Source organism: Phodopus roborovskii, unplaced genomic scaffold, assembly GCF_943737965.1.
Source record: "Phodopus roborovskii unplaced genomic scaffold, PHOROB, whole genome shotgun sequence".
Lineage (NCBI taxonomy): Eukaryota > Metazoa > Chordata > Mammalia > Rodentia > Cricetidae > Phodopus > Phodopus roborovskii.
The window spans coordinates 252,631-313,578 of NW_026126517.1; the positions used below are offsets into that span (position 1 = coordinate 252,631).

A 60,948-nucleotide genomic window follows, 5' to 3' on the forward strand; every position below is an offset into this window, starting at 1 on the left:
AGAAGTCCCCTCAAGAACTGAGTACCTAATTGAATTTCTGAGAGTGGGGACTCTGATATGGTTGAGGTATTAACTAAACATCATCCTATAATTTCAATAATTACTAATTAATCTTTGCACATTTAGTTCAGTTTAGTTTTTCTGACAGATGATAAGGAAGATCTGGTGTCCTTACCATTTAAGGTAATTATGTAATGTGCTTAGAAGTATATTTTAAGAAATTGAGAGAAGGCTTTCTAGTCTAGTTGTGGCAGACTGTTCACCTGTCAGAATGGTCATTAATAGTAAATGTCTGGAGCAGAGCAACAATTTGAGTGTAGATGAGGGCGAGGTTAGGGCCACTAAGCCCTGGGGCAGTCAATGGAAGCTCTCATATTTCTGTATGGGTATTAGGTCTTACTTCTTCAACTGTAGAGACCATTGATATATATGTTATTGTTTACTCAAGTTCTCTCTCTCTCTCTCTCTCTCTCTATATATATATATATATATATATATATATGTGTGTGTGTGTGTGTGTGTGTGTGTGTGTGTGTGTGATTTAGGTCTCAGTAACTTTTGATGATGTGGCTGTGGACTTCACACAAGAAGAATGGATTTTATTGGATCAAGCTCACAGAGACCTCTACAGAGAAGTGATGCTGGAGAACTACCAGAACCTGGCCTCAGCAGGTGGGACTGCCACCACTCCTTATAGCTTCTTGGGGAGGAGAAGGATGATGTATCTTAGTTGTACTAAGGGATCAAAATGCAATGGAAAGTAGAGGCACACAGACTTTGTTCTGATACCAGAGAATGTCTGTGGGAGATAAGATCCAAGATTCCCAGTGGATGTCTAAAACTGTAGGTGGAACCAAACTGTATATACATTTGTGATAACATTTTGAGTTCCTTTTTCCTAATTTTATAGATTGAAGTTTTAATTTTTGGAAACAGGATCTCATTGTAGTTAAGGTTGACCTTGACTCCCGATCTCCTGTCTTCACTTCCCAAGTGCTGGGATTACAGGATACGTACCATAACATCTGGTTGGAGATTTCTTGAGAGTAGGTATTAATTAGCTTTAGGCTGGAGAGATGGCTTAGTAGTTAAGAGCATTTGTTGATCTTGCAAAAGACCCAGGTTTGGTTCCCTGCTTCCAAACAGCAATTCACAACCTTACCTAAAGTTCATTTCCAAGGACCAGATGCCTCTTCTGGTCTCTGGGGCACTGTGTGCACATAGTACACATGTACATGAAAGCAAAACATTCAAATAAGAAATAAAACTCCTAAGTGGGTATGATGGTGTACACTTTTAATCCTAGCACTCAGGAGGCAGTTTGGTCTGAGTTTGAGGCTACTCTGGTCTAGACCTAGTTCTAGGATAGCCAGGGCTGTTACACAGAAAAACCCTGTCTTGAAAAACCAGGGAAAAAAAGGTAAAAAGGAGACTATAACTCCTAAGAGTAGACACTAGCAACCTCAACATAAAGGTTTCCCCTCCACACTTTCCAAGTTCTCTTTGGCATATCTGAATTGCCATCATGACTACTGCTATGTTTTGAGGCTATGAGTAAAATGAACATAAGTGTTGCTATATTGTTTTTTTGGCATTTTTGTTTTGTTTTGTTTTGAGACAGAATCTCAGTATGGCTGAACTGGAATTCATTGTGCATATCAAGCTGGCCTTGAATTTACAGTGATCTGTCTCCCAAGTGCTGAGATTAAAGGTTATTGCCATCATGCCTGGCAAGTTTTACTGTATTGCAACAAGCAAGCTACTCAGAAAGGTGCTAAATGACTGTGGAGCAGATAGCAGATGCAATGTGGCTGTGATGGGCAAAGGATGATTTGTATGCAAGGTAGAACAGAGGAATAGTGTGAGATTCTATAATGCAACTCAATGGTGTGTACTTTTACATGAATCTTTTCTGGAAATTTATATTTACTATTTCCAGGACAGGTGGGTAGTATGTCACTAACCACATACAGCAAAACCATGAATAAGTGGGAGCCACTATGCCTCTTAACTTTCTGTGGTGGTTCTCAAAACGGTGTACTAGATGAATGGCATCACTACCAGTCACCCTGTTAGAAACATAAATCATTGGCTGGACATAGTGGTGCATAGCTCTAATCCTAGCACTTGGGAGGCAGAGGCAGATGTTTCTTTGTGAGTTTAAGGCCAGCCTGGTCTATAGAGTGAGTTCCGGAACAACCAGAGCTCATTGTGAAAACCTGTCTCAAAATAAATAAATACATTTTAAAAAATCAAATGTATTAGCCTGGGATGCAGCTGGGTGTTCTATGTAAGTGCCTGTATTTAATTCCCCAGCACTGCCCCCCCCCAAAAAAAAGAGAGAGAAAAGAATATAGAAATGTGTAAGGAGTAAGGTTTTTCTGCCTGCCGCCTGCCTTGCCCCGCCGCACCAGCCCCAATTAACACACAGAGACTCTGTATTTGATACAATGCTATTGGCCCGGTACTAGTTTCTTATCGGCTAGCTCTGTCTTAAGTATTAACCCATTTCTGCTGATATATGTATTTTCACGTGGTCTTCTCTTACCAGAGAGCAGGCCGGCATTCTGCTTTCTCCAAACTCTCCATGTTGACTCCTCCTTACTGCTTCCTCTTTCCTCCTCATCTCCTAGTCCCTCCTATTGGCCAACAGTGCTTTATTCATGAAATATCTCCCATCAGAAATGTAGTCATTCTCTTCCTTTGACATGCTGAGTCAAAAACTCAGAGTACTTTCTACTTATATGAGTTTAACCCAGATGAATCTGATGCTGTGTAACCTGCTGTTTGAAAGTAAAATTAACTTTGTTTCACTTTCTATTTGACCTGAAGTACTAATGTTTTCTTAGAGTGTATGTAATTATTAATTAGAGTGTAAATTCTGAAGTAATTAATCGTCAGGACATAGAAGAGGAAGTGTTTGCTTGTTTAATCTCTCTGAGATAATTGCCCTACTTTCATTTGAAGCACAGCTTCCTGGCCTGGCATGGTGGCACATCCCTTTAATCAAAGTACTCAGGAAGAAGACAGGCAGCTTTTTGTGAATTTGAAGCCATATCAAGTTCCAGAACAGCCAGGACTTCATAGCAAAAACAAAAACAAAGCAAAACAAAATAGAACAAACAAAACAAAAACTACCAGGTCCTGAAGTATGCTGACTTTATACTTTTTTGCATGAACTTCCACCATGAATGCACTTTGCCATGTATAAGGATGCGAGGTCATCAAACCCAGTCTGATCTCCTGGTTGGAAGAAGAGGATTTGCACAGAGAAGATCTCCAAGGTGAGTGTTTGTGAAGAATATGTTTAGAATTAAACGTGAAATCTTTTAAAGATGTACTTGATGGCTTTAAGTATGGGAAAAGGTAAGAAATCCTCTACTTCTTAGATTCACAATTTTTGCCTCCTCAGGTTTTCCTGTAATTTTGCAAGATGACCTATTATGTTTGATGCTTATTGTCTGTAAATATATTGTTTGCTCAGATCTTTGCTACTTTGCAACTCTAATAGTGTGGTTCTTTTTTTGCCATGAGTTTTAATTATCAAAGAGTCAGTTTGAAATAAAACATTTAAAACTCACATCCTTAGTGTAGTCAATTTATTGACCTGGTCAAAATGATCACACTTTTCTTTCTTCCTAGCCAGGTTCAATAGGAACAATCAAAAAACCCCTATGTCTTTTAACTTTGTAACTGACCATTTATTTTTCTCCAACTCTTATTTTTTTTTTTTTTCTGTTTATCTTCAGAATGGGAAATGCCACTTGGCACCAACGAGTCAACATTGCGTCAGGAATTTTTGAGAGGACAAACTTTCAGTGGAATACAAACAGTAAGATTGACCAGAGATACTTGTTATTTCCTTCTTTCAAAGGCAATTGTGAATTCCATTATAGAAAGCCAAATGGTATGTACCCGGGAGGGAGTAGCAGGGTATCTGAGAAGTATTTTGAACATAATGAATTTTTGGGTGTCCCAACCCTATCATAAAACCTATTCTTTAAGAGATACCTCTGGCCAAGATGGCTCAGTGGGTAAAGACTCTTTGATTTCAGGTCTGACAATTTGAGTTTGATCCACAGTACCCACATAATAAGAGGAAAGAATTGTCTTTCACAGTTTGACCTCTTACTCTTCATGCACATTGCCATATATACTCTCCCCTCAAAAATAAATATAAGTTTATTTATTTTATTTATTTAAAATAGGATCTCAGATAGCCCTGGATGGCCTGGTATTCACTCTCTAGACCAGGAAGACCTCAAACTCAGTGAGATCTGCATACCTCACCCAGCATAATTTAAGAAAAAAAAGAAAGAAATCCCACAAGTACATGGCACCACACTTATGATCAGATAAGGCAATTTTGTGTATATCCCAACAATTATTTTGAGCTTAGATCAAATGGCAACTTCTGTTGCATCTTTTAATTAGAAAGAAAACATGAGCTGGGTGGTGGTGGCACATGCCCTTAATCCAAGCACTTGGGAGGCAGAGGCAGGCAGATCTCTTTAGTTTGAGGCTAGCCTAGCCTACATATCAAGTTCTAGGATAGCTAGAGCTATTTAACAGAGAGGCACCTAGGCACCTTCTCAAAAAAAAGAAAAAAAAAAAGGAAAGAAAATGAAGAAAAGGCAAGAAGTCAGATGTGGTGGAACATGCCTTTAATTCCAGCATACAAAATGCAAAAGCAAGTGAATATTTGTGAGTTTCAAGCCAGATTTCACTACATATTGAACTTCAGGCCAGCCATGGCTACATAGTAAGACCCTGTTTCAAAAGCAAAACTAGTAAAATACTGAGGCATCTTAACAAATTAAAACTGATGATTCTAGACTTCAGGATAGGAGTTTTACATGTAGTCAAGATGGCAATAATCATCATTTTTCTACCTTCACTTAAGGAGTCCTTCAATAAGTATGAAAAATTCTCTAACCATAAGTCATCCCTTTATTAACAGGTCAGAAGCCATAGTGCACGAGAACTCTGTTACTATGTACAATGTGGAGAAATCTTCAGTGAACATTCATATTTCAAGACACATGTGAAAACTCACAGTAGTTGCAACACTGGACATTTTACTCATTCAAGTCATGATGCCTCTGTTCAGGTGCACACCATAAAAACATATCCATGTAAGATTTGTGGAAAAGCCTTTGGACGTTCTTCAAATCTTAATAGACACTTACGGAGTCACACTGGAGAAAAACCCTATGAATGTAAGGAATGTGGGAAAGCCTTCACTACCTACTCAAGGCTAGTGGAACATTTTAGAACTCATACTGGAGAGAAACCGTATAAATGCAAGGATTGTGGAAAAGCCTTTGCTAAGAGGTCAGGCCTCATAACACATATATCAACCCATGCTTCAGAGAAACCTTTTGCATGTAAAGAGTGTGGGAAAGCCTTTGCTTCATCCCCACGCCTTAGTCAGCATGTAAGAATTCACAGTGGAGAGAGACCCTACATATGTAAGGAATGTGGAAGAGCCTTCCTCACTTCCTCATACCTACGGAACCATATAGGAAGAACTCACAGTGGAGAGAGACCCTATATATGTGGAGAATGTGGAAAAGCCTTCCATTCTTACTCAAATCTACATAGACATGTGAGAACTCACAGTGGAGAAAGACCCTATATATGCAAGGAATGTGGGAAAGCCTTCCTCAATTCCTCATACCTACATAACCATATAAGAAAAACTCACAGTGGAGAGATGCCACATATATGTGGAGAATGTGGGAAAGTCTTCCATGCTTCCTCATACCTTCGTAGACACTTACGAACTCACAGTGGAGAGAGGCCATGTATATGTAAGGAGTGTGGGAAAGCCTTCCTGAACTCCTCATACTTACGCAAACATCTGACCATTCATACCGGAGACAAACCCTACGAATGTAAAGAATGTGGAAAAGCCTACCGTAGGTATAATTTGCTACATGACCACTTAAAAACTCACACAGTAGAAAAGCCATTTGAATGTGATGCATGTGGAAAATCTTTTCAGTACTTTTCATACCTTACTAAACATGTTCGTATTCACACTGGAACAAAACCCTATAAGTGTAAGTACTGTGGGAAAGATTTCACTACTTCCTCAAGCCGAACTGAGCATATCCGAACTCACACTGGTGAGAGGCCCTATGAGTGTACAGAATGTGAGAAAACCTTTACTTCATCCTCTAACCTCATTCACCATGTGAAAATCCACAGTAGAGAGAAACCTTTTGTTGAGACTGTAGGGAAGCCTACAGCAGAGTTTACATACTAACCAAACACTAGTAACTCATGGTGAACAAAATGACTTCAGAAAGAAGGAATGCCAAAAATCCATAATCCCTCATGTCTTGACTTCATCATATTGGAGTTTGCACTATTAAGAAACTAATGTGGAACAGCCCCCAATTGTGACAGTTTCCTTTGAAAACATGAAAAAACTCCTATTCAAGATGCACCATGAATTTAAGGAAAGAAATATTAAAGCCCTCACTATTTCCTAGGAACTTACAGAATATATAAGACTTCACAATTAAGAGAAATACACTGACATAAGACATACAGAAGGTTGTAGTTCTGCTAAGTAGTTTTAATCCATTTGTTCCAAAAGTTATAAAACTTTTTGAAGGTAAGGTATGCTAGGAAATCACATGAACTTAATCCTTATAGTTGATTTTTTTCATACCCAAGAAAAATCAACTATAAGGAAATTTTATTCATGTACCCTGAAATGTAGTATTGCTGGCAGCAGTAAGGCCTGTTGGATGTATGATACTATTTATTTTGAACTTTGGATATCTGTCCTGATATTCCTAGCGTGATAAGTTTTCTTTCGTCTAAGCAATGCCATTTCATCTTGGTTGTTACAGCTTCTGGGTAGCAAGCTGGTGATATGAGGTATGAGGACTTTTGGACTATATTGCGGTTAAATAAGGATAAGGATAAACAAATAGGCCGAATAGATGTTTATTCAGGGAGAAATAACTTACAACCTAGACAGATGAACACCAGGAAATTCCACCTGATGCTCTCCTGTTCAAGTCCCGCCAGCAAGAGAGCTTTTCCCAGCTCTTCCTCCTACCTCCTTCCACAGGTCACTTCCGCCCATGGCTCCACCCCCAATAGGCGTGGTCAGTGCCACAGAAGGACTATCTCACTACAGGACTATGAACATTTTTTTAGTGTAGATAAGTTGGCTATTAAACATGCTACCCTATAGTAACTTACAGCAGCTAAGTTTCATAGAACAGTTCTCATGGTCTTTAAAATGTCCTTGTCCCTCTTTGACAGCTTTTAGGTAAAAGGTGATATAAATAAATAAGCAAACAAACTAGCAAAGTCCTTTCCCTAAAACACATTAAACTGTGAATTCATAAATGGATGAGTCATCAATGAAGCCAGAGCCCTCATGATCCATATATCTCTCACATCCCACAAATGTGAACACTACAGCCCTGGGGATCAACTCTTCAGTATATAAAGGGTACATTGCAGATACAAATCATAATACAATCCCTCCCAGGTTCTGGTAATTCCTCAAGATTACAAACAATGCAAATGATTGGGAGCATATGTTTTGTAGTCATTTTAAACTTATGGATGTTTTCTATGTGTGTATGTGTGTTGGGAGTGGGAAAGCATATGTGTCACAGTGCACATATGAACATCAGAAGACAACTTGCTGGCGTCTGTTGGATCCTTCCACCATGTGGGTCCCAGAGATAAAACTCAGATTGTCAGGCATGGCTTGACAAGGATCTTTTATTCACTGAGCCATCTCACTGGCCCATGATTTTCATGTTCAAAACAATTAGGGGACTGGAGAGATGGTTATGTGGTTAATAATACTTGCTGCTATTTCAGAGGCCCAGAGTTAGTTCCCAGCACTCATGTAGCAATGTTCACAACTGCCTGTAACTTAAGCCTCAAGGGATCACACTCTGTCTACTGGTCTCTGGATACCTATGCGCAAGTGCATATACACACACATAAATAATAAAGTCTTTCAAAAAGAAAACCAATTCAGAGGTCAAACCTTATTCTTTTCTGAGAACTCACCAAACCTGTATGTTCCAGGCCTAAATCAATCTAGATGAAGGCTGAAGAGAAATAGAGACATCACCTATATTCTTACTTATTAGAATTATTAAAAATTATTGATCTTAATTTTTTTCCAAACCATACTTTTCCTTGGCAGGAATTTCAATAAATATTGTGGCTAATACTTTTTTTGCTTGCTTACATTCCAGCCTCTGTCACTCTGTTTTTGCCTCTGTTGTAGGTCTGAATGGGATGCCATACTGTGCCTTTTCTCAGTACAATGCACTCAGGATGTGATAAGAGAAAAGGCAGAGGTTCAGAGCCATTTTTGGCTATAGAGAGTTCAGTACCAACCTGGGAGACAGGAGACCCTATCAAAGGAAAGAAAGGGATGGCCTGGCAATGGTGGCACACACTTTTAATCCCAGCACTCAGAAGGCAAAGACAGGTGGATCTCTGTGAGTTCAAGGTCAGCCTCGTCTACAACGCAAGTTCCAGGATAGCCAAGGGCATAGAGAAATCCTGTCTCAAAAGAACAAAGAAAGGAAAGAGAGAAAAGGAAGGAAGGGGTAAAAGGGAAAAATACAAAAGGCTGTAATCCTATAGAACAACTAGCAATTAAAAGAATGGGGTCAAGAGGTCTTGTGGCCACCTACATGGATTCTACATGGATCTCTATCCAGTAAAAACATACTGTGTGTCTGTGGAGATGGGTAGAGCCTTTGTGGCCTGAGTAGGATTGCTATACAGATTTATTCAAGTGTATCTGGTGATGCCCTTAAATAACTACTCAGAATATTTCTGCTGCCCAGAATCCAACAAAGCCACTGAGCCAAGCAAGAGAGCCCTGCAGTAACAGCCTACTCATGCTCTCTCCCTTCTTGAGTTGTATTGAAATACAACTCAAGCCAAGAAACTTCTTGATATCCTACCTCCTAAATCCAATAGAGTTGATTGTGACAGAATAAACAGCTATGTCAAATCTTTTAATTCTACATTTTGTTGACACTGAAAACCATGAGAATCCATCCAACTTGGAGAGATTTGGAGGAAAGATATGGGAAAGATTTGAGAGGCCCTAAGTGCCACCTTTGAGTCTGCTAGAGTTTCAATTTCAAAATTTGCCTTAAATGGATAATAAAAACTACCTAATCAAGTGTGGTGTCACACACCTTTACTTCCTGCTCTGAGGATACAGAAGCAGGTGAGTTTGAGGCCAGCCTGGTCCACATAGTTATGTTCCAGGGCTGCATAGTGACACCCTACCTTAAAAACAAAACTATCTTGAAAGTAAGAGACTTTAGGGAACCAAAATGCAATACAAGGCCATAAAACAAGCAATAGGAAAAGCTCCCAGGGCACGTGAGATGATCAGCAGGGAAAGGTGCTTGCCACCAAGTCTGCCACCTGAGTTTGATGTTTGGGACTTACAAAGTGGAAAGAGCAAACCAATTACCTAAAGTTGTCATCTGAATCATAGTATCACATGCATGCATGCACGCACACACACACACCAAATGAAACAAAAAATAGAAAACAGCCATAATTACATGTACATTAAAGGGGAATTTAAGGAGTTTCTATAAAACCTCAATGTTGTGTCCACAGTGCTAACGTAATGTATAAAGTTTCACATTGTTCAGCTATGACTGTTGTCTCAGAAACTGAGCTCCTTTCTTCTGCAGGGTCAGATTTAACATTACATTTGATCTTTACATTTTTAAATTTATTTATGTATATGGGTGTTTTGCTTACATGTATAACTGTACCATATGCATTACTGGTGTCCATGGAGACCAGAAGAAGGTATTAAATTGGATACCCTGGAACTGGAGATATAGATGTTTATAAGCCACCATGTGAGTTCTGGGACTTGAACTTGGTGGATAGGTGGGTGGGACTTTGAAAAAGTAGTCAGTGCAATTAATTAACCACTGATTCATCTCTTTGGCTCCTGTAGTCAACCTTTTATGTAGCATTTGAGATGTATTAGGGCAATGATAGATTGAAATTTACCCTCAAATCTAAGCCTGAAGAAACCATAGCTTATAAAGTGGATAGTAGGGCTAGGAGATAGTTCAGTGGATAAAGTATTTCCTCACATATGTGAGGACCAGAGTTTGATTTCCCAGAACCCACGTATGTGATATGTGGGTGTGGCTGCCCACATGTAATTTTAGCATCCAGAAGGCAGAATCTCCAAAGCAATCTGTCTAACAAGACCAGTTGAGAGACCCTGCCTCAATAAATAGGGTGGATAGCAGTTGAAAAAGACTCTTCATGTCAGCTCAGGCCTCCACATGCACATTCAAACACACAAACACCATACACATGCAAAAGTGAATAGCAGGCACTGCATCACCTGTTTCATTCAATGAAACTCCCAGCCTTCCTTTCTATGATTCCAAAGAGTTCATTGACCTCAGCTAACATCAAAAAGTATTTTTAAAATTTATTTAATTTTTATTTTATGTGTATTGGTGTGAAGGTGTTAGATTCCCTGGAACTGGAGTTACAGACAGTTTATAAGCTGCCTTGTGAGTGCTGGGAATCGAATCCAGGTCCTCTGGAAGAGCAGCCAGTGCTCTTAACCACTGAGCCATCTTTCCATTTACCAAAATGCATTTTTAAAAATTTTCTGACATATTAAAAATATGTCATAGTTTCACAACTAAAAACTATGGTCCATTTTGAAGGTAAAATTACACATTTTGAAATTCTAAAGGCAGATAAATAAATGAGCCTATTGGGATTTGGCTGTGTTGAACCCTGTGGGTCAGTAGTCTCAATGGGAACCCTTTTTGTTAGGGATATTTTCAGATAGAACTTAGCCCAGAATATAAGAAGTGGGCTTCATTCTGCAGTAAATATTTGCGGTTCAGTTTTGTTGTTGTTTTATTTTTTTGTTTTTGCTATTTTGATACTGGAGAAATGGCTTAGTGGTTAAGAGCACTAACTGCACTTCCAGAGGACCCAGGTTCAATTCCCAGCACCCACATGGCAGCTCATAACTGTCTGACTTTAAGATCTGACACTCTCACACAGACATATATATAGGCAAAAACAATACACACAAGATAAAAATAAATATTTTTTTTAAAAAAAACTAAGGCTTGTTTAGTAGCAGAAGTGGTAGAAGATCTCTAACATACACAAGGCCTTGGCTTTGGTCTTCAGTACTGCCCAAAAACCTACAGAGGAATAAACCTCTGAAATACCTAGTGTGTGAATTGAGCATGCCCCTCAGATTCTCACCTGAACACGTACATCTGCTTGGATCGTATACTATTTGTGTTTATGTTCGTATTCATAGTAACTTCTCATAGAATGGATTTGCATTGAACAAATTAAATAAAAAGACAAACGGTGAAAGATAAAAAGATGCATAACATTTTTCACTGAGAACTATCTGAAACGAGCACACACTTTTTTGTTCATTTGTTTGTTTTCTTGAGACAGGGTCTCGTTATATATCCCTGGCTGTCCTGGAACTCACTCTGTAAACCAGTCTGGCCTCAAACTCAGAGACCTGCTTGACTCTGTCTCCTGAGTACTGGGACACCCAGCTTGGAGCTGTGCCACCATACCCAGCTCCAGTACACATTTTTTAACAGTGCCTCAGAGTACATGCAAAGAGACAATGAGAGAATGCCCCCATCCATATCCATTCAAAGTAAATCTCTTTCATAATAATAAGAACTTGGGCTGGTGAAGTGGCTCAAGGTGAGATGGGTAGAGGTGCTTTCCAGAACTCATAGTGATTCCCAGAAGTTGTTATCTGATCTCCACATATGAACTGTGGCATGCAGGCATGCATGTGTAAGGATATGCACAGGCACATACACTCTAAACAGAGAACAAAAGCTATAGATAATTTAAAATAATTGAAGATGAAATTAGATGATAAGTCAAAAGTAAAACAAAAAAAAAAAACAGACAAAATACTTGGAAACTAACTTCAAAATAACTTACTAAGAACTTAAAATAGTGGATCAGAGAAAAGGTATAAGGAGAAATTGCTTGTTTTGCTTTGTTGAGTTTTTATTTTCGAGACAGGGTTTCTTTGTGTAGCCTTGACTGTCCTGGAACTACTTTGTAGACTTGAATGGCCTCAAACTCTCTCAGAGATCCGCTTGCCTCTGCCTCCTGAGTGCTGGCATTAAAGGCGTGCACCACCACTGCCTGGCTTGAGAAATGCATAGTGCTGCAATAAACACTGATGCACAAGTATCATGAGCAACTGTTTTAATACATGATTTTTATCCTTTGATGTGTGTGTGTGTGCCACATGAATGCTTGGTCCTGTGGAGGTCTGAAATGGGTACTCCATTCCCCGAACCAGAGTTCCAGACAGTTCCAGCCACGATGTGGATGCAGGGAATGCAACCTAGGTCCTCTTTGAGAGAAACCAGTGCTCTTAAATGCTGAGCCATGAAGTGTTAGTAAATCAGTATTAAAGGGTAATTTATGAAGCTGGAGAGATGGCTCAGCAGTTAAGAGCACTTGATGTTTTTGCAGAAAATGAGAGAGAGAATGTAAAACACAAAATTATACAAAGGTCAATTGCTAAGAACCTTAACATATTAAATAAGAAACTTTGTAATCTTTAATTAGTAAATAAAGAATGTCAGGCGCCAGTGCCATTTTACAAGCTACAAGACACTCTGAATCATTTGGTAAGAGCCTAAAAATAAAAACATTGATATATGAAAACAAAAAAATTGTCTAAATATCCAGTGAGATGGCTCAGTAGGCCAAGGTACTTGCCACTGAGTGACAACCTCAGCCCACATGTTGACATGAGAGAGCGGATTCCCACAGGTTGCCATCTGGCCTCCACATATGTGTCCCTTTTTTAAGACAGGATCTCATTGTGTTGCCTTGCCCAGCCTTGAATCCACAGAGACCCACCTGCCTCTGCCTGTCAGGTGCTAGCATGAAAGGCCTGAGTCACCACATCCAGTCAAGTGTAAACATTTTTTATTGTCTCAAAATTATATCATTGAGAGCTGGATGTATAGCTCAAAATTAGCCAGGCCTGTAATCAGGAAGATCTGGAATTTAAGGCCAGCCTAGACTATTCTGTAACAACCTGTCTCATAACCCCCCAAACAAAAGTATACAATAAAGTATAAAAATATATATGTAATTGAAAATATAATGAAAGACCCCCACTATGCTTATTGCCTGTTTAAATTGCTCTTGCTAATTTGCCAAGGTCAAGTTATGAGAAAAGTACAGGAGGGAACCAGGTGCTGCTCTCATCCAACGCCAACCAGATATCTGTGGTCTGCAGCTTGGACAAAAGCAAGGTCAGCAGGACAGTGTCCAGTATGCTGAGATAGTCATAACTGAATTCTTTGTATTCTTTGTGCCCAACCCGAATAACCAACTGTCCTTGGTTAACTACAACTGCTACATTTAGATGACACAATGAAATCCCTGTAACCATGCTTCTGCTTCTGTAAGCCTGCTTCTTGCCACCCCAACCCTATATAAACTGCCTGAGTTTTAACCTCAGCACGCTCAGTCCCCCCAAAAGACTGAAGCGTCCATAGGTACCTGTGTAAACAATAAACAACCTCTTGCACTTGCATCCAGTGGTCTGGTCTCATCTCTTGGGGGCAAGGGCCTTCCCCCTGACAGGCTCCAAACTCTTGGGGTCTCTGGGGGGGTCTTTCAATAAAAAGCTGGGGACATTGCTCAGTGCTATAGCACTTGCCCATCTACCACACACAAAGGAAAATGTAAAGAAATTCAAACTATATTTTATTAGGATATCCAAGAAAGAGGGAATTACGCTCTACATGTTGGACTGAGTGTATGGAAGAAATGCATTATCTCATGGACTGGCAGATTTATCAACAGAACTGTGATTTAGGGATTTAGGCAGTTTTGTATCTGTCAAACTGCATGCAGTTACTGGCATTCCTAAAATCCCAACACTTGCAAGGTGGAGGCAAGAGTATTAGGCATTCAAGGTCATATTCGGATACAGGACAAGTTCGAGAACAACCTGTGCAGCATCTCAACAACAAATATAAACCTTTGATAAGCATTTTTCAGCATGGTAACTCCCACCACCACCACTCCAGTCTGGTCCTTTCACCTGCCACATCTATCCCTGAGCTCGGTCCCACGTGAATCCCTGCCCACAGGCATGTTCTAAAGGCTATTTCCTTGAGGCCGCCTTCGACCTTCCCTTCCCTAGCTGAGACCATCTTTCCCTACCCTAGGGAGATTTAACTACAAACCCTCAGTCTTACAGGGTAGGCACATATGAAGCCGGGAGTTTAGATTTCCACCACCCCTGGCTGGAAGCAAAACAGGAAGTATGGTCACGGTGGTCGAATTTTTTTTTTTTTTCCAGTCAATCTCCGCGAGCGACTCGGAGTCTTTATGGTTCCGAACCCTGAGATCGGCACGGGTAGTGGGGAATTCCACTTGACAGCGACGCCCGGTTGTGGAGGGATCGCTGGACGGCGCAGGTCGTCCCTGCCATCAGCTTCGCAGCTCGCCAGGCCTGCTCTGCGGCAGTCTGCTCGCCCTGTGAGGTCGGGGAGCGTCGTAAAACTGTCGTATTGTTGAGTCTGCCGCATGACAGCTATTGTTTTGTCTACTTTACAGCTTCCAACCCTTTATAATTTTCTTTCTTCTTTTTTAAAACCACAAGGAAAATATATTTGCACCGTTGGATACACGTTAAAGGGCGTCCCTGAGAGTCCTCCCGCTTCATGGACCTGGCAGCTGCCACGTACACGGGTGAGCGCTGGGAGGGATTAGACTCAGGAGTGAGGATGTGGCTGTCTGCTGAGCCCTGGATTTCACCCCAAGTTGGGAGAAAAATCTATATGTGTGTGTTGCATGTATGTATTTTTATTTATATAGATTATATGTACATATATATGTACTTAAGTGGTTCAAAAGGACCTTTCTGTTCTTAAGCTAATGAACGCTTTTGTTATTTTTTTCTACATTTTAATTGAACCCAATATATGCAAAATACTAATAAATATAAACAATAAAAATAAGTGATGAGGATGCTGGAGAGATGTCTGTTGTGTAAGAGAGCCTGCTGCTCTTCCAAAAGCAGTTTCCAGCACCCTCATGAAGGCTCACAACCTCCTGAATCTCTCCTCAAGATCCGAGGCTCTTTTCTGGTCCCTGAAAGTATCAGCATACATGTGGTCTCTCCACCCCCTCTCTCTCTGTCTCCCTCTCTTTTCTCTCTCTCTCTCTCTCTCTCTCTCTCTCTCTCTCTCTCTCTCTCTCACACACACACACACACACACAAATTTATAAAAATTAATGAATTTAAAAAATAATGATACACTATACTTTTTAGTAAACTTTAAGAATCATACCTGTTTCATACATGAATACTAATTTCTGACTAGCCATCCTTCAGGTCTCAGTGATTTAAGGTATAGTTTTCTTTTGTTTCTTTTCTTTTTGGGGGGGGGTGTTTGTTTTTTCGAGACAGAGTTTCTCTGTGTAGCCCTGGCTGTCCTGGAACTTGCTCTGTAGACAAGCCTGGCCTCAAACCTGGAGATCCACTTGCATTTGCCTCTCAAGTGCCACCACCACCCAGCTAGTTACTGTATTTTTTTATTGTGTGTGTTTCTGTGTGTGTGCAGATGCCAAGACGTTTGTGAAGGTCAAAGGACAACTTGATTCTCTCCTCCCATGGAGTATCAGGCCTGGCTTTACCTGCTGAGCTATCTTATTGGTACTCTTTATTGTTTGTTTTGGATTTTTTAGTCTTTTGAGACAGGGTCTCACTATATAGTCTTGGCTAGCCTGGAACTTGCCATGTGGATGAGGCTGGTCTTGAATTCAAAGAGCTCTGTCAGCCTCTGCCTCCCAAGTGCTATTATTAAAGGCTTGCACCACTACACATGGCCCTATTTATTCTTTTACAATTTTATGCATAATATACACCTAAGAATTGACCTTTTTCTTTTTAGGGTGCTGAGAATTAATTGAACCTGAGGTTTTGCACATGACAGGCAAGTGTTCTACCAACGAGCTATGTACCACCAGTGCTTTTATTTCTTAGTTTTGAGACAGGATTTCTCAAGTTGCCCTGAACTTGGACCTGCTCTATAGCCAAGGTAGTCTGTCTTTGTGGTAGAATATTGTTTTAAGATGTGTAGGTTTTGTTTATGCTGTATTTGTTTAACTGTAGAAGCTGTGATTTTTTTGCCTGTCTAAAACACCTCATGGTTCTAATAAAGAGCTGAGTGGCTAATAGTGAGGCCGGAGCAAGGACAGGCAGGGCCGGCAGGCCGAAGAGTATAAATAGGAGAGATGAGGAAGTGAGGAACAGCAAGAGAACAAAGAGAGGAGGGCACCAGGGACCAGGTACCCAGCCAGCCATGGAGGAAGAAGGAAAGTAAGGTATACAGAAGTAAGAAAAATAAAAGCCCAGAGGGAAAAGGTAGATGGATTAATTTAGGATAAGAAAAACTGGCTATAAACAAGCCAAGATAAGGCCAGGCACTCAAAACTAAGAATAAGCCTCAATGTGTGATTTACTTGGGAGCTGGGTGGTACCCCCCTCCCCCACAAAAAAGAGCCACAGAGTGAAAACAACCAACAATATGTTTTGTAATTATTCTGTAGCTGGGACTAAAGGCCTGTACCATTAGGTCTATCTTACTTTATATATTATTTTTATTTATTTTAGATTATATTTACGCATATATCTCCGTGTGTGTGTGTGTGTGTGTGTCTGTGTCTGTGTCTGTGTCCACACACATATACATATGTGCATGCAGGGATCATGGAGACTAGAAGATGCTTCAGATATCCTGAAGCTGGAATCACAGATGGTTGTCAGCTGCTTAGTGTGGGTGCTGGGAACTAAACACAGCTTGCTCTGGGAGAGCAGCAAGTACTCTTAACCCCTGACATCTGTTTTTCTAGCCTCTCTTTACATTTGTGTGCTTGTTTGTGGGTGTGGCAGTACATGCATGTGCATATGCATGTAGAGGCCAGAAAACAACCTCAGGTGTAGTTTCTTAGGTGCTGTCCACCTTTGTTTGGGGATAGGGTTTCTTACTGGCCTGGAATTCACCATATAGGTTAGGAGTGACTATCCAGAGAGCCCCAGGGGATCTGCCTGTCTACACCTTGCCAGCCCTGATATTATAACAGTGCACTGCCACCATATCCAACTTTTCTTTTAAACAAATGTTTACTTTTTATATTTTTATTCATATGTATATGTATATGCCTGTGTGGGTATGTACATGTGATTCCAGATGTCTGTGGAAGCCAGAGTTGTCTCATTCCCCTGAAGCTGGAGTTTTAGGTGATTGTGAGCCACTCAGTGTGGGTACTGAAGAACAGACTTAGGTCTTTCTCTAGAGCAGTATGCACTCATAACCTCTCAGTCATGTGACCAGTTCCTTGCCCAGCTCTTCTTACCTAGAGTCTGAAGATTGAACTTTAGTACTCCTACTTGTAAGGCAGGAGCTTTACCAAATGAAGGTAAAGGGTTAGCTCTCCAGCACCAGTGGTGGTGCACGCCTTTAATCCCAGCATCCAGGAGGCAGAGGCAGGTGGATCTCTGTGAATTTGAGGCCAGCCTGGTCTACAGAGAGAGTGCCAGAACAGCCAGGGCTGTTACACAGAGAAACCCTGTCTTGAAAAACCAAAAAATAAAAATAAAAAGGAAGAAGGAAAAAGAAGAGTAGGGGGAGCTGCCATTGTCACAATAGCTAATATTCCTGGGCCCCAGACCCAAGTTCAGGGTCAGCTTGAGGAACAGTGATGCCCTGTCTCAGAGTATAGTCAGGCGTAGTGACGAGTGCCTTCAATCCCAGCACTCAGACCCACACCTACCTGGCATTTCCATGGGTGTTGAGGGTCTTAACTCATTTTCTTATGCCTGTGTGGCAAGTACTCTGCCTACTAAGCCATCTCCTAGCCCTGAAAGAGTGTTTGTAAGCTGCAACCAAAAAGAAAAGCTATAGGAGTGAGCCATGTTGAAAGGGAAGGGAGTGGAGATGTGAAAGGTAAGTGCTCAGTGAACAGCTGATTACAGCTCTATAAGAGAGTGGGGTTCTTAGAACATCTCTTCCAGATTTAACATTACTTATTTTCTTGGGTTATGGAAGAAACTGAGGTAGAATCTATTTTTCAACATGTAATTGACAGGTAGATAAATCGTTCCAGTTGTGTAATTAAAGGACAAATAGAAGAAAGCATGAGAGTGACTTAATTTGTCAGATGAGAATTAGAATCAGTGGTTGACACTGGAAAGTTCACCACACACATTGCTTATAGTAATTCTCCGGATAAGCCAGTGTTTTATATTTGTAAGCAGATACAATCTCTTTAGGTAGATTTGTTGTTCTTCTCACTACCCAAATTGTGGTTCTCATTCCCTGAGAAAACACCTAGTGTAACCATTACTGTGGGACTACTACATACATCTGGAGGTGGGGTTACTCTACAGGTAACTGCCCAAACCTCCTCCCTATAGGGGAGTCTTTGAAGAGGACAGGGGTCTGAGGACAGGGGACATTCCCATTGCCTTCTCTGTTGGCCTAAGACTTCCTAATGAGCTAGCTGTTATAGTGCAGCAATTGATTCTGTGTGTGTGTGTGTGTGTGTGTGTGTGTGTGTGTTACTGAGGATTAAACCTAGGGTACCACATTCTAGGAAAGAACTCTATGTGCACTCTGCCACTGTGCTCTGTCCCCAGGAGATCAGTGGAGACAATAATATGAAAATAATATTTATGTTTGTATTTAAAAAGTTTTTAACATTATTTATTTTTACATTATTTATTTTTACATTTATTTATTTGTGTGCAATTGAGTAGATGTGGAGGTCAGAGAACAGTGTGTGTTGTGTAAGTATGAAGGCCTGAATTCAGATTCCCAGCACCTGCATACAAATCCTGGGCATTGTAGCACATGCATGGAATTCCAGCACTAGAAAGGTGGGGGGGGGGGGGGAAATCTCTGGTGCTTGCTAGTCAGCTCCAGGTTATATGAGACCCTGTTTAAAAAAAATAATCGAACAGCTAGATGGTAGTGGCACACACCTTTAATCCCATTTACTCTGGAGGCAGAGGCAGGTGGATATCTGAGTTCAAAGCCAGCCTGATGTACAGAACAGCCAGGGCTGTACAAAGAAACCCTGTCTCAGGGAAAAAAAGTGGACATTGGACATGGTGGTGCACTTGGGTGTTACAAGCAATTTCCCTCCAGCCTGGTCCCACAGCCGTCTTAGCCCCAAAATAAACACACAGAGACGCTGTATTAGACATAAGCCAGTTGGCCAGTTGTTGGCCAGTTACTAGTGTTTCTTATTGTCTAGCTCTGTCTTAAATATTAACCCATTTCTATTAATCTAAGTGTTTCCACATGGTCTTATCTTACCAGAGAGAGGGTCCAGACCTCTTCTCTCAGGTCTTGACTCTCTTCTACTACCTCTCCCAGAATCCTCCTTGTCTCCTAGTCCTGCCTATCTTGCCTTCCTATTTGCCAACAGTTCTTTATTCATTAACCAATAAGAGAAACATATTTACAGAATGGCATCTCCCATCACTCAGGAGGCAAAGGCAGGTGGTTCTCTGAGTTTGAGGCCAGCCTGGTCAATAGAGAATTCTAAGCACAAACTAGGGTAATACAATGAGGCCCTGTCTCAAAATAAAAAATAAAAAATAAAAAAAAAGTGGAGATGCTTCTGAGGAAGATACCTAACATTGACCACACACATATACACACCTCTGCCTGATAAGCCCAATAAGATATGTTCCCTTTGATAATTCACTGTAGGGTGCTAGAGAGAGAGTTCAGTGTTCAGAAAGTTAGATGTGTAGCCTTGAAGGTCAGGTCAGATCCTAGCACACAAGTAAGCAGAGTGTTCTGGAACCAAACTGATTCCAGCTCTGTGGGATTTGTCTTTGTGTTCTGGAATTTCCACACAAATGAGCATGTACACCCTCACATATGTACATATACACACAAATATTAAAAAAGTAACTGGGCTGGTGAGATGGCTTGTTAGGTAAATATACTTGCTGCATAGACATGATAGTCTGAGTTCAGTTCCTGGATCCCATGGTGTAAGGAGAGAACTGACTCCCTGAAAGTTGTCATTGGCTACGAGTACTAGGGGAAGCATGTGACTATCGCAGTTAAATAAGGATCAGGATAAACAAATAGGCCAAATAGATGTTTATTCAGGGAGAAATAACTTACAACCTAGACAGATGAACACCAGGAAATTCAACCCAATCCTCTCCTGTCCGAGTCACGCCAGCAAGAGAGCTTTTCCCGCTTTCTCTCCGACCTCCTTCCACAGGTCACTTCCGCCCATGGCTCCACCCCCCAATGGGCGTGGTCAGTGCCACAGAAGGACTATCTCACTACAATTCCCCTTTTAGTCTAAAGAAAAGATTTAGGCTTAATACAAAACTATATACAAAACAGTGAATAACAAGTGTGCTCTAAGAAAAGGAAAATCGAGAACAAAATGACCTACATATCTAGTCCTAGGGTAAAGGTATAATGGAGTTTACAATAGAGTTGTCCTAAGCTGGAAAACGTAAGTCTAGTACCTAATATATCTAACGAGGAAGTGAGAATAATAGTTGTGATAGTTTAATCTTCAACCTCATCAAGACCTGAGAAGGAAAAGAACAATACTAGAGTAGACAGGAAGTGCGGATGGACAACTTCCAAAAGGTGCAGCAAGGACAGAAACAGTAAGCCACCTGGACAGTCACCCTAGATCTCACAGCAACGTTGGTACACCCAGTTTTGGCTAAGGCCAAGAGAACTTGACAGACCACAAAAACAGCAGGGAGGTAGAATGGCTGTCTTACCCTGACTTGGCAAGGTCAAGCAGTCTTCTATGTTTGTCTCCTGCAAGCACATAGGACTGCATGTCCAAATCAGTGGTCAAGGTGGGGGCAATTCTTTGCCCAACAGGCCATTAGCTGAGGTGAGAATGAACTCCAGCAGGAGCAACAACAGTGTCCAACATATTTTCGGGAAAGTGCACAGTGCTGTCAGGAGCAACAGTGTCTCATGTCAATGGAGTGCTAATATTAAAACATTTAAATGCCATGTTCTGCATGTCTATGAAGTGATTGAAGATTAAGCATCTATATCTGACTAATCTCATAGGTACAGGAAACATGAGTGAAGATAATCTGTAATACTTAGGAACTTAGCTAAAAAACTGATTAAAACTTCCCTGAGTAAAGCAGGAACAAATACGTAAACAATATAACTATATACATATACATACATATAAATCCCTAAAATAGAGGTAGAGTAGAAATGTCAAGACAAGAGGTAGAACTATAAAGGGCAGCATGATAAATATCCCAAACTGTATCAATATACAAATGTCTTGAATACAAGAAAAGTATACATACATAGAATATGGTAAAAATAATGTGCATAAAACATCGTAAGTGGAAAGATTTCACACAATATAACAAAATATAAACTTAATTTTACATAGCTTACCACATGTGACCATTTTCTCAACACACACATATTCAATTTTTTTTTAAGCCTCCACTTTAGGTTTTCATTACATTTCATTACATTTGTAAAGTCTCTGAGTATCATGTCCTATAATCTAGAAACAAGTCAGATTTTTTGAGCCTTCAAGAGAAGGAGATCCTGAGAACAGGGTAAGAGAAAGGGATTAGGAGGATGGAGAAATTAGAAGGTGGAGATCAGTGGAGTCAGATGTCAGTCATAAGGTAGTTCATAGCCCACTAGATAATTAGTGAGCTACTCTAGACCTGAGCTGGCTCTAGTCACCGGCTAAGCAGTGCTCAACTCAGATTCACTCCTTTGCTGGGAAGTGTGTAGAGAGAGGTGGGGTGCCACTGGAAGCAGCCTTCTTGAATTTGTGGTATTTTCTTTATTTGTTTGAAAATCACCCAGAGGGGACACTTTGCTCCAGCTGGCTGCTTCAAGGTGGTTTCCCCAGGTGATACCTGCTGCAAGTTTTGAGCATGCTGATGTTTTGCTGTATATCTGATGTTTTCCTCTGTCTGCTATATATTAATTATATGTTTACTTTTGTTTGTTGTATACTTAATAAACTCATTCCAAAGAAAAATAGGGCCTTCTAGATCATTCTCTGCATAAACAGAACAGTGTACTACCTAATCACCATGGCAAGTGAAGACATCATTTCTCTAGGCTGATATTTCTTTACCATTATGGTTTTCCTGGTGGGCAACATAGGTGACAAATTCTTTTCCTGACTCCAGATGAAATAGAGCTGCTCTAATATCTATCACTAATGTGTATATCCATTCAGGCATGGTGGGGCCTGCTTATAATCTCAGCACGTGGTAGTTGAGGCAAAAGGATAAAGAGTTCAAAGCCACTGTAGGCTATGTAAGACACTGTCTCAAGAAAACAAATAGATGTTCAGGAAGTGGTCTCCTGTACCAATTTATTCAAGGGTACCTACCTCCCACTTTCTCTTCTAAGAGGTTCAGTGTGGCTGGATTTATGCTGAGGTCTTTGATCCATTTGGAAAGTTTTGTGCATGGCGGTAGACATCTTGTGGGTGCTGAGAATTGAACATGGGTTCTCTGCAAGAACAACAAGTGCTCTTAACCAATGAATCATCTCTCCAGCTCTGGACGCATTTTTAAAATAGTGTACATATCTCATTTTTCTCAAGTATATAGGATTCCGTGTATTTGACACTAGGATAGATGAACTGAAGAACATGGACAAGAAAGTTAGGAACCTTTGGTAATTTTCTTATACTTTCTCTTTCTTTCAGGTGGTCTTCTTTCTATTGACACAGTCTACCTTGAGGAAAAGAAAAAGGCAGAGATCATGATGCCCCACTGCCTGAGAGATTTTTTTGAGGTATGCAGAGACTGTGTCACAAAATGCCAAGTGTGCCTGCACCAGGTAAAAATGTTTCCATCTAGGTAGCTGTGACTCTACCTTCACAGAGCCAAAAATCCAGACTGAAAGCACAGTTGAATTTCCCCAAGGGGGTATACCACACTTATTGATAAGATGCTATCTGAAATTCCACTCAGGATTTCAGTAACTACTGATTAATGTTGATACTTATGGTGACACAGGTATGTTCATAATTTTGTCAAGTATTCTGACAGAATTTTAAGGTGGAAGAGCATATCTTTTGTGTGTCAGTAGGGGGTGGGTGAGTGGCTCAGTGGTGTAACACTTGCTTATAGCTGCCTATAGCTCCAGCTCCAAGAGTTCTGATGCACATTTCCAGCCTCCATGTACACACATATACAAAAGTAAAATTAAGAAAAAAAGAAATTGAAAATCATGCTCTTAGGTAGAGACAGGAGTTTCAGGAGTTCAAGGTCATCTTCAGCTACACAAGCTAGAGACCAGTTTGAGAATACATAGACTCTGTTTTTAGAAAATATTGGGGCTGGTGAGATGACTCAGCAAATGAAGACATTTGCTGCCAAACCTGAAGATTTCAGTTCCCATGAACCCACCTGATAGAAGAACGAAATCCTGCAGATTGTCCTCTGACCTCCAAATGTATGTTGTCTAGGTGTACCCTGCCCCCTCTCAATGAAATAAGTTCTCTTTTGTTTGCTTGTTTTAAATTATGTGTATATTTGCCTGCATGTATATTTGTAAATCATGTGCATGTCTGGTACCTATAGAGGTCAGAAGAGGGCATCAGAACCCCTGAAACTAGAGTTATAGATGGTTTTGAGACACCATCTTGATGCTGGGATAGGAACAGAATCCAGGTCTTCTGCAAGAGCAACAAGTACTCTTAACCACTGAGCCTTCTCTTCCAGCCCCAAGAAATAAGCCCTCCCCCTATCTCTGGTTCAGGGTTTTTTGTTTGTTTGTTGTTTTGTTGTTTTTTTATTTGTTTGCTTTTTGAGACAGGGTTTCTTTTGTGTAGTATTCACTGTCCTAGGACTAGCTCTGTAAACTGGCTGGCCTCGAACTCACAGAGATTCACCTGCTGAAATAAGTTCTCTGTTTGAAAAAAAAATCCCTGAAACCAGAAAGGTGACTCAGTGGGTAAAGCACTTGCTGTGCAAGTGTGAGGACCAGAGTTCAATCCTTAACACCCATGAATATGCCAGATGGGTGTGGTAGCATTTATTTTCAGTCCTTTGGAGGCAGATCTCTTAAGTGAGCCTGCTAGTTGGGCTAACTTAGTAAGTGAGCATTGGTTTCAAGTCAAAACCTCTGCCTCAATATGTTAGTTTGAGAACCATTGAGGAAGATACCCAATATTGACTTTTAGCCTTTAATACACACGTACCCATACATTTGAATTCCTATATATACATGGATACATATTACACATAAAAAAGAAATAATTTTCTTTTCTTTTAATTTTTTTATTTTATTTTATTTTTTATTTTACACGTTGACCTCTCCCTCCCACCTTCCTTCCCTACCCTCCCTCTTACCTTCTCTTTCCCCTCACATGCACCCTGACCACCCTCCCCTCCCTTCCCCCCACCCCAATTCCACATGTAGGGCTATGCTATCCAGGTGGGGTCATGTAAATCTGTCAAGTCATTTGAAGTAGGGCTAGGACTTCTCTCCTGTCTCTAGGTTAAGGGACTGTCCATCCATGGGGGATGTGTCCACAAGGTCCTTTTGTGCACCAGGAATACATCGTGGTTCCACTGTCTGAGGTCCCTGAGACTGCTCAGGCCTTCTAGCTGAGACCAATGCTCAGGGGGTCTGAGTCAGTCCCATGCTGGATTCCCAGCTATCAGTCTGGGGGCCTGTTAACTCCTTCTTGTTCAGGTCAGCTGTTTCTGTGTGTTTCTGTAGCCTGGTCTTGTCCTCTACTCTCTGCATCTGGATTCTAGTTCGATTCAGTGTTTAGTTATGGGTGTTTCCTTCTGTTTCCAACGGGTACTAGATGAGGGCTCCTTGATGGTGGATAAGTTAGTTGTTGATGTCAATATCAGGGAAGGGCATTTATGGTAGACTTTCCACGGTTGCTCAAATTGTTAGTTGGAGTCAGTCTTATAGGTCTCTAGACCTTTCTTTAGGTTCAGTTTTCTCTTCAAACCAATAATGGCTTTCTCTTTTATGTTCATTCTCTCTCTCTCTCTCTCTCTCTCTCTCTCTCGTCTTCTATTCCTACCCAGTCTCAATCTTCCTGGTCACACGTGCTTTCCTCTCCTCCTCTTCTCTTTCTCCTAGTTCTCTCTCCATTCACTGCCCACCCACTTCCCATGTGCTCTGGGGGACTTCTCTCTTCCCCCTTTTGTGAGGGACCTTATATGCATCTCTTAGAATACACCTTGTATCCTCGTTCCTCTGGTGGTGTGAATTACAGGCTGGTGATCCTTTGCTCTAGGTCTAAAATCCGTATATGAGTGAGTACATACCATGTTCCTCTTTTTGTGACTGGGTTACCTCATTCAGGATGGTTTCTTCAAGTTCCATCCACTTGCCTGCAAATTTCAAGATTCCATTATTCTTTCTGCAGAGTAGTATTCCACATCTTCATTATCCATTCTTGAATTGAGGGGCATCTAGGTTGCTTCCAGGTTCTTGCTATTACAAATAATGCTGCTATGAACATAGTTGAACAGATGTCTTTGTTGTATGGATGTGGATCATTTGGGTATATGCCTAAGAGGGTGATTGCCTGGTCCTGTAGTAAACTAATTCCCATTTTCCTGAGGAACTGCCATACTTATCTCCAAAATGGCTGTACGAGTTTGCACTCCTACCAGCAGTGGAGGAGTGTTCCCCTTTTTCCACATCCTCTCCAGCATGACTTGTCATTAGCGTTTCTAATTTTAGCCATTCTGGCAGGAGTAAGATAGTATCTCAAAGTTGTTTTGATTTGCATTTCCCTGATAGCTAAGGTTGTTGAGCACTTTCTTAAGTGTCTTTCAGCCTTTTTGATTTCCTCTATTGAGAATTCTTTCTTCAGTTCTGTACTCCATTTTTTAATATGGTTATTTGGTGTTTTGTTGACTAGTTTCTTGAGTTCTTTGGAGATCAGCCCTTTGTCAGATGTAGGATTGGTAAAAATCTTTTCCCAGTCTGTGGGCTGCCGTTTGGTCTTGTCCACTGTGTCCTTTGCCTTACAGAAACTTCTAAGTTTGAGGATCTTAGTGTCTGTGCTACTGTTCAGGAAGTGGTCTCCTATACTAATTTGTTCAAGGGTACCTCCTACTTTCTCTTCTAAGAGGTTCAGTGTGGCTGAATTTATGTTCAGGTCTTTGATCCGTTTGGACTTGAGTTTTGTGCATGGTGACAGACATGGGTCTATCTGCAGTCTTCTACACACCATCATCCAATTGTGCCAGCAACATTTGTTGAAGATGCTTTCCTCCTCACCCCCCCATTGTATTCTTTTAGCTGTTTTGTCGAAAATCAGGTGTTCATAGGTGTATGGGTTAATATCAGGATTTTCGATTTCACTGGGCTACTTGTCTATTTTTGTGCCGATACCAAACTGTTTTCAGAACTATAGCTCTGTAGTAGAGCTTAAAATAAGGGATGGTGATGCCTCCTGAAGTTCTTTTATTGTACAGGGTTGTTTTGGCTATCCTGGGTCTTTTGTTTTTCCATATAAAGTTGATTATTATCCTTTCAAGGTCAGTAATTGTGCTGGGATTTTAATGGGGATTGCATTGAATCTGTAGATTGCTTTTGGCAAGATTGCCATTTTTACGATATTTATCCTACCTATCCAAGAGCATGGGGAGATCTTTCCATTTTCTGGTATCTTCTTTAATTTTTTTCTTTAAAGCCACAAAGTTCTTATTATATAGGTCTTTGACTTGTTTGGTAAGCATTACCCCAAGATATTTTTGTTGTTTGTGGGTATTATAAAGGGTGATGTTTCTCTGATTTCTTTCCCAGTGTCGTCTGAATAAAGTAGGGCTACTGATTTTTTTTTTTAGTTTATCTTGTATCCTGCTAGTTTGCTGAAGGTGTTTATCAGCTGTAGGAGTTCCTGGTAGAGTTTATTGCGTCGCTTATATAAACTATCATATCATCTTCAAATAGTGAAAGCTTGACTTCTCCCTTCCCAATTTGGATCCCCTTGATCTCCTTTTGTTGTCTTATAGCTTTAGCTAGAACTTCAAGTACAATATTGAAGAGATATGGAGAGAGGGGGCAGCCTTGTCTTGTTCCTGATTTTAGAGGAATCATCTTAAGCTTCTCTCCATTCAGTTTGATGTTGGCTGTTGGTTTACTGTATATTGCTTATATTATGTTTAGGTATGTTCCTGTTATCCCTGATCTATCTTTATCATGAAAGGGTGTTGAGTTTTGTCAAAGGCTTTTTCAGCATCTAGGGAGATTATCATATGGTTTTTCTTTTTCAATATATTTATATGGTGGATCACATTGATAGATTTTCATATGTTAAACCCCCCCTCCAATCCAGGGATGAATCCTACCTGGTCATGGTGGATGATTTCTCTGATGTATTCTTGGATTTGGTTTGCCCAGTGTTTTATTGAGTATTTTTGCATCGATGTTCATCAGGGATATTGGTCTCTAGTTTTCTTTCTTTGTTGAGTTTTTGTGTGGCTTGGGTACCAAGGTGATTATGGCCTCATAGAAAGAGTTTGGTAACGAACCTTCTGTTTCTATTGTGTGGAACAATTTGAGGAGTATTGGTATTAGCTCTTCCTTGAATTTCTGGTAGAATTCTGCACTGAAGCCATCTGGCCCTGGGCTTTTTTTTGGTTGGAAGGCTTTTATGACTGCTTTTATTTCATTGGGTGTTATAGGTCTATTTAAGTTGTTTGTCTGTTCTTGATTTAATTTTGGTGATAGTTATCCAGAAATTTGTTCATTTCCTTTGAATTTTCAAATTTTGTGCAATACAGGTTTTCAAAATATGACCTGAAAGTTGTCTGTATTTCCTTTGTGTCCGTTGTTATGTCCCCCTTTTAATTTCTGATTTTGTTAATTTGCATGTTCTCTCTCTCTCTGCTTTTTTCGTTAGTTTGGATAAAGGTTTTTCTCTCTGGTTGATTTTCTCGAAAAACCAACTCTTTTTTGCATTGATTTTTTTTTTTTTATTGTTTTCCTGGTTTCTATTTTATTGATTTCAGCCCTCAAATTGATTATTTCCTGGTGTCTACTCCTCCAGGGGTGAGTTTGCTTCTTTTTGTTCTAAGGCTTTCAGTTGCTCTGTTAATTCTCTTATGTGACTATCCTCCACTTTCTTTATATGACCTCTTAGTGCAATGAACTTCCCTTGTAACACTGCTTTCAAGGTGTCCCATAAGTTCGGGTATGTTGTGTCCTCATTCTCGCTGAATTTTAGGAAGTCCTTAATTTCTTTCTTTATTTCTTCTTTGACCCAGGTGTGGTGCAATTGCACATTGTTCAGTTTCCATGAGTTTGTAGGGTTTCTGCGATTTGTGTTGTTGTTGAATTCCAATTTTAAAGCATGGTGATCTGATAAGGTACAGGGGACTATTCCAATTCTTTTGTATCTGTTGAGGTTTTTTTATGCCACCTAGTATGTGGTCGATTTTAGAGAAGGTTCCATGTGGAGCAGAGAAGAAGGTATATTCTTTTGTGTTTGAATGGAATGTTCTATAGATGTCTGTTAAACCCAGTTGAGACATAACTTCTGTTAGTTCTTTTGTTTCTTTGTTGAGTTTCTGATTGGTGGTCCTTTGTAGTGGTGAGAGTGGAGTGTTGAAGTCTCCCACTATAAGTGTGTGAGGTTATATGTGAGGTTTGAGTTTTAGTAGTGTTTCTTTTACAAATGTGGGTGCCTTTGTATTTGGGGCATAGATGTTGTTGATGGATTTCTCCTTCGATGAATATAAAATGACCATCTTCATCTCTTTTGATTAATTTTGTTTTGAAGTCTAACTTGTCAGATATTAGGATAGCCACACCTGCTTGCTTCATGGGTCCATTTGATTGGGAGATCTTTTCCAAGCCCTTTACCCTGAGGTAATGTCTATCTTTGAAGTTTAGATGTGTTTCTTTTATGCAGCAGAAGGATGGATTCTGTCTTCGTATCCATTCTGTTAGCCTGTGTCTTTTTATAGGTGAATTAAGACCATTAGTGTTGAGGGAGATTAAGGACCACTGATTATTAATGCTTGTTTGTTTTAGATTTTCTTTTGGCAGTGGTATTGTGAATATATTTGTCCTGCTTTACCCTTGGTTTCTGGTGAAGTGGGATTATCTGTTGCCTACAACTTTGTGAATGTAGTTAAGTTTCTTGGGTTGGAGTTTCCTCCCAAAACTTTCTGTAGGGCTGGATTTGTAGATATGTATTTTGAAAATCTGGCTTTGTCATTAAATATCTTGTTTTTCTCCATATATATTGATTGAGAGTTTTGCTGGGTATAGTAGCCTGGGCTGGTATCCATGGACTCTTAGTACTTGCAGAACATCTATCCAGGATCTTCTGGCCTTGAGGATTTCCAGGGAGAAGTCAGGTGTAATTTTGATAGGTCTGCCTTTATCTGTTACCTGTGTTTTTCCTTTGCTGCTCTTAATATTCTTTCTTTATTGTGTATGTTAGGTGTTTTATTATATGTCGAGGGGTCTTTTTTCTTTTGTCCAGTCTATTTGATGTTCGATATGCTTCTTGTACTTTCATGGGCATACCCTTCTTCAGATTGGGAAAGTTTTCCTCATTGATTTTGTTGAATATGCTTTCGCCACCTTTGAGCTGGGCTTCCTCACCTTCCTCTATGCCTATTATTCTTAGGATTGGCCTTTTTTACAGTGTCCCACATTTCCTGGATGTTTTGTGTTAAGGATTTGTTGGATTTCAGATTTTTTTTTTTTTTTGGTCGATGAATCTATTTCCTCTAGTTTATCTTCCGAGCCTGAGATTCTCTCTTCCATCTCTTGAATTCTGTTGGTTATGCTTGTGTCTGTAATTCCCGATCATTTGCTCAGTTTTTCTATTTCCAGCATTCCTTCGGTTTGTGTTTTCTTATTGTCTCTATTTCAGTTTTCAAGTCTTGAACCATTTCCTTCACCTGTTTAATTTTTTTTTCTTGGCTTTCTGTACTTTCTGTAAGAAATTTGGTCATTTCTTCCGATTTTTTGTTTGTTTTTCTTCCATTTCTTTAAGGGATTTTCTCACATCTTCTTTGAGAGCCTCTATCATTTTTATGATGATAATTTTTAAGTCGTTCCCTTCTGCTTCATCTGCTTTGTTGTGTTCCTATCTAGTCGGTATAGATTCCCTAGATTCTGGTGGTGTCATGCTTGTCTTTCTGTTGTTTGGTGTTTTCTTGTATTGCCATCTTCCCATAGCTTCTTCCAGTAGTTGTTGGTGGTGTCTCTCCCTCTCTATATGGTACTTCCCAGGTGGGCTTAGGTGGGTCAGAGGTTCAATGTCTGTAGCTCTGGGTGATCCAAGCTCTCTAGGAGGTCTCTCCACAGGCAGGAGCCTGACGATGGGGGTCAAAGAGCAGACTCCAGCAGAAGACTGGCAATGGGAGTCAAAGATCTCAAAGGCTGGGACTCAGGATGTTCCTTAAGCTGATAGGCAGATCTAGTCTGGGCCTGGCACTCTCCAGCTGAGGCCTCTTTGGCAGAGGCCCTGCGATGGGGGTCAAGGATCCAGCCTGCAGGAACTCAAAGAGGCCCCTAGGAGATAGGCGGATCTCTGGGAGGAGCCTGGAATTCCCTATTTTAGTTTTTTTTTTTTTTTTCCTGTACTTGGAATCAAACCTAGGGCCTTGAATATGCTGGATAAACACTCTACTACTAAGCTATATCTCCTCACCCAAGACTGTTCATCAAAGCTCAGGAGTACATTTTAGGGGAATAGTGAGAAGGACTGTTTAGTTATGAGAAGGGTCACTAAAACCATATATGATGGGAGATGTCATTCTGTAAATATGTTTCTCATATTGGTTAATGAATAAAACATTGTTGGCCAATGGGAAAGCAAGATAGGCAGGACTAGGAGACAAGGAAGAGAGAGGAAGTAGTAGGGAGGAGATTCAAGATGGAGGACCTACAGGGTAGTACTTTGGGCTCTCTCTCTGGTAAGATAAGACCACGTGGAAATACTTAGATTAATAGAAATGGGTTAATATTTAAGACAGAGTTAGCCAATAAAAAAACTAGTAACTGGCCTACAGCTTTATATCAAATACAGTGTCTCTGTGTGTTATTTGGGGCAGGCTGCCAGAAATATATCTGTGGGAAATGTATAGTCAGCAGGGACCTAGACCACCAATCCCTGGGAAGAGTTGGGGTTCATATCTTCATCCTTAATGAGTGTGGGTGACTTGTTAGTCACACTGGCATGTAAGAAGTACGGTTTTTCTGCCTGCCGCCCGGTCTTGTCCTGCTGCCGCACCAGCCCCAATTAAGACACAGAGACTCTGTATTTGATATAACCCTGTTGGCCTGTTACTAGTTTCTTATCAGCTAGCTCTGTCTTAATTAGTAACCCATTTCTACGTATTTCCACGTGGTCTTACCGAGAGCGGAGAAATGGTGGTTCTGTTCTCTCTAGACTCTCCATCCTGACTCCTCCTTACTACTTCCTCTTTCCTCCTTGTCTCCTAGTCCCGCCTATCTTATTTCCTCTTGGCCAACAGTGCTTTATTCATTGACCAGTATGAGAAACATATACAGAATGACATCTCCCATCATCTAGGACTCAGTGACCTTTGATGATGTGGCCGTGGACTTCACCCAAGAGGAGTGGGTTATAATGGATCAAACTCAGAGAGACCTCTACAGAGAGGTGATGCTGGAGAACTATCAGAACCTATTTTCAGCAGGTAAGACTGCCATCACCCTCCTGATGTCTTAGAGAGGATGATGTTCTGGGCACACTGAGGGATCAGCGGTCTTGATCTGAATACACTAAGAAATGAAAGACACATTTGGGTTGTGGGGTGTTTTTTGAGACAGGGTTTCTTTGTGTAACAGCTAGTGGCTGTTCTGGAATTTGCTTTATAGACTTGAACTCACAGAGATCTGTCTATCTCTGCCTCCTAAGTGTTGGGATTAAAGGTGTGTCTCCACTTATGTCCCCATTCCCCTAAAGCAAGCAAAAGTCAGGTATGGTGGGATCCTTTTCCTTCTTTCTTTTTTTCTCTCTCTCTCTTTTTTTTTTTTAGATGATTTATTTATTTATATACAGTGTTCTGCTTGCTCGTATGCCTGAAGGCAGAAGAGTTCACCAGATCTCATTACAAATGGTTGTGAGCCACCATGTGGTTGCTTAGAATTGAACTCAGGTCCTCTGGAAGAGCAGCCAGTGCTCTTAACCTCTGAGCCACCTCTCCAGTCTCCAGTCGGATCCTTTTGTGACCTTAACAATTGAGAGGTTGAAACAGGAGTATTTCCTAGACTTTGGGGCCAACCTAGGATACATGGGTTCAAGATCAGTGTGGGCTATGTGGCAAAATCCTATTTCAAAATAAATAAATAAATAAATAAATAGAAAAGAAATCAATGTGGGGGGGGGATAAAACAATTTTTTAAGATTTAATTTTATTTTGTATGTATGAAAATACATCACATGTAAGCATTACCCAGGGAGGGCATTGTATTCCCTGGAACAGCTGTAAGCTGCTTCAAGAACAGCAAATCTCTCCAGCACCTTACACCTCCTTTTTTTTTTTTTTTTTAAAGGAGCTCTGGCTGATGTAGAACTTGCTATATAAACCATGGTGGCCTTGAACTCTCAAAGAGCTACCAGCCTGCCTCCCTCCTAATTGCTGGTTCAAGAATCATTCTTACTGTAGAAATTAAGACTCTAGCTAGCTTTTAATCCCAGCTCTTGGGAGGTAAGAGGACAAACTGTTGTCAGTCCTCACCTTAGTCCATCTTAGACTGGGTTTCTCTGTTGTATTTCTGCTATGTATAGCAGGCTAGCTGACCTGTAAGTTTCTGGGGTTCTCTCATTTCTGCCTCCTATTTCTTCACATGTACTAGGATTATAGATGCTGTGTTACTGTGTCTGGCTTTCACATGGTTTCTGGGGGTTAGAACTCAGGTCTTCATGCTTGTGTAGCAGATGTTGTATCCATTGAGCCTTCTCCCCATCCCCTATAAGGTGTTTTCCTTTTATAATTATATTTGTGCATGGTGTGTGTGTGTGTGTGTGTGAGAGAGAGAGAGAGAGAGAGAGAGAGAGAGAGAGAGCGTGGACACGCATGTGCTGCAGTGATTGGGTGGAAGTCTAAGGAAACTGTCAGGAGTCCATTCTCTTCTGCAACTGTGGATTCCAGGGACTGAACTCACTCAGATTATCAGGCTTGCACAGCAAATGCTTTTATCCACTAAGCCATTTCACCAGGCTCCCTGTGAGTTTTAATATAATATCATGGTTATCAAAATGCAGTCCAGTATCATTGCCATCACCTATTAGAAATGTAAATCATCCATTTCCTCCTGTGATTACCAAATAAGAAAATCTGAGTATGTCCTTTTGTTATGCTCAAGTCGTGAAGATCCTCAAAGACCACCAAGGAGAGACAGACCCAGCAAACTACAAAAACAAGGTTTATTGTTCATCCAACCATGATAGGTACCTGGTCTAATTGTTTAATTGGCTGACCCAGCAGCCACCAGAAGTGTCTACTCCAGGATTTTTAAAGGCAAAACCACAGGATTAAATCAATAGGTACGGGTTGGTTTCTGAGTGGTTGACATATGGGAATAATTAGGGTAATTTCTCAAAGTCATATTTTGGCATGAAATACCTATGTACAATGTATCCTCATTGGTCAGTGCTGAGAGGGAACATTCTGTGGTTTCTACTATGGCTTTTTCTTGTTACTTGCAAGTGGCCTGCTGTTCATAGATACCAGTAGTTTTCAGAATTGTATCCTGGAGTCTCCAGGGGAAGTTTTGGTCTCCCCTAGAGTTTCTTTTGTGGCCAAACAGTTCCCAGGAACCAAGTATCTAGGAGGCTGGGGGACAAGGGTTCTGGAGTTGCTTTGTGTTCAATTTTGGCCCTAAGCCTCCAGGAGGCTAGGGAATCTGGAGTTTCTTTGTGTCAGAGGCCTGCATGTCTTTTCTGTAGCCTGTCATGGCTGCTAAAGCAGGGAGCTGAGTGAGGGTGTAGTCCCTTTATTTCTCTCTAGTATGAATAATAAGAGTTGAAATGGGAACTTAAGGCTTTGTCACATTTATACAATTCCTCCCCAGTGTGAATTATTATAAGTGGAGCCTGAGTTTAGTTTACCCCTTTCACTCGTCACATATTCTTTGTTTGTAGAGGGGTGTTTGTTTTTACAGATCTGCAGAATATACCTAGGCAAGTGCTTTACCACTGCACTACACCCCTAACTCCTAGCATATAAACTTTAATAATTTTTCTTTGAAACAAGGTGTCTTACTATGTAGCTCTGGCTGTCCTGAAACTCTGTGTAGACCAGGTTGACCTCAAACTCACAGAGATCCTCTTGCCTCTACCTCCCTAGTGCTGTTATTAAAGACTGCACACCAGTACAGTGTGTGTGTGTGTGTGTGTGTGTGTGTGTGTGTGTGTGTGTGTGTGTGTTTCAAAAAATTGTAGAGCCAGGAAGGTGTAGTGATTCATGCCTTTAATCCCAGCACTTGGGATAAGATCTTTGTGAGGCCATTCTGATCTACAAATTGAGTTCTAGGCCAGCCAAAGCTCCATAGTGAGACCCTGTCTCAAAAAAAAAAAAAAAGATATGTTGGCATTCACTTGTAATCCTAATGCTTGGGTGCAGAAGGATCTTGGGGGCTCACTGGGTAGCCAGCCTAGTCATAATCAGTGAACCCCAAGTCTTAGAAAACAGGCTGCAGGGCTATGGAGGTGGCTCGATGATAAAGTGCCATAGTTTCACCCCAAAACCCATGTGAAAAATAGGCAGGCACAGTGGCTGCCTGTGATTCTCAGGAAACAGCAGATCCTCCTGGAAAGCTGGCAAGGTAGGCTGCCCGGAGCTGATGAACCCTGCCTCAGTGTAAAAGGTGGACAGTAACCAAAGAAAACACCTGTCATTAACTCTGGGCTCATGTTCACACACTCACATACACACACAAAGGAAGGGAGGGAGGGCCCTAAAAATTATCATTTTCTTTGTGTTAAGTATGAATCGCTTCCAATGATACATTTTTCCCCTATGTGTAGGATGTGAGATGATCAAACCCAGTCTGATATCCTGGTTAGAGGAAGATTTACAGACAGTGCAAAGAGAAGATTTCCAGGGTGAGTATTCATGGGAAAACAGTTGTGATCAAGAAGTTCCTTAAATCTGGAAATAGTATAAAGTTTTTTGTTTTTTGTTTTCTCCGCTTTGATGCAGGGGCTCCTTGTGTAACCCAGGCTGGCCCCTACAACATTCCCACCTTTACCTTCTGGGTACTAGAATTGTTGGTGTGTACCACCACACCCAGCTATAATGAAACTTTTTCTTTTTTTTCAGTATTAGGCATTATACCCTGAGCTTCCTTAGGCAAACACTCTTACTACTGAGCTATATCTTTAGTCTTATAATGAAGCTTTCAAAGATACAGTTGATGTCAGAAGCAATTCTGGATTTCTTATACTTTGCTCAGACTTTTTCTGTGATCCCACAAAATACCTGTTGTGTTTCTTTTTTATAATTTTGCCCTATGCTGTGTTGAGATCTTTCCTTACCATTATCCCTGATAATGTTCTTTTTTTACCATCAGTTTTCATTTTAAAATTTTGTAGTTGGGCAGTGGTGGTGCACACCTTTAATCCCAGCACTCAGAAGGCAAAGGCAGATGAATATCTTGGGTTTGAGGCCAGTCTTGTCTAAAGAGTGAGTTCCAGGACAGCCACAGCTACACAGGGAGACCCTGACTTGGGGAGAAAAAAAAATTGTAATAAACTGTCTAAAACTATGACTCACATTTTTATGCTTGCCAAGCTTTAACCTAATTAAAATGGTCAAACTTTAGTTTCTTTTTTTGCATTTTTATTTATATATTTTAGTGGGGTCTCACATTGTAGTCTTAAACTAGTCTTAAACTCAGGCATTCTGCCTAAACCTCCTGATACTATTCACCACACTGGGCAAGATTTGTCACTTTCTACTCTTGCAATATACCTCTCATTTCTAAATCTTGATTTTGTTTTGTTTTTATGTCATTTTTTAGAATGGGAAATGCAAGACCCTTGAAGGGAACAAACTTCCAATGTGGTGCAAATGGTAAGATTGATCAAGGATATTTGTTAGTTCCCACACTCTGAAAAAACTAAAAAGTCCACTGATGGAAAATAAGTAGCATTCACTCAAGATTGTGTAGGTAAGGGAGCAGCATTTTAAACCAGAAGTGCTCACTGTAACAGTGTCAAATGTAGCTGTTGTTTATTACTTTTCTGGCTCTTTTGTACTTTGTTCTTGGTGTTTTGGGGGCCTTCCACCCAGCTCCCAAGTAAATCTATGGAGGCTTATTCATAATTATAATCACCCAGCCTTAGCTTGGCTTCTTGCTTTTCTTAAATTATCCCATCTAACTTTTGCCTCGGGGCTTTTACATTTTCTTACTTCTGCATATCTTTCTTTCACTCTTACTCTGTTGCTCTCTGGGTGGCTGGCCCCTGACCCACTCCTGTCCTTGTTCCCTCTTGCTCCTTCCTCCAACTTTCCAGATTTCTTCTCCTATTTATTCTCTCTGCCTGCCAGCCCCACCTATCCTTTCTCCTGCCTCACTATTGGCCATTCAGCTCTTTATTAGACCAACCAGGTGTTTCAGACAGGCAAAGACTCACAGCTTCACAGAGTTAAACAAATGTAGCATAAACAAAAGCAGCACATCTTTACATCATCAAACAGATGTTCCACCGCATAAACAAAAGTGGCACACCTTAAAATAATGTCTACAACAGTCAAATTCATCATAAAACCAAATCCTTCAAGGTTCCCACAAGTACACATTTCTCCATGTGTAACTAGACACTGAAGTTTTAAAAACTTTTGCTGATTCTTTGTGGGTTTCACATCATGTGTCCTGATCCCATTCATCTTCCCATACTTTTGTATCTGCCCTTTGCCCTTGCAACCTCCCCCTCCCCCCAAAAATACAATTTAAAAGAGAAAAAAATCTTGTTGTACAAGCTGTAATATCCACAGTGAGTCACAGAGTGTACCCTTTGGTCCATGCATCTTTACTTGCAAATGTACATTGCAATGAGTCATTGATCTGGAGCAAGGCCTCTGGCTTCTGCTACACTATAGAAACTGGTGTTTAAACATAGTCCCTCACTAGGACTCCTCTTGGATATTCTGTTGTTGCCCTGTGTCATGGAGACTGTATAGCTTTGGGTCTGTAGGACCGGCATCTTCATGAGCTCCTGCAGTTCATAGATGGGGTGGACATTGGGGTAGCCCAACTCACGCCCTGGTTCTGGGCCTGGGTGGTTCTGGGATGAGTTAGTCAGCCTGCCTGCTCTCCTTCATTCTCACCACCTGGGCTAGTCATCCAGTGCAGCAGTCAGCAAGAGGTGGGGCTGATTCTCTTGCTCTCATGACCTTGGAGGCATGCTCACTTGCATCCACACTACCAGGATCAGCCCTACTGTGTTGCCCAAATGAGATGCAGGGCCCACTTTTCTGAGTGCTGCAGCTGGTGAGGGGCAGGACAAGCTCTCTGGTTTTAATGTCCCTGAGGCGAGCTCTCCTGCCTGCCACAGGTGGTGATGGGATGGGGAAGGAATCTTTCCCTCACCCAGGCCACCACATGCCAGACGAGATGTGGGGTCAGCTCTCCCACTCTCGTGCCCCAGGGCTGGTTCACCTATGCCAACAGGGTCACCCCTATTGTGCTGCCCAGGTAAGCTGTAAGTATGTCGTGTGTGTGTGTGTGTGTGTGTGTGTGTGTGTACACGTGTGTATACATGTGCCAGCGAAGTTTATGTCATGCCCCTCTTATGGAAGTCAAGAGAGCTTTCAAGAGTTAGTTCTGCCCTTCAACCATGTTGAGACTGTGTCTCTCTTATGTTTGCTACTGCATAAGCTTCTGGCCAATTCTCCTGTTTCTGCCTTCCATCTCAGAGTAATAGTGCTGAAATAACAGATGCATGCTACTGTATCTGGTTTGGGGGTATCAGTCATCAATTGTCAGGCTTGTGTAGCAAGCATTTTACATGCTAAGCCCTTTAAAACAATTTTATAACATGCTTAACATTTTTTTTAAACATTTAAGCTGATCTAGTACTATTGTTCCTTCAGCTCGATTAGAAACCACATAGCAACTTTAAGAATGTCATGAAAATGTGGCTGTGAGATGGCTCAGCAGTTAAGGGCACTGGCTGTTCTTCCAGAAGACCCAGGTTCAAATCCTAGCACATATGTAGCAGCCTACAACTGTCTATAGTTCCAGTTCCAAGGGATCTGATACCCTTACACCAATGTACATAAAATAAAATTTAATTATTGGTTATAAAAAATATAAAAAGAGCTATAAAGCAGTATATCCTAAAAAAAAATGTCATGAAAACAATAAAAATCATAATACTCTAATGATGCATTTTAAAAAAAAGATAGGATCTCATGTAGTCCCTATCCTCAGAGTTGTTATGTTGCTAAGGACAGCAACTCCTGTTCCTCCTATTTTCATCTTCTAAATGCTGGGTTTTAAGTACATTGCAATGCTAGCTATAAATAATGTACTTTAATCATTATTCACTTATACAGAGGAGATGCAACAATGTGGGTGACCTCTAAAATTAATTTACAGAACTCTCTTAAAAGTCTGTGAAAGAATTGGGAATTCATCTGTAGAAAGTTAGTGCAAAATAGAAACATACATTAGAAAGGGGGGGCAGTGGTGACACATATCTTTAATCCCAGCACTTGGGAGGCAGAGGCAGGCAGATCTCTGTGAGTTTGAGGCCAGCCTGGTCTGTAGAGCTAGTTCCAGGACAGCCAGAGCTGTTAACACAGAGAAACCTTTTCTCAAAAAAAAAAAAAAAAAAGAAATGACAATCTCTTTTGTAAGAGATCTCTGTCTTTGATGGATACTCATAATATGATGAATTTGGGGTACCCCAATCCATGCTTAAAAGTTTGGGCTTCAAGAATTTCCACAAATATGCATTCCCCACATACGTAACTCTGCTTTGAGAGTCTTTAGAGAATTTTATGGAGGCATACATGAATCATTTCAAAGTTAGAACAGATTATAGATGATTCTCCCATTAGGGTCCCTTCATTCAAATGGGAAAAAAACAGCAGAAATTGTATAAATGTGATAAGAATGTTAAGCATCTAATAATATTTCTGTCTTCATAAGGGTTGAGACCCTTAATTTTGAACAATCCATTGGTTATATTCATTCTTTCATCAACAGGAAGGAAGACACAGTGCTTGGGAACTCTGGGATTGTATACAACATAAAGATATCTTCAGAGAACATTCATATTTTAAAAGGCATATAAAAACTGAAAATTCAAATGCCTGTGACTCTAATCAGTGTGGAAAGCAATTTCTCAATCTGCATAAGGAAACATCTATGAGCCAGGAACTTTCTGTGTTAAATCAGTATGCAGGAGACTTTAGTGTAACCCCAAATGTTACTCGCCAGAGAACAGGCTTGCAGGATAAGCATATACTTCCTTAATCAGTGATATTTTAAGGCACATATGAGAATGTATAATGGGGAAAAATTCTGTGAATTGACTCAATTTGCAGGAGATTTTACAGGTTCCACAAGTAGAGCTCTGCCTATTCAAAAATATATCATAAAAGCCTATGACTGTAAGGTTTGTGGGAAAGTGTTTGGCTATTCTTCAAATCTTAATAGTCACATGTGAATCCATACTGGGGAGAAGTCCTATGAATGTAAGGTTTGTAGGAAAATCTTTGGGTATTCTTCAAATCTTAATAGTCACATGCGAACCCACACTGCGGAAAAACTTTATGAATGTAAAATGTAAGAAATCCTTCACAACTTCTTCAAGTCTAATTAAACATTTCAGAATTCATACTGGAGAGAGACCATGTTAAGTGTAAAGAATGTGGGAAAGCCTTTACTAAGCACTCAGGACTTCCTATACATATACAAACACATGCTGGACAAAAGCCCTATATATGTAAGTTGTGTGGGAGATCCTTCTTTATTTCTTCAAACATGACTGAACATTTAAGAATTAATACTGGAGAGAAACCCCCCTATCAATGTAAGGAATATGGGAAAGCCTTCCATGCATCTTCTTACCTTCATAAACATCTAAGAACACATATTGGAGAGAAACCCTATAAATGTGATAATTGTGGGAAAGCTTTCCACACTAACTCCTATCTACAGAAACATGTAAGAACTCACAGTGCAGAGAAACCTTACAAATGTAGGGAATGTGGAAAATCTTATAAAAGATGTTATACATTGAATGAACACTTAAAAACTCATATGGTGGAGAAACCTTTAATTACAAAGTATATGGAAAAATTTTTAGAAGTTCTGCATGCCGTATTAAACACATTCATCTTCACACTGGAATCAGACCTTATAAATGTAAGTACTGTGGAAAAGACTTCACTGTTCAAGTTTATCTGAACATATAAGAACACATACTAGAGAGAGGCCCTATGAATGTAAGGAATGTGAGAAAGCCTAAATCCTCAAGTCTGATTGTCCATAAGAGGACTCACACAGGAGAGAAACCCTATGAATGTAAGGAATGTGGGAAAGCATACAAAAGGTGTTACCTGCTGACTGACCATGAAAAAACTCACACTGGGGAAAAGTCCTTTGAATGTAAAGTATGTGGGAAACTCTTTGGAAATTCCTCTTGCACATCCAAATTCACGCTGGGATAAACCCTATAAATGTAGGTACTGTGGAAAAGAATTCACTGTTTCTTCTAACCTAGCTGAACATGTAAGAACTCATATGGGTGAAAAGCCCTACAAGGAATGTGGGAAAACCTTCACAACATCCTCAAACCTCTATCACCATGCACAAATCCATGATAGAGAGCTTTCCTCTAAGTGCCAAGAGTGTGGAAAAAACTTCAATAAGTTTTATCAACTAACTGAACATTTAATAAATAAGTCTGAAGAAACCCTTTGAATGGGATGAATGTTGAAAGTCCTTAGAGAATTCACATCGTAGTCATAATGGAACTTACACTGGTGAGACGCCTTATTAATATAAGAAATATGGGTTAGCTTGCAGACCAGCTTACTTGAAAGACATGAAATCTCTTGTTCTCAAGATGTCCATGAGTTTAAGAAACATCACAGCCAATAAAATGTCATCAAAGTGCACTAATATGTGAGCTCACCCTGAAGCCATATAATGTCACAAATATGAAAGCCTTTCTTCTTGTGAACTTCTGAAAGACTTAAGATTTTGCACTGGAGAACCTATTATACATAATGTGAAAAAGGTATTCTGCTAAGTTCTTTACTCACTTGTGATCTCACAATAGAGATGGTGAAGGTAAGGAACTTACACTCAAAGATTTCTACATATTGCCCTTAAGCTTTTAATAATCATGACAATGTATAACCAAGAGAAAATGGGTGCAGATATATGAGAATTATGACCACATCTTGAAATATATGATGACAGAGATAGGATCTTCTGATTTTTGTTGCTGTTTGAAGCAGACCAAGTTGAACTCAAACGCTGTGTAACAGAGGATTGCCTTGAACTCCTTGATCTTTCTATATCCACCTCCTGAGTGTTGTGATGACAAGTATGTACCACCACACCCAGTTTTTATTCATTGCTGGTGAATGAAACCAGGACTTTGGGCATCATAATCACTTTACCAGCCACATACTCAGCCTCTTTTCAGTTAGACGTTCATTTATTTTAAACATTTGTGATTCTCCCCTAATTGTTTCTGAACTTTCCACTACACTTTCCACTAAATCACTGTGCCTTCCAGATTGCTCCATGAAAAAAGTAAACTTCCAGAATATTAACTGATATATCTGTTGTCTGGGATTAAACTAGGACTTCATATATACTAAGCATGTACCCATACCCTCAAATCCTATTTCAGTAGCATATATATGTATGTGTGTATGTATGTATGTATCAAGTCTTTCTCTGTCCCATCAGCTCCTAAATAACCACACAGAGACTTATTATTAATTGTGAAAGCTCAACCAATAGTTTAGACTCGTTTCTAATTAGCTCTTATACCTTAAATTAACCCATTCCTATTTACATGCTGCCACATGGCTCATAGCTTGTTACCTCGTCTCGTATATGTCATGCTTCTTACAAGTTTCCTGGCAACTCCACCCTTCCTAGCATCCTCTGTGTCCTCAAAATCTTCCTAGCTATTGTCTATTCAGATTTTTATTAAACCAATCAATGACACATCTTCACAGTACACAAAAAAATTATTTCACAAATATCCACCTTTTTGTCTAAAAGGAACAGTTTTAACTTGAATATACACATTAAAATTATATACAGTATGAACATTTATCAGGTGTTGTCTAAATAGAAAGGAAAGGCATTAACTTTAACAAATGAAATTATATACAGTAAGAATTATCAAGTAAGAATTACATTTATGCTGGGCGGTAGTGGCACACACCTTTAATCACAGCACTTGGGAGGCAGAGGTAGGCAGATCTCTGTGAGTTTGAGGCCAACCTGGTCTACAGAGCTAGTTACAGGACAGATAGGGCTGTTACTCAAATCCAGTCTTGAAATACCAACAACAAAAAAGAATTATATTTACAATGTCCAGTTCATTTGTATTTGGCAAGTTTAGACAAAGTACTTCATATCTATTCTCTCTTGAGGAGTCCAAAGTTTTGTACCTAATTTATCTTCTGGCATAACTAAGAAAAACTATAACTATCTAGTCTTCACTTCCATCAAAGACCCCCCAAAGGATACAATTTTACCTGAGTAAACAGGAAGTTCAGAGCGAGCAACTTCCAAAATTATGAAATGACAAGGCATCTGGCTCCCTAGACAATCATCCAAGGTCCCTCTGCAACATTGGAACATGCATCTTCAGCCTACAGGCCTAGAATATCTGACAGACTTTTCTGTGAAGCAGGAATTTTGAAGGACTGTTCCATCTTGTTTTGGCAATTTTAGCAATGTCTTTTCTGTGTGTCCTGCATATATATTCTCCAGTTGCCATGATTCACCTGCAGTAGCTAACAGCCAGGTTTGAGGTTTAATAGAGTTATTTGGGGAATGAGGGGTGAGATAGTGTCTTGCTCTGTATGCCAAGTTATCTGAAACTTAGCGTGCAGCCCATGCTAACCTCAAGCTTGTCACAAAAGTTCAGTTTCAGCTTCTCAAGTGTTGGGATTATAGGCATGAGCCACCATGCACACCTTTTTTATTTATTTTATTTTATATAGACAGACTCACCATGTTGCCCTGGCTGGCCTAAAACTCCCTATGTAGACATTACTGGCCTCCAACTCATGCAGATCTACTTGCCTTGTCCTCCTGAATGCTGGAATTAAAGATATGTACCACCATGCCCAACTATGCCCAGATCTTAATGTTCAAATATCTTTTGGAGGGCTGGAGATATAGCTTAGTAGCAGAATGCTTGCCTGGTATGCATGAGGCCCTAGGTTTGATAACCAGCAGCACACACATGTACGTATGTACATACGTACATACGTAATACTTTCATAGCTATTTTTTGTAGATAAAAAGTGAAAGGACAAAAAGAGGTAAGTTGAAGAAAGAATGGTGAATAGCTAGTAATGGGAAATACCTTTTTCACAATCATAGAGAAATCTTACACTGAGAATGGAAATTCCTGTTACATCATGCAGTGTAAGAACAGTGAGAATCCTGAATTTTCTTTTCTTTTTTTTTTTTTCTTTAGATCTACTTCACAGACTGACCACACAGTAAGATTGCACTGCTGAGTTGAGCAACAATGAGACTGATGATAAGCCTTCTTTGGGATTTGTCCTTCTGTTACTATACCGCGTGGAAACAGACACTTGGAATTTAATCACAATGAACATAGCTGACATGCTTTGCTGTGTTGCAAACCATCTCTAGCAATTCCTGGATGTGGCCCATGGGTGTGGATGCCAAGGTCAGCACTAGCAGGTTTCAGTCTTAGTGATCCAAATTTGTGTATTTCTGATGCTTGAACAGCTTTGGGTTTTGTCCTATAAGGCCATCATTAGGGCTTTGCTACCCAATGGCTCTTTCTGTGGCTCATATTCTAGCCAGAGTAGCAGTGATCTAATACAAGCTCATCAATAAACCCCAAATGGAAGAGACCTGTGCACTATATTTTTAATTTGTAGTGAGGAGTATGTTATGGAATAGTTCTTGTGCAGGTATGAGTTTGCTCTTTAATCCATGTGTTGTTTTTAATGGTGACACTGACACCATAAATCAGCAGATCAGTTTTGTTTTGTTCTGGTTTTTTTGGTTTTTTCCCACATAAGCAGGGTCTTCCTGTGTAAGCCAGACTGATCTCAAATTTGTAATCCTCCTGCCTTATCTCATAAGTGTTGGGATTACAAATGTGTAGCACCATACTGATTCAATCTGTTAACTGAATTAATAATTAAATTATAAATGCAAACAACTAGGTTGCTTATCTAAACATGATAGAACCTCATACAACCACAAACACATTATAAATTTAGAATAGGTGGCAATGTCCCTGAAGAGATACTCTTTTAGTATCTCAAATATAGTAACCAGTGATAGCTCTCTTAATTGATGTTACAGTACATGATAAAGAGAAAGGAAATAAAACAAGTATCTGTACAAACACATTCTTAAGAAAATATAACAGAAACACAAATGTCAATTTTAATTCTCATTTCTGAAACTGGTCATGGGGCTTTATTTGGTATTTCTGCCTTCCTCTGCCTCCCATTCTGGATTTCCTCCACTCTCAGCAAGCACCTCAGCAAGTCTTGGCTCTTCCCTCAAGGAATGACCCATACCTTCATCCCTGAAGGGTCTGTGCCCTTTGTCATCCTGCATGGACTGGGCTGTTGTAGTTTTCCATGGACTTTAATAACAGGACATGACAGCACCAAGAGACACCCTGAAGCAGGGATTCTCAACCTGTGGGTCTCGACCCCTTTGGGGGTCAAATGACCTTTTTACAGAGGTTGCATATCAGTTACCCCACGTACCAGATATTTACATTATGATTCATAACACTAGCAGAATTACAGTTATGAAGTAGCAACAAAAATAATTTTATGGTTGGGGGTCAGCACAACATGAGAAACTAACTTTATTAAAGATCATAACACTTCCCTAAAGGATCACTTGCACTTGAGACATAACCTTTCTTACCTTCATTGTGAAGAAGCAACCCAATTTCCTTGTTGTAATCTGGATCAATCACCCCTCCTAACATGGTTATTCCTATCTTAGCCTGTTGGCTTAAGGGCATCAGAAAACAAAGTGGGCAAGAGAAGTCTGAGCTTCCAGTTCAATGGACTATTTATTATGGCTCCTGGCAGGAGTCCTACCCCTCTGGAACCAAAACTTCTAGGCCAGCAGAACTTCAACTTGTGGGAACAGGAAGCAAATGTTTTCCCAGTGTGTCATTAGGGGTGATAGTGAGCCCATGAATCTTGGCTATGGGAGACACCATTTCATGTATTGGATGCTGATTAAAAACATATGCCACCTTCTGGAAAACCCTGCTCTAGCCCTCCAGGCTGCAGTCACCTAATTGTTGTAATTGTGTCACTACCAGCTTTGGAATAGCCTTTTGAAGAAACTTGTGGGGCTGGGGAATGGGGGAGGGGAACTAAAGAAAAACTGAGATCCTGGTGGTGCACACCTTTAATCCCAGCACTTGAGAGACAGGGCCAGGTGGATCTCTGAGAGTTTGAGGCCAGCCTAGTCTAGAGTGGGTTCCAGGACAACTAGGGCTCTTAAACACAGAGAAACCATGTCTTAAAATACCAAAGGGAAGGGGGAGGCTATTTCTATGAAGGCAGATGCTCCAGGATAATAAGATAAGACCAGTGGATTCCATGGGCGTGGGCCCACTGTTGCACTTTGCTGACTGAAAAATGAGTTCCTTTGTCAGAAGTAATACTGTGTGGAATACCATGATAGCATTCTGTGGATATGGCATTCTGTAAGTCCACAGGTAATTTTGACAGAAGTATAACATGCAGGAAAACCAATCCACACCAGAATAACTATCTACTTCAGTAAGGACAAAGTGTTATCCTTTCCATGAAGGAAGTGTTCCAATGTAGCCAACCTGGCACCAGGTGGCTGGCTAGTCACCCCAGGAAATGGAGCCATATCTGGGACTCAGTGCTGGTCTCTACTGTTGGCAGATCTAGCACTCAGCAGCAGTTGTAGCCAGCTCAGCCTTGGTGAGTGAAGTCTATGTTGTTCAACCTATGTATAAGCCCCATCTCTGTCCCCATGGCCACTTTGTTCATGGACCTATTCATCAATGACAGGAATAGCTAGGAGAAAAGGATGTATTCCACAGGATGGGTCATCCTACCTACTTGATGATTGAATGCTTCCTCAGTTGAAGTCACCTTTGGATGAGCATTTACATGGGACACAAGTAACTTCACTTCCTTCAACCATTGGGATAGATCTATCTACATATTCTTCCCCAGATGTCTTTCTCACCAATTTTCCTATCCTGCTTTTTCCAAGTCCCTGATCATCCAGCCAATCCATTTGCTACATCCCATGAATCAGTAAACAATTACACATCTGGTCATTTCTCCTTCCAAACAAAAATGTATGACCATGCCTGAAGATCTGTGAACTGTGAAGATTTCCCTTCGCTATTATCTTTTCCAGGGCTGTCACAGAAAGAGGTTATGATGCTATAACTTCATTTCTGGGTGATGCCTGAATAATACACAGAACCATCAGTAAACATGGCCCTGGTCTTCTCTTCTTCAGTCAGCCAGTCATAGGGAACACCCCATGAGGCTATAGGTACATACTTGGTAGCAGATGGCATTGTAATGGGAGTAGAAACCATAGATATTTGAGCAACTTCTTCATGTAACTTGCTTATTTATGCCTTCAGGACCTGCCTGGGCCTGATCATGTATATACCACTTGATAATAGATTGTGGCTGTGCTCATCCTACTTTCTTATTTGGTGGGTTAGATAACACCCAGCTCATAATGGGCTGCTCATGTTTCATAGTATCTTGGTGGCCCATTACCATATGTTCAGTTTCCATTAAGTCCCAATAGCAGGCCAAGAGCTGTCTTTTAGAGAGAGAATAGTTGTCTGTAGATCATGGTAGAGCCTTGTTCCATAATCCCAAAGGTCTCTTCTGTGATTCACCTAGGGGACCTGCCAAAGGATACAGATATCTTCCCTAGCTGCCACTAACACCTCAAGTACCATTGAGTCTCCTGGGATCATAAGGTCCAAGTGGTAGAGCAGCCTAGACCTGTTGAAGAGCACTTCTCCTATTCCAGACCCCACATAAAGTAGGGTTGGTATATGGACCAGAGTAGCACATTCAAGTGAAGGATGTGCTATCTCAAGAATTCAAATATTGCCTTTCTTTCTCGATGGTAGGAGCCAAGTGCAATTATTTATCTCTCACCTTAGAAGGAATATCTCTGCATGCCTCACATCACTGGATTCCTAAGAATTTCACTGAGGTAGAAGGCCATTTAATTTTGGTTGGATTAATTTTCCCATCCTCCTATATGTATAGTGTTACCAATGATTACACAGTGGTGAACTACTTCCTGCTCGCTTGGCCCAATTAGCATAATGTCATCAATATAGTGCACAAATGTGATATTTTGTGGAAGAGACAAATGAACAAGATCTCTTCTAATGATGGCACAGGGCTGGAGAGTTAATATATCCTTGAGGTAAAACTGTAAAGGTATACTGTGGTGGTTTGAAAGAAAATTATGTGATTAGGAGGTATGGTCTTCTTGGAGTAAGTATTTCATTGCAGAGGCAGGCTTTAAGGTCTCTCTCTCTCTCTTTTCAAATTTTCCTCAGTGTGACAGTCAGTCGACTTCCTGTTGCCTTCCAGATATAGTACTCTGATTTCCAGCACATCTACCTGCATGCCATCATGATCCCCAATGTGATAATGGATTAACCTCTGAGGCTATAAGCGAGCCACCCCAATTAAATGTTTTCTTTATAAGAGTTGTCATGGTCATAATGTCTCTTCACAGCAATAGAAACCCTAACTAAGACATATACTGCTGGCCTTGCCAACTGAAAGCAATTTGCTTCTGATGGTCTTTATGAACAGGTAACAGAGAAAAAAAATCAATAGCTGCATATCATGCACTAGGAGATGTGTAATCTGCTCAAGTGCTTCTGATAGTCTTTATGAACAGGTAACGGAAAAAAATTGCTAGATCAATAACTGCATATCATGTGCTAGGAGATGTGTTAATCTGCTCAAGTAAGTATACCACACGTAGTACAGCAGCTCAGAGTCACTACCTGATTGAATTTTCAATAGTCAACTGTCATTCTCCATAATCCAACTGTCTTCTGCACTGGCCAGATAGGAGAGTTAAAGGGAGATGTGATGGGAACTACTACCCCTGCTGCATCTTTCAAGTCCTTGATGGTGTCTCTAATTTCTGCAGTTCTTCCAGGGATACAATACTGTTTCTGGTTTACTATTTTCTGCTTAGCCTTTCCAACCATTATAGCCCTCACTCTACAGTCAGGGAACCAATGTGAGAATTCTGTCAACTTCTAAGTGTATCTATCCTAATTATACATTCTGGGACTTGGAGAATAGCCACTGGACCTACCCTGAGTGAGATTTCAACCAAAACTTCACTAATCTCCTGATGTCCATAAACTCTTACTTTAACTGAAGGGCCACAATATTTCTTAGGATCTCCTGGAATCACCATTAATTCAGAATCTGTAATCCAATAAACTCTGGAAAATCTGATTGTTTCCTTTCTCCCAGTGTAAAAGGCCATTGTTCTCTCTGGAGAAGGACTGGAAAAAGGCTAAGACTAAAGCTTTTATGTGTTTTATCAAGGTCCTTCCTCAGAGGAACCTGGTCATCCCTTTATTCAAGGGGTTTTGTGCTAGGACAATCTTTTTGTACAGTTTTATCTCACCTGCCTAAGGCACCTTCTGATTGGTTTAATAAAGAGCTAAACAGCAAGGCAGGAAAGGATAGGCAGAACTTACGGACAGAGATGGGAACTCTGAAAAACATTGTGAGGCAGGAGGTTTGCCATCCAGACACGGAAGAAGTTAGATATATGGTACTAAGGAGGGTAATGAGCCATATGGCAGAACACAGATTAATATAGAGAGGTTAATTTAAGTTTTAAGAACTAGTTGGAAGCAAGCCTGAGCTAAGGTCAAACTTTCATAATTAATAAAAGGTCTCCATGTCATTATTCAGAAGCTGGTGGTCCAAAAGTATGTCTGACTATAGTTCTGAGTCTGCAATGTTGGGAAACTGATTCATGGGCCAAGGTTCTCTTTTGCCATGATCCTATGTGTCCTTTCTTTCATATGTTTGAGAATTTTTCTGCTTATACCGATCAAACAAGAATTCAGTAGGCTTCTTGTTTGTTTCATGCCTGGGAACATCATGACTGATTAGCCAGTATCAAAGGTCCAAACAAGTCATGCCACCATAGAATTCCCTTTGCTTGAGCATTACGGGTTAGACCATTATGGACATTACTTAGTCTGTGTTGATCATTATAACTACAATTACCTTGCCTTTGAAAATTAAGCATTGCTACTTTGGGGCCCAATTAAACCCATTGCATTTATTTCATCCAACTGAGCAGCAATATCTCCAATCTTAAGGCCTGGCACAAGTAAAAGGATGACAATAAAGCTCTTCAAACATGCTGGTGACCCTCTTACCATTTTATGTCCTACAGGATTAGTGAAGGGCATGTTTTCTGGGCCTTCTCATTGTAGAGGATTAGGTTTTACACAGTGAATCCACTCCAGCATTGCCATTGCCTGAACCTTAAAAGTCCCTTCATCAATACCAAGCCATCAGGCATCTCCATCTCTTTTTAGGTAGGCCAGCTTTTGACAAATGCTTTAGCCACCATTTATACAAACTTTTGATGCCTTTTTAAACTGTGAACTTCCATATTAAACCTAGAATCTAGTTGGGTGGTGGTGGTGGTGGTATATGTCTTTAATCCCAGCAGAGGCAAGCATATCTTGAGTTCAAGGCCAGCCTGGTCTATACAGAGAGTTCTAAGAAAACCAGGACTACATAGTGAGACCCTGTCTTGAAAAACAAAACAAACAAAAACAAAAGAACTCTGTGTGTGTGTGTGTGTGTGTGTGTGTGTATTAAACCTAGAATTTCCACTCAGAGAGCCATCAATATCCTCAGCATGATCCAGTTTTCTGTTTCTTCCACCATTACCTCACACCTTTAAAATCCATTCCTACACATATTTCCCAGACTTCTACTGAATGAATTAGCAAACTCACTAAGCTCTTTAGTAGTGTAGCACACCTCCTCTGGGAGTATTCTTTCTACCTCCCCTCTAGGAGCCTGCTTACCTTTAAGTCTGGTTATAGGTCTGGAGGCAACTATTGGTGAGCCTTGAGGGACATCAGTATTGTCTTGCCTGGCACTTCCTTCAGAGAAAGTCACTGCAGGTTTAGCAGACAATGAAGAATTGGTTTCCTCAGTAAGAGGTGAAAAGGCAGTATTTCAAGGGGTAGAATGACTACTACTTCTGGTGAAATAAACCCTTGAGATATGTGGGTGAGATAAACCCTTGAGAATCTGAGAGTTCAAAGTTCTCAACTTCAATAAGGTCCTCCACACAAATTCATCCCAAGTTACAGGATTCCATTCTTTATCAGTTAATGGCCTTACTTTAACTGCTGATACCCGCCTAGGCTGGGACTTTAATTTTTGCTGTAATTCAGCCAACCTTATAATGAGGGCTTCAGTTTTATTCTCCACAACTTGAACTCTGTGGCTGCTAGAAAGAAGACTCTCTTCCAGGGCACAATTAGAAAACCTTTAGACTATTTATGCAAATATGGAGCAGATGAATTTTATCACTAAATTCATTGTTGTTCTTCACCATATTCTGAGATGCTAGAAGTTGGTTAATTTATTATGGAGCTACCATTTGTTACTTTATCCAGAGACACTAAGATCAATTGACCAGAATCATTTTCCTTATTTTTCCTCAAACTGTTGAAAGTTTCATATACAGAGTCACCAAATCCATTGCTGTGCACAAGATAGTCAGATGCATTTAACTCCTTAAGTTTGTAATATAGTTCACACCATGGGCTATCAGTACTCTCCCAGTTCCCAGGAGAAGCTTCAGTAACCATGGGTGTTGAAAAATTGAAAAGCTTATCCTAGATATTTAAAAACTTCATCCTTATATTTCTGTTGCTCTAAAACAAATTCTGGTACCAAAATCTGCATTAGCTAGAGTTATCTAGAGTAACAATTTACAGAATGAATATATATATATATATATATATATGTGTGTGTGTGTGTGTGTGTGTGTGTGTGTGTGTGTGTGTGTATGGAATTTATTAGCATGATTTACAGCTGGGTGGTGATGGCACACACCATTAATCCCAGCACTCAGGAGGCAGAAGCAGGTGGATCTTTGTGAGTTTGAGACCAGCTTGTTCTGCAAGAGCTAGTACCAAGACAGCCTCCAAAACCACAGAGAAACCCTGTCTCAAAACAAAACAAAACAAAACAAACAAACAAACAAAAAAAGATTTACAGGCTTCAGTTCAGCTAATCCAACAATGGCTAGCTATGAATGGAAAATCCAAGAATCTAGTAGTTGCTCAGCCTCATAAGGCTGGGTGTCTCAGCTGGTCTTCAGTAGATGCTGGGATCCTGAAAAAGTAGACTTTAATGTTCTAGGAAGCCCAGGGCAAGCAGGCAAAGAGGAAAAGCTTCCTTCTTCCATGTCCTTATTTAGTCTTCAGGAGGTGTGTCTTCCTGCCTCCAGATCTAGATTAAAGGTGTCTTTTCTAGGCTCAAAAGATCTGAATTAAAGGTGTGTCTTCCTACCTAAAAAAAAAAAACTAGATTAAAAATACATCTTCCTGGGCTGGTGAAATGGCTCAGTGATCAAGAGCAGTGGCTGTTCTTCCAGAGGTTCTGAGTTCAATTCCCAGCAACCATATAGTGGCTCACAACCATCTTGTGGTGTGCCTGAAGTCAAGTCACTCATATACATAAAATAAATCTTTTAAAAAAATACATCTTCCTTATTGCGGTAAATAAGGATCAGGATAAACAAATAGGCCGAATAGATGTTTATTCAGGGAGAAATAACTTACAACCTAGACAAATGAATACCAGGAAATTCAACCCGATCCTCTCCTGTCCGAGTCACGCCAGCAAGAGAGAGCGCCTTCCTGGCCCCCTCCGAAGTCCTTCCTCAGGTCCTCTCCGCCCATCGCTCCACCCCCCAATGGGCGTGGTCAGTGCTACAGAAGGACTACCTCACTACACTTCCTACTTCAAATTAAACAAAAATCCCTCACAGATATGCCCTCTATTTTTGGATTTTAGTAATTATAAATGTAATCTTGTTGATAACCAAGAATAGCCATCACAATGACTTCCTGGAGTAAAGGTCTCTTAAAAGAACTCCTTGGGCCAGGCAATGGTGGTGCATGCCTTTGATCCCAGCACTAGGGAGGCAGAGACAGGTGGATCTCTGTGAGTTTGAGGCCAGCCTGGTCTACAGAGAGAGTTCCAGGACAGCCAGGGCTACACAGAGAAATCCTGTTTCAAAAAACAAAGACAAAAAAAGAACTCCTTAGACTGTTGCTGGCAGTAGCTTAGAGCTATGTCTCTAGACACCACCCCACAGCTGCTGGCCCCTCCACTTCATCCTCAGCAAAATACCAAAAAAGTTAAGAAAGCCTGAATGTGTACAGCAAGAAAGAAATACAAATTTCAAGACCTTGAGTCAAGAAATGACTTGGCCTTTGAAATCAGTGTCTGGGTTTGAGCAAGTCAAGCAGAATAGAAAGTAGTCAAGTGTGAAGTTGGAGGAGTGACAGGACTGCAAAGAGCTTTCTAGGAAACTAAAAATGCTGAACACAGGCCTAGATGGTGGCTCAGTGGGTAAAGGTGCCTGTCACCAAGACTGATGCCCGAGTGCAGGCACATATAAGCTGTCCTCTGACCTCCAAGTCCTTATGATACATATATGTGAACGTATTGTGTGTGTGAGAGAGAGTTTTTTGTTGTTTTTCAAGACAGGGTTTCTCTGTGTAGCTCTGGACTGGCTTTAAACTTTGGAGATTCTGCCCCCTGACTGATGGGATTAAAGGTGTACACCACCACTACCCAGCCAAAGATAATTTTTAAGAAAAAAAAAAAAAAAAAAAACAACAAAAAACGTTGAGGTCTACTCAGGGCCTTGGTGCACTATCCACTCATATTTTGTTTGTTGGCCTGGAGAGATGGTTCTCCCAAAGAAATGCTGCTCTCCCAGGAGACCTAAGTGCAGTTCCCAGCACCCACATCAGTCATCTTATAAGCACCTGAACTCCAGTTCCAGGAGATACAATGCCTTCTTCTAGCCACCTAGGACAACTTCAAAGTGTGTGCACATACACTTTGGCAATTAAAAAAAAAAAATATTGGCTAGGCATGGTAGCACACACCTTTAATCCTAGCACAGGGGAAGCAGATGCAGGGAAACAAATTCAAGACCAGTTTCATCCACATAGAGAGTTCCATGACAGTCAGGGTTGCATAGGGAGACCTTGTCTCAAAAAATTAAACTAAGAGAGTCAGTGGGTAAAGATGCTTGTACCACAAGCTTGACCACCTGGCTTTCTTTGAACCCAGGAATCAACAGTGGAAGGATAAAATGACTTCTCAAAGTGGCCTGACTGCCACACACATGACTGCATTCACATACCACCCCACCTCTCTCCAACCAATCCAGAAAGGTATTGGTTACAAATGTGGAAGCCTGAAAGTTCAAGATCAAGCAATAGGTGTGGTGTCTGCTGAGGCCTTCACAGGTCACAGGCCTTTCCTTTATGTCCTCAGAGAATCTAAGGAGCAATTTCTAATGATGCAAAAGGTTGCACACATGTGCACATGCTAAGATATGCTGCTGTCACTTTCTGCCTTGTTCCCTTGTAACTGACCAGGTATCTCACTGAAACAGGCTTTCTCTGTGGGTGGTGGGGAATTTGAACTCAGGACCTCATGCTTGTGCAAGTGCTCTTACACACCTTGATAGCTCCCTAGTCCCTCTGAGAAATATCTGATAGGGATACTAATCTTATTCATGAAGGACTTGACCTTTTGCCCTTATTTCCTCCCAAACTTTTTTTGACAGGGTTTCTCTGTATTGCTTTGGAGGTTGTCCTGGAACTCGCTCTGTAGATCAGGTTAGCCTCAAATTTACAGAGATCCACCTGCCTCTGCCTCTCAAGTGCTGGTACCCAATACCCAGCTCCTCCCAAACTCTTATCTTCTAATGTAGTTACCTCTGGGTTTAGAGCTTCAATAGATAAAGTTCCAAGTGGCAGAAATAAAAAATACCAAATCCCATGTGAATGGGTCACCTCTGAATCTCTTTGAAGGCCCACATGAAGACTGTATTCTAAGGCAAGAAACCAGCTCCCCTCTGATGTGTGAGCTTGGAATAAGTGAATGCCTCCAATTCAGCTCTCCACCCTCTGGGCTCCACCCACAGCAGGTGGTAAGACCACAGATGTGCATTAACCCCCAAGTCAGATCAGAGTTATACGCTCAGTATCATCATGCAGTTGGCACCTGCATGATGAAGCTGTTCCAACTCCAAAAACAGGAAGAGGCACTAGTACACACTGAGCCCCACCAACAGGCCCTGCCCCCATCTCTGTGACATGACAGGTTCCATCTTTCTCCCCTATTGACAGAAATGTTCTTGTCTCTGGAAATGCCCAATTCATTTCCTATCTCAGGGTCTTTTTGTAGGTAAGTGTGTGTGTGTGTGCACGCGCGTGTGCTCACGTGCAAATGCAGGTTATCTACTCATGCCATAGCATATGTGGAGGTCAGAGGGCAATTTGCAGGTGTCAGTTCTCTATTCACCATAGGGATCAAACTCAGGTTACAGTCTTGGCAGAAGGCATCTTCCACCCACTGAGCCATTTTGGTCTTTAGTACTGAGGACAGAGACTTACAATTCTAGGGAAGGGCTGTGCCACTGATCCACACCCTAGGACCCAATCTCAGTCTTGGCCTTTCCTGTCATCCCGTAGCGGTCCTCACATCTTGTGTCTCTTCGCCTCTCAGACTTCTGAGGCCCACTCCCTACCAGGTATCTGCATCCCATGACACAACCCTGGCTCACCACCTGAGAGGCTCTGAAATGAACCCAAGAATGTGTTTTCATTTTGGAGACTGGGTCTCATTCTGCTGTAGCCCAAGCTGACCTCAAACTAGCCTTAGCTTCCTGAATACTGGACAGGTCTGTGCCATCTCTGGCTCATAAATGTGTTTGCTTCCTTAGAACCCTACCATCTACACTTGCAGCTGCAAGGTCTTCCCTTTGTTTACTGTGCAGCCCAGTATCTAGGTGCCCAGAAAGGGCTGGTAATGTGGCTCTGTGGATACAGCATTGCCTAGCACGCTCAAGGCCCTAGGTTCCATCCTCAGCATCCCATAAACACGTAAAATCCTAGCACTTGGGAAGAGAAGGCAGAATTAGGAGTTGAAATTAGGAGTTCCTGACTAAAAATAGCCTGGTAATATGGCTCAACGGTATATGACCTACAAGAATGAAGGAAAAAACTGACTCCCACAAGTGTCCTCTGGCCTTCACATGTGTACTATAGCACACACACACATAAACACAAAATAATTATAATAAAAAATGTAGATAAATGAATAGTAAGTGCTGGGGAGGAGCAACCCTTGTTAAATAAATGGAATATGCTTTGAAAAAAATCATTAATCTTTAATAGTAAAATACCATATGCTGTAGAAAACTTGAAAAAGGCAGGATACAAAATACAGAAAATACAATTGAGAACTTTTTAGAATACTAGGACAATTCAACAGCTTGTCTCCCAAGCATATAGGCAGACAATCAGGCAGACCACAGAGCCCTGATCCCTGTCCATCTGTATACTGAAAAGGACCCCTCTATAGTGGTCTTCTGGGGTCTATTAGAGATTAAGACTTTCTAGAGCCCCAGGATAGCTCAGGAGCACAGCAGTGCTGGCCTAACATAACCTAAGGCTGTGGGTTTGATCCCCAGGTACTGGGAAAAAAAGAGAGGGGGTATATGCAAATGAATCATGAGGTAGCTATGATGCCTATTTCTAAATGTGTAAACTGGGCCTCCCAGAGGCTGGGTGACAAGGCTGAGGTCATCAAGATGACAGACAACCCCAGCTCTGCAGGCCTCAGGGTCCTAGCTTCTTTTCCTTGTGACCTTGTTTCCTGCTTAGAAGGTTAACTTTTGAAAGCTAGGATAGGTCCCAGGGATGGATGGGTGGTGCCTTCACATCCACCAATCCATGGATTCTTTGGGACAGGCCCTGACAATAACCATGCAGTGGGGCAGGCCCCTGCATAGGACCTTTTCTGCCTCCTGGCCCTCCCAGCCCAGCCCTTGCACCTCAAGCACTCTGAGCTTAGGCATGGTGAGGCAGGAGGCCACAATCTGAGCAGGTGTGGGCATTTCTGGGGTGATGAGGGGACCCTGGAAGCATAAACTCTCCAGGGCAGGCATTCCCTCCAGGAAGACCAGGCCTTGGGCTGAGAGGCCCCCAACGGTCAGCCGAATCTTACGCACATCTCGGAGGTGGCGGCTGATGGCTAGCAGAGTGCTATCAGCTGACAGGGTACAGCCCAGCACCTCCAGCCTCTGCAGGTAACTGAGCTCCTGCAGGCTGGCATCCAGCCCGGTCTCGGTGACTCGGTAGGTGCCACCCAGCACCAGTGAGCGCAGGGCCCGGAAGCGGGTAAGGCCCTGCAGGTGCTCATCACGGAAGGCCGGCACTCGGTCCAGCACGATGCATTCCAGCAGTGGCAGCACTGTAGGGTCCTGCTCCTTCTGCAGCCAGATCATTGAGATCTCACAGCTGTGCAGCTCCAGGGTCCTCAGCGTGCTGGGCAGGCTGGTGATAGGCACCATGCTCAGGTCAGCTACATGCAGGCACAGGCGCTTCAGGTTGGGGCACTTCTGGCCCAGGGCCCGCATCAAGGCAGGGGACAGCTGTGGGGCCTGAGAGCCAGAGAACAGGTAGCCGCCCATGCGAAGCGAGTGGAGCCGGGACGCCATGTACCGGCGCAGAAGGTGCCACATGACTTTTGGACGCATCTGTAAGAGCCAGAGATTGGGGTGACTGGGTGAGAGGGGGGGGGCGCCAGAGGATCCACCTAGCTGATGACAGAACATGCTTGGGACCTGGGTTCTGGTGTCCCTCTAGGATTCGGCTCTTCTACCTAAAGCAAGGCAGTTTCTTTTGCGGGGTATCAAGACTCATGCTCTTAAACCCAGCCAGCACACAGGGAAGGTTGAGGCAGGAGGATCCACAGTTCAGGCTAGCCTGTCTAGTCACTCAAAGTTCAGTGGAAGATCCTGTCTCAAACACAAACAAGGCCTACATATACTAGGTAAACAGGTACTTTTTTCTCAGTGTTAGGGATGGAGCCCAGAGCTTCACCAGGGTCAAGCAAGAACTCTTTTTATATTTTTGGTTGTGATCCTAGCCTTTAACATCTGCACCATCTCTCCAGCCGGCAAGAACTCTTTTTAATACCCATTTCTTGTATGAGGTCTGAGGGTTGCTAAGGAGGAAGAGGATGTAAACACCAGTGTCAGGATAGACATGCAGGAAATTCCAAGCATGCACTCACTTCAAAACCAAACCAAACCAAACCAGCTGGCCATGGTGGTCCAAACTCTGCCTTTAGAGGCAGAGGCAGAGGCAGGACGATAAAGCAAGAAAGTTCCAGGACAGCCAGGGCTACAGAGAAACCCTGACATGAGTGGGAAAAAAAAAAAAAAAAAACACTTTCTGGGCCAGACAATGTGGTCTACACCTGTAATCTTAGCATTCAGGAGTTGGAGGGAAGTTGTAGTGAGAAGAAGTACATGGCTCAGTAGGTAGAGTGCTTTCCTAGCATTCAGGAAGCCTAAATTCCATTCCCAGCATCACAGAAACCAGTCATGGGCACCCATGCTGGTAATCCCAGTATTTAGAAAGTCGAGGTGCATCAGAAGTTCGAGGTCATCCTCAGCTTCCTAGGAATCTGGAAGCCAGTCTGGGCTAGAGACCCTGTTCAAAACAACCTCTTCTTCCCCCCCCCCCCAAAGAAAAATTTAAAAAAAAATCTAGAAAAAAGCATAAGCCTCAAGTAAATAAATAAATGAGCAAACAAACACTAGAAAACAAAACAAACCCCATTCTGTCCCAGGGTTCTCCAAGCACCGCCCGCGGGTCCCGCGTGCCTCATACCGTGTAGAGCGTCAGGTCGACATGTCGCCACAACCACCGGTCGTCTACTAGCCTCTTCCAGCGGTGACAGACCCTGGAGGAGTGGACCGGTCGTTAGAACGACCCCGGCCCGGTGGGACCGGATCCGCATCTCCTGCCGAGCCCCTGCCCGGCTCTTTCCCCCGAGGAGCGGGGCCGCACCTGGAGATGCGGATCCGGTCCCGGACGGGGAGGTATGAGAAGATTTCCAAGAGCACCAAGTCCGGGAGGTCAAACAGCGTCGCCATGGTCCTGCTCTCCCACGCTTCCGTTTCCGGTGGCGGCGAGGCCTGCGCTCGCTCCCCTGAGGGCGCTTAGGTGGCCGGACTGGCCAAACCGGCGCGACTTTCGGAGGCCTATCAAGAAGCTCTACTTCCTTCCGTAGGGAAGTGGCTGAGGCCCCGAGACTGGACCCACCCAGCTTCTCCGCCGGTAGGAGGCCGGGACTGGAGTCTGACTAGGCCTGACTGACTTGGCCAGCGGGTGGAACTGAGGATAGGCAAACCCAGAAGGTGTGGCTTGAGTGAGGAGGGAGCACAGGGCGCGGCCAGGGCTGGGGTAGAAGGCTAACAGCGAACCCAGAAGGCGTGGCGAGAGCGAGCGTCCCGGAGGCGTGGCCAGGAGGTGGAGCTAAGTATAGCGGCAAATCCAAAGGGAGCCAGGGAGCAACCACGAAGGCGTGGCTCCGGCAGGGAGGGGCTCAGGGCGTGGTCAGAGGCAGGAGACGTGGCGTGCACAGGCTTGTAGACTAGGTTCCGGCCAGACTCAAGCCGCTCTGGGGAAGTGGGAAGAGGAAAGGAGACAGGGACGAAGACGTGATTGAGAGACGGGACAGGGGAGATGTTTGGGGCGTGGCATTTTGAAAAAACGCGCCTGAGTGGAGGGGTGTAGCCAGGATCAGAGGAGCAGATTGGAGGTTGTCAGCCACAACAGGAAGGCGTGCCTTCAGTAGGAAGAGGGCATCGCCAAGGGACTAGTGGCGTGCACAGAGGCTGTACGTACTTGAGCTAGAAGAAATTTAGGGATGTGGCCAAGCCAGAGACCAGGCTGGGACCAGACCATATGCCCTGAAGGCGTGACTTGGGTAAGGGAAAGCTGAGAGCAGCAAGCCCAGAAACCATGACTTGAAGGGGCTCAGAGGTGTGTTAAGAACCCGACAACCAAACTTGTAAAAACTAGCTTAGGAGGAACAAGGTCCGATATAAGGGGGGAGTCAAGTTTGGAATGAGTGGGTGTCAAAGGGAAGAGTTGGGGGACTTGGTAAGGGCTGGAGGTATGGTTAAGAGCAGGAACGGAACCCTAAAACATCGCTGGAGGCAGAAACGAGAGCTAAGCAAGGAGTTGGGTATGCAGCTCTGTGGGATAGCCTTTGGCTAACAAGCTATAAGTCCCTAGGTTCGACCCCCAACATGGAAGAAAGGAAAAAAAAAGTAAGAAAAGGAAGAAACCCTATTTTTCTGGTATGTATGCTTATTAAGCCTGGGAAGTATTTTCCGAATGGAAACGAGGCACTGGGAGAGGATGGAACAGATCAAAACACTAAGGTCGTGTTTCATTCCAGACTAAAAGGTGTAACTGGGGCGAGGCAGAGGGAGCCAGGGAGGCGTGGCCACAAGCAGCAATAAAAAGAAAAAGTAATGCTTTTTGCTGCCTACTCATAAGGATAAATTTTGTATAAGTGGTATAAGCACAAGGCCCTGATAGATTTTTCCTTTTCTTTTTGAAATAGTCTCTCTACAAAGCTCTGTCCTGGAACTCGCTATACAGACCAGGATAGCTTCTAATACACAGGCCTACATAATATCAGCATCCGAGGGTGGACAGGAGTATCACAAATTCGAGATCAGCTTGGTCTATATACTGAAACCTCATCTCAAAAAAATTAAGCTACTTTTAAAAAGAAAAAAGAAATATAAATACACACACACACACACACACACACACTTACCTTACTGAGAGTACTGTCTGCTAAGAAGGAATCAGTCGTTTAGTAGAGGTGGAAACTGGTTGAATTTAGGGAGTGATTCATTCCCCATCAGTTCTCGCGATTCTGTAATCTGTAACAAGGTGTTCCTTGAAGATTAAAAAAGAAAACGAAAACGAATTTTTTCCAATATGCTGTTCTCAACATCTTCGCAGGCAGGACACCGACACATGGGGTGGTGTGCAACATGGCCTCCCGTCCAGGATCCGGCTTAGCTTTCATCAACTGCAGTCTACACCCCTAGTGTCTCAGAAACAGTCACTTCGGTCAGAGAATAAAGGCAAGCACAGGGTCCAAGACTGAGCTTTGAATGAAAACGGAAAGCCCGACAGCCAGGGGACCCGTATGACTCCAGTTCTGTCCCTCGGAAGCCGGGATTCTGCGGTAGGAGGTTTGTTTGGCTTGGGAAGGGCAGTTCCTTTGGGTCTCTTCCACAACAAAGGGATCTCCAACAACGCGCCTAACGTCAGCTGTAAATCCACTAGGATCGTCACTTAACCTCACAGTCTTCTTACCCAGTCTTGCTTAACAAAACTGCGCCACAGAATAGCGTCTTTGAAAGCCCGGAATCC

The 60,948-nt window shown here is 41.7% G+C and overlaps 4 protein-coding genes across 6 annotated transcripts in view; 3 read left to right on the forward strand and 1 right to left on the reverse strand.

Moving 5' to 3' along the window:
* The window catches only part of LOC127231431 (zinc finger protein OZF), a 6,602-nt gene extending 202 nt beyond the window's left edge, over positions 1–6,400 (forward strand). The window contains exons 2-5 of the mRNA XM_051196970.1: positions 546–672; positions 3,213–3,284; positions 3,750–3,832; positions 4,961–6,400. Of these exons, the coding sequence (XP_051052927.1) occupies positions 546–672; positions 3,213–3,284; positions 3,750–3,832; positions 4,961–6,271 (1,593 nt within the window). The 3' untranslated portion in view covers positions 6,272–6,400. The remainder of the gene's footprint in view (positions 1–545; positions 673–3,212; positions 3,285–3,749; positions 3,833–4,960) is intronic.
* An 8,334-nt stretch (positions 6,401–14,734) lies between these two features.
* LOC127231425 (zinc finger protein 426-like) lies at positions 14,735–44,200 on the forward strand. The gene is made up of 6 exons (XM_051196963.1): positions 14,735–14,799; positions 22,825–22,913; positions 31,660–31,786; positions 35,122–35,199; positions 36,117–36,169; positions 43,792–44,200. The coding sequence occupies exons 1-5, from the start codon at positions 14,772–14,774 to the stop codon at positions 36,137–36,139; spliced, it is 345 nt and encodes a 114-aa protein (XP_051052920.1). The 5' UTR covers positions 14,735–14,771; the 3' UTR covers positions 36,140–36,169; positions 43,792–44,200.
* Positions 39,610–40,517, forward strand: LOC127231296 (zinc finger protein 383-like). Its single transcript, XM_051196819.1, is given in 2 exon segments — positions 39,610–39,886; positions 39,958–40,517. Coding segments are annotated over 2 exon segments (837 nt in total).
* Positions 44,201–55,841: 11,641 nt separating the features above from the next.
* Fbxl12 (F-box and leucine rich repeat protein 12) lies at positions 55,842–60,611 on the reverse strand. 3 transcript variants are annotated; one of them, XM_051196737.1, is made up of 3 exons: positions 60,341–60,611; positions 58,375–58,447; positions 55,842–57,233 (listed from the first exon to the last, which is right to left on the reverse strand). In XM_051196737.1, the coding sequence occupies exon 3, from the start codon at positions 57,231–57,233 to the stop codon at positions 56,412–56,414; it is 822 nt and encodes a 273-aa protein (XP_051052694.1). In that variant the 5' UTR covers positions 58,375–58,447; positions 60,341–60,611; the 3' UTR covers positions 55,842–56,411. The 3 variants fall into 3 exon arrangements, with proteins under 3 accessions (XP_051052694.1, XP_051052693.1, XP_051052695.1); XM_051196736.1 differs by lacking the exon at positions 60,341–60,611 and adding an exon at positions 58,555–58,752; XM_051196738.1 differs by lacking the exon at positions 58,375–58,447.
* Positions 60,612–60,948: the final 337 nt, after the last annotated feature.

Bases quoted from the DNA above. Each gene is read 5' to 3' on its own strand.
- LOC127231425 (XM_051196963.1), top strand. From the start codon at position 14,772: ATGGACCTGGCAGCTGCCACGTACACGG. The intron at 14,800-22,824 runs GTGAGCGCTGGG...TCTTTCTTTCAG, and splicing joins GGCAGCTGCCACGTACACGG to GTGGTCTTCTTTCTATTGAC. The intron at 22,914-31,659 runs GTATGCAGAGAC...CCCATCATCTAG, and splicing joins GCCTGAGAGATTTTTTTGAG to GACTCAGTGACCTTTGATGA.
- Fbxl12 (XM_051196736.1), bottom strand. From the start codon at position 58,640: ATGGCGACGCTGTTTGACCTCCCGGACTTGGTGCTCTTGGAAATCTTC. The intron at 58,448-58,554 runs GTGCGGCCCCGC...CCACTCCTCCAG, and splicing joins GACCGGATCCGCATCTCCAG to GGTCTGTCACCGCTGGAAGA. The intron at 57,234-58,374 runs GTATGAGGCACG...TGGCTCTTACAG, and splicing joins TCGACCTGACGCTCTACACG to ATGCGTCCAAAAGTCATGTG.